Genomic DNA, 72,089 nt, shown 5'->3' with positions numbered 1-72,089 from the left:
CTACATTTGACAGTAAATATACATGACATGCTTTGTGTACTACACATCCTATATTCCCTTTACATTCATTCCTCCTATTGCATGATATATTTATTGTAGCACAATGTTCTTATATAGCAGTCATGGCTTAGTGGTAAGTCATGCAGACTACTGTTTCCAAGGTCCTGGGTTCGGGACAGACAGTGGGATTTTATTTTGCTTTTGAGCAGACTACAGGCCTTGTCATTCAGAGTGACTAAGGCACTTTTAAGCAGTTGTAAGCGGGTTAGCGCTGGTTTGTGCAGAGCTCACACATGCGCACTGGCATTTAGCTCCGCGCACACAAGCGCATACCCGCTTACAACTGCTTAAAAGTGCTTACTCTTGCACACACCCGCGCTAATGTCTTTGAAAGAAATGAAAATGGGGAGACAAGAAAGTGGTGAAAAAGGGGTCACAAAGAGGGTAGGACAGTAGGGAAACAAGCTCAGGTTTTGCAGGAGGGATGTAGGTAAGGCCCATAGCTGCCCATTTCTTCATCAGCAACAGCTATGCATATGTTTGTAATATGGTGTGACATTTGAAACCTTCCACCCCTGAGAGAGGTGTAAGGACAACAATAATACTTGTTGTACAGCCAATTGTAATTGACAGTTTACATGTCTAGCAGACATGTGTGCAAAATGGGCAGCTATGTATGGGGCGTGATTTTTTTGTGGGTACAGAGTGCCCCTTTTTTTTTTTTTTCAGGTGAGAGTGGTATGTCAGGTACAGGAAGTCGGTATAGCTGGGGAGGTAGGTTGGGTAGGTTAACAGACAAGACAAACAAGATGCATACAGGGGCGGTGTATGACACATGTGGGGGGGTTACACAATTGACGGGGACGGATGTTTGGATATCTCGAGCCCATGAGCCCACAGATGGCAACAGTGAAACTGAGATCCCACCCATGGGCAGTTGCCACTGTGCCTTCACTGCCCAGGATGGGGCTGTGTAGGCCAGGCAGCAGGCACGCCCGTGAGTTGTGCCACCCGTGCCTCAAGCTGGCGTAGGGGCCCAAGCACAGCGTGCCGGATCTCCCTACGCACCACAGTCCGGACACTACGGAGGGTGAGTGGATGTTCTCCTCCGGCCACGCTTGCAGAGGGGGGATGAGCCCCATACCCTGCAGCGCTTCCACCTGCAGGTGGCACAGGGCCACCGGAGGAGGGTCCGGCCTGGGCACTACTGCCAGGTGCACTTGCCAGCTGAGGAGGGAGAGGTGGGTCCGCTGGAACCTGCCTTCCCTGTCATCCTATGTTTTGCATTATGTTATGACAGTTTGGGTTAGTAACGTACAATACCATTCACAATTAGTTGTAACAGCATGCATTAGTATTCCCATTAACCAAACACCCATATATTCAAGCCATTGAACAGCAATCATAGCACATGCATAATTTGAACAGCAATACACAATCCAACAACATGCAGGGTTGATTGATGGCAACAGGCCATCAGGTTTGGATGTATGAACAGGGCAGATGCATCAACGTACATGCAAATATGTATGAACCAACAGGACAAATGTCCAGGGGTGTTAATTGTGATTGCACATACCAATTTCACGTGGAATGGATTATATGTGATTATAGGGTAGGGTGAAGAAAATGTAATTAACAACTTCAAATACCAATACATATGCTGTACATTTCTACGAGCTGCAGATATATACACACTACAGTTCTGCCTACAGTTTCCTATGTGATAACTACTTCAGGTTGGTGATAGGAATGTTACTTCTACATCAATATACATTTCATTTTTATTCATACACATTCATATCTGGCTCTGTTCAGCTACATAATCCTGCTACATTTGCTTTATATAGCTATAGACAACTGTGGATGTTTGGTATTTCAGACAACCATACTACCTGCATATTGCAGACTGAGAGCAACATATCCAGATTTTGGGACACACATTCCAGCTGCAGTACCGTTTTCAACACGTTACTGTTTGGTTCTGCCTGTCACATTCATTTCATTCTGTACTGACTGCAGTATACTTTATTCAGGAGTTATTACTACTTTATTGGTGGATTCATACCTCTTTCTCACACTCTCTATTTTTACAATTCAGGATGGTACTTAATTCTAGGCTTTATTGACATGTTTTACCTGTAGTTATAACAATCCTTTCCAACAGTCTCACTTCTGTCATGTTTCTGTATTTCAACAGGGATATATTTCACACATGTGTTTTACTCAGCTTCTGCAGCTGTACTTTTCAGCCTACTGCAGGTTATGTACTATTATATTACAGGTGGGACATCTTTATTTCAGACTTGTTTCATTTTTATGTTTGGATTACAGGCTGCATCACACTTTTGTAATCAAGCAATACTTGCAAACCCTCTTACACTGTTACTTGCACATTTTATTAATTAGTGACTACACTGCACTCTTTTGCTAACTGTCATACTTATATATTTATTTACAGTTACAGGGAGAGAATTACTGACCTGCCTGGTGGCGCAACCACACCAGCCTATCGCTATAGGCTCGGCAGTTCACAGAACGGACACCTGCAGCTGTAATATAAATAAAGTAATATTGGAATACACATCTCCATAATATCAGCTAGGTTAATTTCTTACATAGATAATTACATGTAACTTACTCAGTAGTGGGGCGTTGGGCATTTGCTGGGCCTCCTGGATCTAACGGTTCAGTTGGTCCTGCTTCCGTCTCTTCAGGTCCGCATGGTGGTGACGGACCTGCTCACCAGTCCTTGGTATTCCTGTGGCACTGGTGAGATAATGAGCCAACCGGTCCCACGCCTCAGCCCTATATGCTCCCCACAGGACCTGGCCCTGCATGAGTTGGGCCTCATGATTATGGACAAGGAGCCAAACCATATATTTGGACTCCTCAACACCCCACCTCTGTGCTCAGAAGCAACTACCCTCACCTACACCTGACATCCTGGCTGCAAGTCGGTTCTACAATCGGTTATGCTGTGTATTCCCACCTATGGGGCTTATATATGACGTTTGTCCCGCACTTATCTGTGATTGGCCATTTTGGAATTGTATCAGCTTCACAAAACCTGCTTTGCCATGCTCCTCTTTCTATTCATTCCTATATATATGCTATTACTGCATTTCTAAGTGCAACTGTCATGGCTTAGTGGTTCAGTACTTTGACTATGGTGCATGGTATCCTGGATTTGAACCTGGCCATTGCTTTTTATATTTTATGACTGTCTACACAGGCTAGGAGGTGTGTCTGTGTAAAGGCAGTTTTGATACAGCTTGCTCAACTTTGCCCGTCGATTAGCTTGTTGGCGCGGTGCGCAGCTCCGCGCAAATGGGTTATGCCAGTTTACGCGTCGTTTGGCTGTCAGCACGCATATTACGCTCAGCTCAGCTACGGGCACACAGTTTCAGCATGTTAAAATGCTGCTCAACCCCGGGCACTCATTCTACACCTATTAAACCACTGCTCACCTATGGGCATTCATTCTACACCTGATAAAACACTGCTCACCTATGGGCACTCATTTTACAACTGTTAAACCACTGCTCACCTACAGGCAGATATCCTCAACTTGTTAGACTGTAGCTCAGCTATGGGCACATCTCACATTTTTTTTTAATTTTTTTATCTCACATTTCTTCAAAATACATGGCCCATTTCATTACATTTTACATAAAATATAATTTTATATATGTACATATATGTCAGGGACTTGTTTCGTGCTTATTTCACTAAAAATAAAAATTGATGTTGTGGGGGCTCGAAGCATGACTGCCTCCTCTTCAGACGATGTCTCTACCGCTACGCTATTGCTTCTTGGCTTACTTTGCATATTTAGTTCTTATATGCTTTTACACTGACTGCTAATTATGGCTAAGCGACGGGCACGCCCGCGCAAACGAGCACACTCACGGGCAAACATCTTTACAACTTATAAAAAAATATATAAGATGTCCCTTTATACATTTTATGTTCATAGTCTGTGGGGGCATGTGTTGTGTTGTGTTTATTCACATTTACACGGACTCTGTCGTGGGGGTTTACTTTCGGGACTTTTACTCTTCTGGGGGCGTGTCCGTTTGCAGGGCTCGCCCTACGGACACGCTCCCTACTGTCTTCCACAGACCGTGTTAGCCTTAGGTGTGATTCAGCATGCCCTCATGCATATGCATGACATGCTGACGTCACACCATTTAACTGCAGCCTCAGTGTAAGCCTTGTAACTCTTACAAGGAGGCTTCGTGAATCCTGCCCAATATCTTTCTCCTTAATTTGATGCCATGTCTCTTCCTGTAGTTACATAGTTTGTTCTTCTCCTGTCAATACCTTTTTTGCAAAATGGGACTTCTTTTACCCTCTCCTCTTTGCTCTTAAGAATACTAAGTACCCATGCTCAGCCCGCTTGATGTGGTGCTTTGTATATATACCACTGTTATCTCAAGTCAACAAAATTTTGTATTTTCATCTCTTCAGTTTTCATACAGCTTTTCCTTTCCAACACACTTTCCAGTTTTAAGCATTGCCCTGTATTTGCAGTCCATGTGAGGCCACAACGTCCTGTTCCAAAATATATTTTTATTACTGTATCGCCTGTTACATTTTCTTCCTTACTTTATATCCTTCATTACTTTCGCCACTTAAGTACTCCATGCTTTTAATAACTGTGCTCTACTTTGGCTTTATACACCATTGTAGGATTTCTTGTCATCCTATATAGGAGTGGAAAACAGAGGTAATTCAGACGATTCAAGCCAAGTCTAGTATCCCAATTGTGACCAGAGCGTGACAGGACTAAAAAAGAAACAGAGGATTAGCCCAGACAAAATCACTTTAGCTAATAAATCTAGTAGACTGTTTTTGATACCTTCCCTGTGAAAGGAATAAGGACGCCTTATTGAAGTTTCAAGTAGATTATTCAGTTAAGTAGGGAATTGCAGACAATAATGGGAATGTCCAGTGGAGCTGACTGGAAAAAAATATGGGAGATGGATAAAGAAGGAGCCAATCCCAAAGCTTAGAGGTTAGTTCCTTATTTGAATATTCCTGAAAGACCCATGAGGGTTTACCAGCTCAGCTGACTATGGAACCTCATTTTTAGTTAAAAAGTTTTTATTTTTAGTTTTAGCAAGCAAAACTTGACAACACACAATGAGCTACAATTACATTTAAGAAAACACTTTCACCTGAGTGAGCTTCATCTGGTGCATCTAATATCATTTGAAAATGCTTGATTTTGAGGCTATCACCAGACTTTATTAGCTTGTTTTGCAACAAATGCATATCACTCAAGTGTCCCTGATTTTCCTCAGATCTTCTCTTCTATAGCAAAAAGGGTTTACAGTGCCTGCTTCTAAGAGGCTAGTCCCCATTCTTCTTCCTGATGATGAAAGACCTTTTTATATGCAGGGAAGACAATCACTTAGAGCTACACTAGGAGACTCCCATTTTTTTGAGGAATGCATGCATCCAGGAAATAGCTTAGAGTGGAAACAAGTCACTGTGCTCATTTTCACGAGCTCATGGATGTTTACGAGTAGGAAGTAAAAGGAAATGAACATTTAAGACTTCAGAACCTTTTGTACAGGCTTTCTGTGTCCATGGAATAAAAGTCCACCAACTGGTAAAGTGCAGAGTACAAAAAAAAAAAAAAAAAAAAACTTTAATAAAAATAAGAATCTCAGACCTTCTTTGAGCATAGGCAAACTGTGCCTATGGTATAAAGAATACAGCAGTGTAGAGTGGTGCCCTTGGTCAAATTACATACATTTTGTTAAATGCAGGTAAAATGGCTAGAGTATCTATACCTAGCTGTTGTGGGGTAGTTCCAGTGAGATATAGAACGCTCCTGGTCTTAGAGCATGGTTCTATGATGTCTCAATTTGGGGTCTACATTGACAAGCTTCTTCCTGAGTCTAGCAGTTAGTGAGAGCTCTTCTGTTCAGATTCTTCCTCTCTTCAGGTTCCAGGTGGTGAAGTCAGTGTAACAGAGGGCTAGATAGTTCTGTGTCTGGCTAGATAATGGACTACAAACTGGAAGAGTCAGGTGGAAGGACAGTTAACAAATCTCCTGAAAGAAAGGGTGGTGCAATGGAGCTTGGGGTGGTGTTAGATGATGTACTGATGTAATCAGAGTTGCGGGCTGTCAAACAAACTAGAAGGATAGTGTTTGGCCCCCTTTTTCACTCCTAACAACAAAAAGAAAGCCCAAGTCCCAAATTAGTATTAGAAACATTTTCAAATAAGAGAGTTGATGTTTACATTTGTACACACCATGAGGTAGAAAGCATTTTTAAACTCATGACAGTTACTGTTTAGATTTATATCCATCTTGAGATCTATATATATATATATATATATATATATATATATATATATATATATGTATGTGTGTGTGTGTGTGTGTGTGTGTGTGTGTGTGTGAGTGTGTGTGTGTGTGTGTCTATATTATATATATATGTATATAAAATACACATGCGCACATACATATATATATATATATATTTTATATATATATATATAAAAAAAAAAAAATATATATATATATATATATATATATATAATGTAAAAAACATATACATACACACACATATATAATATAAATTGTCGAAAATATAGTTGCACGAAACTGCAGAATATCGAACTTGGAAATGTCAAACCCACAGGAGTGATGGCGTGTTAAGTAAGTAATGTTTTTTAATGGTTTTGGGGAGGGTTTGTATGTATGGGTGTATGTTGGGGAGTTTTAGGTGTGGGTTAGGGTAGGTAGGTAAGAGTGTGAGTGTGTAAGTGTTAGGAGTGGTGGTGTTTGTATGTCTGTTATGTGCGTTTGTGCAAGGGGGTTGAGAATGTGTGGTGGTGGGTTTTCTGTCTTTCAGTTTTTAGTGCGACCTCGGTGTTAGTGTATATATATATATATATATATATATATATATATATATATATATATGTGTGCATGTGTGTGTGTGTATGTGTGTGTGTATTTGTGCGTGTGTAGGGGGGTGTGGGGGGGCAACAGTGGGTGTGTGTGTTTGTTTTGTTTTGTTTGTGCCTGTTGTTTTGGTTTGTTGTAGTGTCAGGAGGTAGGTGTATCTGTGTTTGTGTGGTGTAGTGTTTTTTTGACAGTCGCGGTTTTGGGGTTTCAGGTTTGTGAGTTATTGGCTTTATAGTCTTGAGATACTGAAATTCGATATTTCAGTATTTCGGGATTATAAAGTGAATATATATATATATATATATATATACATATATGGCTTGTTTCCCTTGTTACTAATATAACAGATAAACCACACGAAGGCAGATGCAGTGAGCAAAAATCTAATTTCTTAATGGCTTTTTTTCATATTAACAGCAGGGATTAGAGTTAATTAACCATTTATGTCCAAATCCTGGGCTAAACACTACAGGTGTTTTAGCTGTATGATTTATGGATTAGTTTCTCGAGTGCAAGCAAACTTTTAATGGAAATGCTTGAGCTTAGACCAGGGTGGTGGTGGGAGTCCAGCCTTATCTGCCAGCTTAACTCTGTTTTTGTGAGGATGGTATTTTTGTTTCCTTTGAGTGGACCCATAGTGAACTTGTCCATGATGTGGAAATGGAAACCTCCATGATCTGGTAAATCATGGCATTGCTTCACTAGTTGATATTTGAAGATCTAGAGTCTGATGTAAGACAGGTGGTGTGGCACCCTGATTTTGAATTTGTTCAAAGTTTTCTCTAAGTAAAAACAATGGCAGCCATTACACTGTATGCTGCATATCAAAAAAGCAGTGTTGCAATTACCATAACAAGTGCTGCTGAATTTTCTCTTGAGAACTGGACAAATAAGTCGTCCTTATTGTTCATGTATTTACAGTAACTGCAAAAAGGTCGACCGCAGGGATAAGCTCCTCTGATGTCCTCCTCCATTCTGAATTTGCACTCTACTCAGTTCCTAATGTTCCTGGCACTCTTGGGGGAAAAAAAACAAGGGTGGAGTCCTAGGAGCTTTTCCAGCTGTTGTCTGTAATCACCATCCAGATGTTGGTCATGAGCTTGCTCATTGTTTTTTAATCTACTGTAAAAGTGAGTGCCATGCATATTTTTCCTTTGTCTTCCAGTGGACCCCAATGTTTGTTTCTGTTGAGCCCTATGAGTCTCCAGGGGAGGGGGGCCACTCAAAACTGGCATCTCTGCCACTTTTAAAGTTCTGGTTTGGTTGAAAATGGAATTTAGTAATATATTGCTGTACCCTCTAGGCAGGAAGTCTTGGTGTTAGCTGAGAAGATTTGTGATAAACTCTCTAATCTCTTTGGAGACACATGCAATTCTCATCCCCTGAGATGTTATTACATTTCTGTTAGTGATCTGGGAATACATGCTTTTACTGTGCAGCAGAATGTTAACTCTGGTGTATTTTCTGAACAGGTTATTGAAGACGTATTTTTTTCAGTGTCCTTATATATAGTTATTTGCAAAAAGCTGACTGACAATTTGCTGTCTGGAGTTGTGTCTCAGGAAGGTAGAGGAATTACTAATATTGCTGTAAAAGTCATTCAGTATGTCTTCATCCCCCTCCCAAGTAACACAAATGTCATCAATGAAATAGAGATAGCATTTCATTGATGAAAAATATGGAGTTTGTTACATTGCCTCTTCCTCCTCCAATTTTCCAAGAGCCACATTGGCCAGGCTTGGGGCCATGGCTGCCCCCATAGCTATTTCAGTAGACTGCTTAACAAATTTGTGGGTCTATATTATAAACTCGAACGCTTACCTTATCAAACCCCTAAATGTCGACCCATCCTCATCAAAATGCATAAACACAGAACGCTCTAAACCGCGAAATTCAAAAAGTAGAACTGTCATACTTGTCCCACCCCACCGCCCACTACATACTACCTACACAAACAAACTAAATAGACAACATACATACACTAACCAAAACCCTACTTCTAACCCTAAACTAAACCCTACTTCTAACCCTACACTAAATCTTACATATACCACCATGTATGCACTTAACTTAATCCACACCCTAACCCTAAGGCCCGTAACTATCGCACACTTACCTTAAAAAGCTAAAGCCAAACAAACTAAATAATCCACACACATACACTTAACAAAACCTTACACTAAATCTTACATACATTACCATCTATGCACTTACCTTAACCCGCACCCTAACCCTAAGGTCCATAACTATCGCACACTTACCTTATGGAGCTATACCGCAGAAGGCCAACCATGACGATTCAACATTTCCAGTTTCGCTCTTCTGGACGATCGATGTTTTCACGGTTCAATGAGGACAGGTCAACATTTAGGGATTCGATAAGGTAAGCATTCCACTTTACAATATAGACCCAAATTTGTTTCTAGAAGTGAATAGTTGTTCCTAATGTTTAGATTCATAGAACTTCTGCCGTTTCTAGTAATGCATTCCTTTCCTTTTCATACACCTCTGTTAGAGCTTGAATACAGTATATGTGTGGAAGCATTGTATAAAATGCTTCCACATCTATTGTGATCAGGATTGAGGAATCGCTGACTGGAATATCTCTACTTTTACCCAGAAAATCCAGAGAGTCTACAATAAGTTTTGCTATCCTTTGCCATTGGTTTTATCAGGGCATCAAGATAGATGTCTCAGTTAAGGAACCACCACTTGCCACCACTGGTCTGTAGGAGGATCAGAGATATTTTTATGGGGTTTTGTGATCCCAAAGAAGCTTGGTATTTTTCGATGGGTGTGACGAAAAAGTCAAAAAGCTTGGCATCTAGTAAATCATCCTCATGCAGCAATATTAGTTGTGCTCTCAAATTATTATAAGAAGCATTCACAGTGTTAAAATCACATTAATTGTGAAACCGAGTCTATATGATGCTATTGAATGGACTAAATAGCGAATGTTATTTAGTCGATCTGATACTGTTGAAATGGCAAAATAGCGAAGTCACGGAACATCGAATTTTTTCCCAGGGAAAAAATTCGGTGGGCCATCTTCGGGACTTTGCCATTTTCTCCACTATGTTGTGATCTCAGAGTTGGTATATTTAAGTAGGGGGGGGTGTGGGAGGCACAGCCCCTCACATGGGAGGGTGGCAAAGCCCCCCACTTAAATCTGTGTTTGTTTATTTTTTTTTTTTACGGAGCTGCAAATTTTTTTCCTGGGAAAAAAATTGCTGTTCCGTTTGTTTGACATTTTGTTGTTTCGATATTATCGGTACGATGAAATAGCGTTCGCTATTTACATCATACGATAATATGATATAGATGTGTAAAACCTGTTATTGTCAAGCATGGCCTCAATCTTGTAGTTATAAGAGGCTGTATCTGTGACTAGGATGCCTCCTCCATTATCTGCCTTCATGATTCTGTCAGTCTTATCTTTGCTCAGATTTTTTTGGAGCAGCTAGTTCCTCTTTGCTAATGTTGTCTAACTTCTTCTTAGGTAGCTTACTAAGGGCTTTGCAGATATCAGCCTTGCCTTTACTCTCACATACCCTTAGGGTGGGGTCACAGGGTAGCAAAAGTCACTGGGCTTTTCTCATTTAATACCACTGTCATTACTATCAGTGTTGCTTCCGTCCTTATTTTTGTCATTGAAAAATACTTTAAGATTCAATTTCCCCACATACAGTTTAACATCTATCACAGTTTCCACCAAGTTACTTCTGGCAAAAGGTATAAAAGTCAGACCCTTACCTAAGATTTCTTACTCTAGCTGTCATTGATTTTGTTGAGTGGTTCCAGACCTTAGGTTGTGGTTAATTCGGGGGGGGGGGGGGCTCCCTCTGTTGCTGTTGATTTCTTCAAGTCTCTCAGCTCCCTGGCCCCTTTCCAGTATCTGTTCGTCCATTGTTGTTGCCATTGTGGAGATTTCTGAGTCAAGGTGAAAGCCTGCTCCATTGTTTGCCTCCCAGTTGTGATCTGGTGTTATAAGGACTTTAAGTTAGATTGTAATGAACAGATATCTAACAAATCTGAAAATTTTCCTTGCTATAGTTGTAGCTGCTGTAAAGACATCATATATGAGAGTAGCTTTACACATCCAGTAAAAAGAAAGGTATATAAATTTAATTGTTATGCGACATGCAATAATATGAATGTGGTTTATGTGGGTACATGCATTAAATGTCCTTCTTTCTGTGTGGGTAAATGTAGCCATAGAATGAAAGACTGGATCATAGAACACAAATCTGATGTGCAGAGTAATATTCAGACTAATGCCTTGCTTAGACATGCTTTAGAAACTGCTTCTGAACATGAGTTTAAGTTCAGAGTAATTGATGTTAATTATAGGTACATTAGAGGGGGATATGCCTTGGCAATAATGCCTTGGAAATTAGTGGGTATATTTGGATTTTAAAGCTACAGGCAGATTGTAAACCTGGTATAAATAGTACTGTTACAATTAAACTAGTTTTAATCAGGAAACAAATGCAACTTCATTAACTTATTTATACACTTTCATATAGGAAATCATTTTGTAAATTGTATATTTTCTATTTTTCGATGTTTTAATTGATTTTAATATCTGATTGGTTAACTGTGTCTGTGTTTTTAACTTGTGTAGATATATAAGTTGATTCAATGTGATGGTTTTTAGTAGCACTGAGGAAGGGTCTTCACCTGAAAGCTTTGCATTGTTTTGTTTTAATAAAAGTCTTTTGTCATTTCTAAGGACAGACCCCCGGATTCAGCAAGCTCTGCACGGTGTGCAGGAATAGTGCAGGAGCTCCTGGAGGCAATATGGCCACCGTGCGATCCAGAAATAATCTCCAGGGACGTGCATGAGCGCTCCTGCACTATTCCTGAACAGACACAGCTCCTGTATGCAAATTACCCCATTTGCAGGTGAAAACCATGCAAATGAGATGAATTTGCAATCCAGGAAGCTGTCAGCCGGCTGTGCAGGACTAGTGTAGTGTGCAGAACTGTACTCCGTTAGTAACCAAGTACATTTCTGCAAACTACAAAACGGAGCCAAGACAGCTCCAAATAAAGGGTGTATAGTATGTGTAAAGCATGCCAATGGCCAGATTTATGGCCATTAGCATGGAAAGCAGTTGGCAAAAAAAAAATAACTTTTATTTTTTTTTAGCCAATTTCAGCTGTTTAAGCGTAGGGCAGCAGCACGCAAATGGGATCGGGCCAAATATAAAAAAAACCTGAAATAAGCATTTTAACCAAAATCACTATTTTGCCATTATACTCAATGGCAGGCAGAAGACCCCATGGCCAGTGAATAGTGGTTGCTAAGGGGGAAGGATCAGTGTGGGACCTGTAACTATACATTAGCAGGCAATCCTATGCAAAAGAGGGGAAATGATACTGAATTCCAGATTACCCCTCAATGCTAGCCAGCACCCAACTGTGTAAGTGCAGGAATAGCATGGTTCAAGCCTAAGAGTTAGCTGACATCATACGGGGGTGTGTCAGGCATACTTTAAGTTTATTAGAGCCCTGTGGCTTGGATTTGCCCTTAGCTTAGTCAAGCTAAGCAAGGAGGTGTGTCTGAGGCTGCCTAGCACACTTTACATTGCCTAAGCAGGTGTGCGCACCATGCACCGGGTTTTAAAGGAAAAAAAAATAAAGTAAACCAGGAAACAGCAGCTCTGTGCACATCTGAGCACTGTGTTTGCACAGCGAGCCCCCGGGCTTAAACAGGATGGCAATGGGAAGGAAAAACAGCAGTAGGAAGGTAATCAAGGCAAACTAGCTTAGCTGGCAGGTGAAATGTATCAGAATCAACCAATTACACAGGCAGCCACCCAGCCCAGCCCAGAACACTACTATAAACTATGCAAATACCTTTCCCTCTGTTTTTTTCCCACATACTCTACACCACCGGTGTATACAAGTGGGGAATTTTTAAAAAACAAAAGCAACAAAATGATAGAGGCTGCAGCAGCTATCATACATCAACATGTGGAAGAGGCTGAAGGTGGTGAGGATGAGAATGCTGTCAACTAACCCACAGTCAGGAGACAGAGAAGAGTGTATAGACCCAGGGTAACCTACCATGGGCTACATGAGCTGTAGATAGTGGAGCACTATAGGGTGGACAGAGACCTCCTACAGCACATTGTTGAGCTGTGCCGGCTACGCCTGACACACAGAACTAACAGAGGGGAACCTATATCAGTGGATAACAAGGTATGTGTAGGCCTAAGAATACTAGCCACAGGTACCTTTCAAAGGCCAATTGGGGATATCATGCGGATCTCACAAGCATCAGCATCTAGGGTACTCCACCAGTTCCTGGATGCCATGTCAGCACATGCCGGTGAGCACATATATTTCCCCAACACCCATGAGGCGTTGGCCAGCAATATGCATCTCTTCCACCAAATAGCAGAATACCCTGAGGTAGTGGTGCTATAGACTGCATGTACATATGCATCAAAGCACCACCCGGTGAGCAGAGTAGGGTCTACATCAACCACAAGGGCTCCCCCTCCATCAACTGCCAGGTTGTGTGTGATGCCCAGGGCATTATAATGAATGTGTGTGCTGGCTGCCCTGGAAGCTATCATGACTCCCACATCTGGCATCTGACATAGCTTTACCAGAGATTTGCCAGTGGGGACACCCCTTATGGTCACCTAGTGGGGGATGCTGGTTACGCACTGGAGCTGTGGCTGATGATACCCATCAGAAATGCACACACACCTGAACAAGAAGTCCATAATGAGGCACAAGCACAAACCAGTGCTTAACCATGTATAGGAAGTGTACTCTGTGCATCCAACATAGTCAGCCCCCAGCACCATCCTCAATACTGGCACAGCCACAAGGTAAGACAGTCTTCCTACCAATTGCCAAATGGAGTAGTATGTGTTGTTATTTGTATCTATGGTATGGATGTGAGCATGCAAGGGAATTGGGTAGCTGAATGGGATGCCAGCAGATAGTAGACACCTGCAGTGGCAGCATGAGATCTGTTACAAATACTGGTGTCACCATAGTAGCCAGTACTAGACAAAGTGACGAAACCCACTGCAGGAAATGTGCTGGGCTACATGTGTGTTCATATGACACAAACATGCCAGTCATGGAGGCTCACATACTCAACAACAGTCTCAGCCAGCAGGACAGGTATAGCAAACACATACTAAGGCCTCTGATTGATGGCTATGGGTAACATCCCCCCCAGGCCTACACAGACAGACTACAACAGGTCAGGCAGTGGGATGTTAGTTCTGAAGGGAAAGAAGTCAGAAACTGAAATGTAGGTCAATCAAACCTAAGACCTGTAGTACACTGATATGCCTGTAGTCAGCATGATAGGTTAGAATACATAATGAATGATGTACAGTCATTGAAAATGTGTACAAGTGTCAGGTGTGCCTCCCCCAATCCTATGTAGAATTGTAGTAACAGTCCAGTGTGCCACCCCAATCCTATGTAGAGAGTAACAGTCAGGTGTACCCCCCACCCACAATCCTATGCAGAATTGTAGTAACAGCCAGGTGTTCTCCACCCACAATCCTATGTAGAAATGTAGTAACAGTCAGGTGCACCCCCCCAGTCCTATGTAGACACATAGTAACAGCAGGTGTGTCCCCCAATCCTATTTAGAAATGTAGTAACAGTCAGGTGTGCCTCCCAATCCTATGTAGACATGTACTAACAGCAGGTGTGACCCCCAATCCTATGTAGAAATGTAGTAACAGTAAGGTGTGTCCCCCCAAACCTATGTAGACACGTAGTAATGCACAGTTGTGCCCCCTCCAATCTTATGTAGAAATGTAGTAACATGTATGTGTAGGTATAATAACAGTGGAGCACAGATTACCTGAGCTGGTCAAGGTAGCAGGATAGATTGTAGCATGTGTACAATATGCAGGTCTGTGTGTGTTAGATTGATGTGTGTTGTATATTGTGGGAGAGTGGTAAGTATGTATGCATGGTGAGGTTTGTCCTGGTAGCCATTGCCCAGTACTGCTGATGACAGGGCCAAGTTCACACAACTGCAGTGCCAAACACAATGCTTCCCAGTATAACACATTCCAGCAGTAAGCCATAGTAAATGTTTGGAAGTAATATGTGTCACCATCTGAAAGATGGACATGGCATGACTGTCGGCCCAGATATACAAGCAGTACACAGGGGGAAGTACCCCAGACAGAAAGTGTATAATATGTAACTGTCAAATGGACACACCCTTGGAATTGCACATACAGGTTTGCAGCACATTATCTGGGCTTGTAGTAGGGAATACCAATGTCAGCTGGCCAAACACTGGAAGTCCACAACGGTCATAGGAATGATGTATTGAGAAGCAGCCGATGCCTCTGCACAAGCCAGCATAAGTGGAATGTCCCATGCATATCTGTGAGTCAGATGCAAGTAGTGGCCATAGCACACATGCACCCAGCTCACCCCACCAGCACCCACAGGTACCTCTGCAGTCTTATCCATGCTGTTGGGAAAGAGTACAATATGACCACCACCTGTGTATGGCAATAGTGAAAGAATGCAGCATGTAGAGTAGGTGTCCCATGCAGGTGTGTCCCTAGCTGTAAGCAGCACCCTGCCAGCATCCACACCACTGGACCAATACTGACAGAAAGTATTGGCATGAACACCTTGCACACCTACCCTGTCACCTCAGAGGAATATAGTGTATCGCAGTCTCAGACTGTAGGACTGACAGAATGCAACGGCCTGCTACAGCTGGCCTGCATCACTACCAAATGGCCTACAGTCCTCTGCCAAAGGCCTGTATGTCATCCGTACTTCCAATGTATGTTATGTCATGGACTCCCAAATAACAACATAACACAGTCCACAGAACCCAAATGCAAGGCCATGTGGGCAAATCACAGTAGCATGTCCTCCATGTCCCACTCCATGAACTGTGGACCAACACCAAATTATTGCTGTGATGAGGTGATAACTAGAAGGAAAATATCAGAGAATGTTCGCATAATGTATGGAAGAGGATAGAATAATAGCGGGGTGGGGTGGAGTGGGAGCATGGGTGGCATGGAGTGCATGAAGTCCAAAACTCAGCTGTGTGCACATACTATCCCTGACTGCAAACACAAGAATGGGTGGCTACAAACCTGCTCATAAACCACAATGTGTAGGGGTATTGTCCAGAGTTATGACCTCTGCCTCTGGGTAACCTGTGTGAATCTGTACAGCTGTAAGGTAATGACACAGCAAAATATGGCCATACTGTCATGTCAATGGATGTACAAGCATGGGATCCTCTGCCACCACTGTACCAAGATGCTGAACCATTTACACAGACCCAGCAGCAAGTGTCTGCAGCTTCCCCTCCAGAATGGCATGAGTGTGCAAGAATATGTAGGCTGCTGACCACAATACTGGACACAGCTACAATCACCCTGTGTTCCCCAGGACATCATTGCAAGCAAATATGTCTACCTGACAGTACGTGATTACATAAAACTTCACAGTGTATAATGGTACATATGTCTGAATATCTCTGCTAACACCAGGACCATGTAGCAGAAGCAGCACAGACAATTACCTACAGTAACCCACTATACTTTGCCCATTTTGACCCCATATTGTCAACTGATCTACAGATATCCTGCAGAATACAGATTCTTACTTTTATCACTTGAATTTGCTTATTCGTGATCAGCACTTGTTCAGAACTTGTAAGCACTAAATAACCTACTAATTACCACAGCACTCAACATTCCTCATTACCTAGAGGAAAACAGTTTTGGTACTTACTTTCTTCACTTGCTTAGAGAAAAACAGCTCTTGTACTCACTTTCCTCACTTATCTAGAGGAAAATAGTTTTTTTTGTATTCAGGCATGCCCAAGGGTCAGCTCCCAGTGTTCTCTCCTGTCTATCTGATGAATCTGGGCATCTTGGGGCAATGTAGAAATTGCCTCATGTAGACAGACAACCCTCTCCTCCTACCACCCAACACTACAACCTGTGAGAGATGCACTTATCTAGCCAAACTGGAGGTAAAGCTCTCTCCAATCAAGACTGAACTTGACAGTCAAGAGGAGAAGGTAAACACTTGCACCACACCACACTTATCACATAGTCCACTAAATCTACACCACCAAAATCAGCACATAGAAATACAAAAACATTCACGGAGGCTCTCAGTAATAATCTGCTCAAGCAACAGAGACCTCCAAAGCAGAAATGCAAGCAACCTCCACCCCCCAACACAACCCAAATGACACATAGCCCGCAGACTCAGTGTGCCACTCAAACACAGCAAATAAGGCAAAACAACGTACCCAACACACTAGTCATAGGTGACTCTATAGTCAGGCACACTGATGTCCCACTCACCAGGCTAAACAAGGAGAAGGTTACTATTTTTAACGCTTTAGGTGAAAAACCCATCTTTGTTCAGAAAAATGGGTTTAATTTGAAACGGATTTTGGAATTCCAACAGAACAAGGCTCCCTATTTTGAGTCCCACAAACGTGGCATGCATATGTGCAACCAATGTAATGTTTGTCGGTTTATTTCTACTGGTCCCCACATTTCAGTGAGTAGTTTTGGTAGGACCCTGGAGGTGCCCGGCTATGTAAATTGTAATACAAGCGGGGTGATTTACATTGCACAATGTTTAACGTGTACCTCATTTTATATAGGGATGACCACCAGGGAGCTAAAAATTAGAATTAGAGAACATCTTTATTCTATTAAATCTAAGGACGGGAAGAATGCCTTATTCAAACACTCACTGATTTGTCCATCTTTCAAAAAATTTTTATTTTCAGTTCTTGAAGTGGGTTATAAAGACATGAGGGACGGTGATTTTAAAAATTACTTGTTGCAGAGGGAGGTACATTGGCAAATAAAACTGAAATCAGACATTGCCCCTGGCCTCAACGAAACAATTAACATCAAATGTTTCTTAAAACAGCGTAGGTTGGACATTAATAAAACTGGTAATTTTATTTATTCTCATTTTAATTAAACAAATTGCTATTGTTTATAAGTCTATTAAATGGTTTAGTTGGCTATTATTATTCTTTTTATCAAGTTAAGCTAAATGAAGGTTTTTATAATTGTTTAATTAAACATGTGACTTTTTGGTATTTAATTGATGGGTTTGGCACTTGTATTTTATTCTGATGAAGTTTTGGACGAAAGCGGATAATAAATAAGTATACGCTATTGCTGTGTTGCTTTGTCGCCTCTCACTTGCCTCTCATTTGCTTCACCTGGACTTTTTGTTTACTTGGTATTTTTGTCTGTTGGTTGATTTTACTGGCTATTTTTTCCATGGCTGAGGCGTTTGAGGATCCTTTGTTGAATCTCAGCATTCATGCCACTCCATCTGTCGAAACAGGGAACTTAAACATGCTGTTATTGGCAACTTTAGCAGAAATCAGAAACTCGCTAAAAGTTTTAGTCTCCAGAAGTCATGATCCGGAAACAACTATTACAGCTTCCAGTCCGGTAGCATTTCACAGTGAACCACAAGCAAGGGTTGATTCGGAAGGAGCCGTACGTTCTGTTAAACCAGCAGGCTTCAACGAACAGCGCATCATGGGTCGGGTAACCTTACAGGACTTCTTCGACCGTGCGGACAACCCGTTTAAGGAATTAGGTACAGCTGATGGGATTCCGAATACTTTTTTCAACGAGGATTTCAACTTAAAGCGTGGGCAGCTAATAAAGCATCTTAAAAGGTACGACGCTATATATGTTGAAAATAGTTACTTTGAACGTTGCTTGGAATTGAACATCGTCCCAAAGGGGCTACGATTTTTTTAAGTGCCCTAATGGGGTACAAGTAGGTGACGCCTTTTTTACTGTCCTAACTGTTTTTTTCAACGATGCAGGTCTTAGGTTTCTAAGACTACTGTCGGACAATAATATTTCTAAAATGGAGTTAATTAAAGAGGAGATTATGAGTCTGGAGACTTATTTCAAACAGAACTTGGGCGAAGTAAAATTTCTTGAATTTCTTGAATCTGTATCCAAGGAAACGGAACAGTTTTCCTTGGATAATATAAAAAGAAAACATTCAAAGTTGTTAAGGGACCTTGACTCTTACAAACATAATTTGGCCTATGCCAACTTTGGGGTTCCAAATAAATCCTACAAATCTGCTGGTAGCAATAATCAAGTTACCAAAAGTGGGCATTGGGTTTCTGTGGTTAAACCTGTAGCCGATGTTGGCGATAAGCATTTTTCTAACAATGCGTCAAGGGGGTTGGGTTTCCTGAACAGCACAGGCCAAAAACTTTTGAAAAAACAGCTACTAAACCAGCTTTGGACAGAAATTTTTCTGACCAGGTCAGGCATGCCGAAAATAATTTCTTAACAGATGCTGAGAACTTTCCTCCCTTGGCGTCCGGTGACAACAACATTAGGAACAATGGGAATGTTGTTGTTGTGGGAGCCGGACTGGGTAATTCCAATCCTCCACCATTATCTGGTCCTTTTCCAAACCGGCGCAACCCAACAACAACAACAAAAACAGTTTCTACAAGGAGTCGAACTTTCTTAAGCTCCCAGTCTTCGGGGGAGGAAACTTAGGAGGAACTAATGACCATTTTTCTATTGTTAACCTAACAAATCATGTTTTTGACCAGGTGGAACTTGATGTTTTAAAACTAGGGTTAAATTTTGTTCCTCATGTTAGAGCTAATTATGTGCGTACCATTGTAGATATTAAGAAATATTCAAGAAAACTGAATTTACATTATTTGTTGCATGAATTACCTTCAACAGATCGTACTTTTATTAAACCCTCATTTTTTTGTCCAAAATTACATCATACCTTAAAGGTTTTTGAAGAAACTTGCACCCAAGAAGTTGAAGGGTTGTTAGGTAATTATTCTAACCTAACTAATAATTTAACACAGGAAGAAAGGCATGCTTTAAAGAGGTTACAACAATTAACTAACGAATTTCGCTTTATGAAAAGCGACAAGGGAAACAATATAGTCATTATGACTAAGGAGTCTTATATTAAAGGTATGTTAGAACTTTTAGAAAACAGGGATGAATATGAGACTATTTCATTATTTGATATTAAACGTTGTTTTTGTTTGGTTAAAATACATTTATATGATGCTCTCATGAATCATGAAATTAGTCCTGAACTATATGATTTTTGTACCATCGAACAGCCTAGGATAGGGGTACTTTTTGGCATCCCAAAGGCTCATAAATCTTTGCTAAATCCACCATTCAGACCCATAGTCTCCGCACCCCACTCAGTTACCGAGGGGATTTCTTTGTTTTTAGATGCAACCCTTGGACCTGTTGTTTCTATGCAACCTTCTTTTATATGGGACTCTTGGCATTTTTTGAAGAAAATTAACCATTTTGTTAACACCTATGGTTTTCATCCTAGTAAGCAAGTTATGTTTACCCTTGACGTTGTTTCGCTCTTTACTTGTATTCCCCATTTAGAGGGAGTTGAAGCCATAAGGAGTTTTTTAAACTCAAGTTGTTCAAATTTTACTAATGGCATGGTTTCCCTGTTGTGTAGGTTGATGGAAGTCACCTTAGAAAATAATTTTTTTCTTTTTGGAAAGACCTACTATCGGCAAAAGAGAGGGGTGGCTATGGGTTCCTCAGCTGCCCCAGCTTTTGCTAATTTGGTTATGGCTTGGTGGGAGAAACAATTTCTTCCCACCTCAACTGAAAAATATAATGTTTCCTTTTTTTGTAGATTTATGGATGATTTATTTTTTATAATTGAGGGCGATATTAGTACTGTTGACGAATTTTTAAAGGACATTAATATGTTTTCTGATTACTTAAAATTTACCATGGGTACTAAGGGGTTTAATATTAATTTTTTAGATATCTCATTAAAATGGGATTTTGATGAAAACAGGCTTCATAGTAGTATTTTCCGTAAGAAAACTTTTAACAATGGATATTTACACTACAAAAGTGGGCATCCTAAGCACATAATTAATAATATCCCTAGGGGACAATTTATTCGGGCAAGCCGCATGACCTCTAAGGAAGCGGACCTGTCCAAGGAATTTAATTTTATTTGTTCACTATTTATTAAAAGGGGATATGATCCAGCTATTTTAGATAATGCTAAGGAGAATGTTTTGTCCCAAAGAAGTAATAAATATTTTCCTTTGTTAAACCTTGAAAAAGATAAAGGGGATTTTTCCCCTAAAAATAATCAGGAAAATAAATTGAATGCTAACCTCATTTGTTCCCTGGAAATGAGCTCGGATTGTTGGGGTATTCAAAATATTATTAAGAAAAACTGGGGCATTATTAAGGGTAACAAGGATATTTTTAACGCTTTAGGTGAAAAACCCATCTTTGTTCAGAAAAATGGGTTTAATTTGAAACGGATTTTGGAATTCCAACAGAACAAGGCTCCCTATTTTGAGTCCCACAAACGTGGCATGCATATGTGCAACCAATGTAATGTTTGTCGGTTTATTTCTACTGGTCCCCACATTTCAGTGAGTAGTTTTGGTAGGACCCTGGAGGTGCCCGGCTATGTAAATTGTAATACAAGCGGGGTGATTTACATTGCACAATGTTTAACGTGTACCTCATTTTATATAGGGATGACCACCAGGGAGCTAAAAATTAGAATTAGAGAACATCTTTATTCTATTAAATCTAAGGACGGGAAGAATGCCTTATTCAAACACTCACTGATTTGTCCATCTTTCAAAAAATTTTTATTTTCAGTTCTTGAAGTGGGTTATAAAGACATGAGGGACGGTGATTTTAAAAATTACTTGTTGCAGAGGGAGGTACATTGGCAAATAAAACTGAAATCAGACATTGCCCCTGGCCTCAACGAAACAATTAACATCAAATGTTTCTTAAAACAGCGTAGGTTGGACATTAATAAAACTGGTAATTTTATTTATTCTCATTTTAATTAAACAAATTGCTATTGTTTATAAGTCTATTAAATGGTTTAGTTTGCTATTATTATTCTTTTTATCAAGTTAAGCTAAATGAAGGTTTTTATAATTGTTTAATTAAACATGTGACTTTTTGGTATTTAATTGATGGGTTTGGCACTTGTATTTTATTCTGATGAAGTTTTGGACGAAAGCGGATAATAAATAAGTATACGCTATTGCTGTGTTGCTTTGTCGCCTCTCACTTGCCTCTCATTTGCTTCACCTGGACTTTTTGTTTACTTGGTATTTTTGTCTGTTGGTTGATTTTGCTGACCACAATACTGGACACAGCTACAATCACCCTGTGTTCCCCAGGACATCATTGCAAGCAAATATGTCTACCTGACAGTACGTGATTACATAAAACTTCACAGTGTATAATGGTACATATGTCTGAATATCTCTGCTAACACCAGGACCATGTAGCAGAAGCAGCACAGACAATTACCTACAGTAACCCACTATACTTTGCCCATTTTGACCCCATATTGTCAACTGATCTACAGATATCCTGCAGAATACAGATTCTTACTTTTATCACTTGAATTTGCTTATTCGTGATCAGCACTTGTTCAGAACTTGTAAGCACTAAATAACCTACTAATTACCACAGCACTCAACATTCCTCATTACCTAGAGGAAAACAGTTTTGGTACTTACTTTCTTCACTTGCTTAGAGAAAAACAGCTCTTGTACTCACTTTCCTCACTTATCTAGAGGAAAATAGTTTTTTTTGTATTCAGGCATGCCCAAGGGTCAGCTCCCAGTGTTCTCTCCTGTCTATCTGATGAATCTGGGCATCTTGGGGCAATGTAGAAATTGCCTCATGTAGACAGACAACCCTCTCCTCCTACCACCCAACACTACAACCTGTGAGAGATGCACTTATCTAGCCAAACTGGAGGTAAAGCTCTCCAATCAAGACTGAACTTGACAGTCAAGAGGAGAAGGTAAACACTTGCACCACACCACACTTATCACATAGTCCACTAAATCTACACCACCAAAATCAACACATAGAAATACAAAAACATTCACGGAGGCTCTCAGTAATAATCTGCTCAAGCAACAGAGACCTCCAAAGCAGAAATGCAAGCAACCTCCACCCCCCAACACAACCCAAATGACACATAGCCCGCAGACTCAGTGTGCCACTCAAACACAGCAAATAAGGCAAAACAATGTACCCAACACACTAGTCATAGGTGACTCTATAGTCAGGCACACTGATGTCCCACTCACCAGGCTAAACAAGGAGAAGGTTACTGTCAGCTGCCTGTCAGGTGCCAGGATCCACCACATAACCCACACACTCAGGTCACTCCACAACAAGTACAAATATGACTCTGTCATTGTCCATGTTGGTGTGAATGACCTGAGACGTACCTCCCTGGACTACATGAAAAGAGACATGGAAGAGCTCCCCGATCTTGTAGCCTAGGCAGGTATGACCGTAGCCTTGAGTAGCATTCTGCCATCACCCAGAATGATGCCGCAGTACAAGGACAAAGTGACTGACTTCAACAATTGGCTAAGCTTTTGGTGCCATTCTAAAGGGATCCAGTATCTGTCTGCCTGGGATGACATGGTCGACAGACCACGATGCTTTACCAGAGATGGCCTGCACCTGTCACCCCTGGGATTCAGGATACTGGCTAAGGTTCTTGCCGCCCCTATAGTGCCTTTTTTTAGGCAAGGTTCAAATGACAAATTCACCACCGTAACAGGAACAGGCAAGCAAAAACTGGGGGTGATGCTACTCAATGACAGAAGTCTAAATCTCAAAATGCACTCACTCGAGGCACTCCTTAAAATGGAGAACATTGATATCTGTGCAGTGACTGAGACCTGGTTCAAGGCTCCAGAGAGCACCCCTGCACTACCAGGCTATAACTCATACCACACTTTTCGGCCATGTAACCTGGACCGGAACACCAAAGGCGGAGGTGTATCCATATTCATTAAGGATATCCACACCTCCAGGCTAGTTGCTCAGCATAATGCAGCCAAGGTTATCCAAGTGCAACTAACTCTGGGAAAAACTGCAATCCAAATTGTAGCTTGCTACAGATCACTCACCATGCCCCAGGATTCCCACTCCTCTTTTCTTGATGTACTGGAAAATCTTAGGGTTCAACCAAACACCCTAATAATGGGCGATTTCAACTACTCGACCATTAACTGGGAAAACTACTCATGTACCAACTCCTTTGCTCAACACTTTCTGGAATTCATAAACTCCAATGCCCTGGATCAACTTATCCACATCCCCACCAGGGGCAATAATATCCTAGATCTAGTCATTACCAATATGAATGACCGGTGTTCCACACCTGAAGTCAATGCCTCATTGGTCTGATCCGACCATAAGCTAATTACCCTAGATATCCACATCCTGCCTCCACCCCCCATTAAGGAAACCATAATAAAACATTTCTCCAAAGCCAACTTTATGATTCTTAAGACAGAAGTGGTGAACTTCATGACACCCATGCAGATGGACAATACAGCTATGACTACTGCATCCTACACAATTGCACTTTATAAGCATTTACATGAGTGCATGGATCGTGCTATCCCAAACAGAACCAAGATGCTATCCTCCAAAAAAAGGAAGCCAATCTGGTGGTCCCCTGCCATAAATAAACTGTACAACAGAAGGAAGAAACTCTTGCAAAAGAGAGTAAAATCCCATGAGTGGAGGAGCTCCCTGGTCAGCCTCAGTAAGAAGCTGTGATCCCTAATAAAATCCTCCAAAGCTAGTTACAAAAACAAAATCGCCACTGATTCTAAAGACAACCACAAAGCATTCTATAGCTATGTCAAGAATCTGAATGGCAACACTCAGATCTGCTCTGAGTTACAGCACAATAGCACTAAATATAAAGACCCAACTGATATTGCCAACATCCTGGCAGATAGGTTCAGTGCTAACTTTACCCCCATCTCACCCCCTAAAGAGCCCATCTCTATACCAGAAGAATGCAAAGTTCCTGTAATTATGGCTGCACAGGTAAAAACCACACTCTCCAAAGCCAAGAACACACCATCCATGTGACCAGACAACATCCCAGGCTGTGTTCTACATGAACTACAGAATGAACTGGCACCCCACCTAAGTACCATGTTCAATCATAGCCTCACCTCAGGCTTTGTGCCTGCTGAATGGCACACAGCAATGGTTATCCCACTCCACAATGGGGGGAGCCACCACGGACCCCGGGAACTACCGCCCCATTAGCCTGACGATCCTGGTCTCCAAGGCCATGGAACGTATCATCATGGAACTTATAAACAAAGTCATTGGTAATCTCCAAACTCTGGATCCCACCCAGTTTGGGGTTGTAAAAGGCAGATCATGTCTCCTAAACCTGATAGACTTCTTTGAAGCAGTCATCAAAGCCGTAGACAGGGGTAAGGTGGTTCACACAGCCTATCTAGATCTTGCCAAGGCTTTTGACACCATCCCCCACTCTGGAATTATAGATAAACTCACTAAACTAGGTATAAACCCCTATATCACAAGATGGGTTGCCAACTGGCTCACTTACAGAACCCACACTGTGAAAGTAGCAGACTCCAAATCCGACTTCAGACCAGTGACAAGTGGAGTACCACAGGGTTTAGTCCTGGGTCCTCTCCTGTTTGGTATCTACTTCTATGAAGTACAGGCTAACACAGAAGGTCTTTGGCTAATGAAGTTCACAGATGACTGCAAACTAGGAGCCATAATTGAAACTCCTAATGATGTGGACATCCTACAAAAGGGCCTCACTGAGACAGATGCCTAGTGTCAAAGCCATGGCCTCAAGCTCAATGCCAAAAAATGCATTGTCATTCCCTTTGGTAAAAACTCTGTACCCATGAACTACAACATAGGGGATAGTGTACTTAACACTGAAAGTGTGATAAGAGACCTTGGGACACAGATGGACAGTAGTCTCTCCTTTGATAATCACATCACTACAGTAGTCAGGAAATCCTTCTACGTGGCACACCTCATCACAAAAGGTTTCTCATCCAGAAAAAAAGTGGTTATTGTTCCCCTCTACTCATCACTCATTAGACCCATTATAGAGTGCAACGCCCCTTTTGGTATGTACCTCACAAGACATCTCCAACAACTGGAAAGGCTGCAGAAATACCTCACAAAGAGGATTACCGGCCTCAAACAGATGCCCTACGTTAACCGTCTCAAAAAACTCCAGCTTTACTCCGTTGCATATCGCCTACTCAGAGGTGATCTCTGCCTAACATACAAAGCTATGTCAAACCCAGAGCTGTTGGACATGCTCCACTTAAAGAAATCCCAATCCCTCTGAGCTACACGCTCTAGGGACCTAAACCTTGTCACCACAATAAACAGAACATGCCGGAGGGATAGATTTCTGTCCCAGACACTTCCCATACTCTGGAATAAACTACCTATCTATATCAAACAAAGCTCCTCATTAGCACTCTTCAAGAAAAATCTTGATGATTGGATGGGAAATAGGAAATTCACCCCGGGGATCAGCTCTGTGGCTCTGCTCGACAGTGGCACAGGAAAATAATTTTCTTGGGTGGCAAAAGCCAGGGTACCATTTTGGCTGGGCTTATATAGACCCCAGGGCCGATAGCCTAGAACCTACCTATGAACATATGAACCTATAAGAAACAGTTTACTATCTGTAGGTGTGGAACACAAAAGTCTACACTGGAGTGCATACTACCTGGAATGGATTCACACATTCAATACAGAAGGTCATACTGGACATGCTCCCACACTTAGAGAAATGAAGGCCAGGCCATGTCAGACAAAATACTGAAAGGTCATACCAGTCATGCTCACACACTTAAAGAAATGAAGCCCATGTCTGGCAACAACAGTGGACCATACATATCTGACAGCCGCAGATGTTAGTGCATACAGTCCTCAGTATGCACCAGTCATGCTTTGCACACACATTGGATAGGAATACACACATATATCCAAGGACAACACACTATAATAGGCCAAAAGTACACATTCAAAGATGTGTGGAAGAGAGTGAAAATGACAAAGAGCCTTACATCATGAGCCATGTCCCACCCAGCATACATACAATTGGCTAAAACCACATGGTTTTCAAATGTCAACCACTGTAGACATATGTCTCTGGAATACCTCAGCATTATAGTGTATGTGGTGCTAGTGCTAACTGTGCAACATGGCTGTACAAGTCAGTAGTCATCTAGCAGTTGCATACATGTACCTGTGAAATATAAGCCTGTGTGTGCCTGAGTGTGGTGTGTCTGCCTCTAGATGGATGGGTTATGGCCCATGTACACACACTGCACTCCCCATTGTCCTACTCCTGCTGTCTTCACCTTGAAATACACCTTTGGGGACCTAGTAGCCCAGTGATCTTTGTGACCCATCCTATAACTGAGTAATGCTGTAGTGTGATAAACTAGTTAGGTAGAAGTTCTATGCCCAGACATGGCAAGTGTTGATGCTTGTGTGTGTGTTTGTTTGTTTGTGTACGGAGCAATGCTTTTGAGGCCATTCACAGTCACTACAACCTCCAGTGCCCTTATTTGGCAAGTCTGCTGATGTCATTCAATTTGAAATATGCCTTTGGGGAAAGAGTAGCCCAGTAGCACCTGTGACACATTCTATAACTGCATAATGCTGTAGTGTGATAAACTAGATAGGTAGGAGTTCTATTCCCAGACATGGCACATGTGGATTTTTGTCTGTGTAGGGAACAATGCTTTTGAGGCCATTCTCAGTCACTAAATCCTCCAGTGCCCTTCTTTGGCAAGCCTGCTGATGTCATTCACTTTGAAATACACCTTTGTGGTAGGAGTAGCCCAGTAGTCTCTGTGGTGTGTCCTATAACTGCGCAATTCTGTAGTGTGATAAACTAGTTAGGTAAGAGAGCTTTGCCCAGACATGGCAACTGTGAAACTCTGTGTGTGCATGTGTAGGGAGCAATGTTATTTTGGCCATTCACAGTCACTAAGCATACCTACAAATGAAGAACATTGATAACTGTGCAGTAACAGAGACCTGATCCAAGCCTCCAGAGAGCACACCTGTAATACCAGGTACAGCTTTCACCATACCTGTTGGCCACCAAACCAGGACCAAAACAATAAAGGTGGTGGAGTGTCCATATTTACCAAGGATATTCACACTACCAGGCTACTTGCCTAACAGAATGTGTCTGAAATACCCTCTGTGAAACTAACAATAGGTTAGATGGCATTCCAAATTGTACAGCTTGCTACAGATCCCCCACCATGCCCCATGATACCCACTACAGCCTTTGAAACATACTGTGAAATATAATGATAAAAGCAAACCCCCTAATACTGGCTGAGTTACACTACCCTGCCATTAACTGGGAAAACTACTTGTGTACCAACACGTGTGCCCAACAGTTCTTGGAAGTTATAATTCCCAATGCCCTGGATCATGTAACCCATAGTCCCACCAGGGGCTCAAATAACCTAGACCTGGTCATTACCAACATGGGACATCAATGCTCCACAACTATGGTCATCCCATTGGTGGTCAGGTATGCCCATGAGCTAATCACCCTTAACATCAACTTCCCTCCCCCACACCCCAGTAAGGATACCTCTGTAACACACATCTCCAAAGCCAATGTCATGCTATACATCTTAGATGTGAGTAACATCATGACATCCATGCAGAAGGGAACTAAAAGGATAACTGCTGAATCATACATGAAAGCACTGTACAAGCACACCCACTCTTGCATGAATTGTGCTATTCAATAATGAACCAAGACACTACTCATCCATGAAAAGGATGCCAATATGGTGGCTCCCTGCCATAAACATACTGTACAAAAAAAGGAGGAAACTCTTGCAGAAATGGGGGACTTTCCAGGATGCAAAATACTTCCTTACCAGCTACAGTAAGAGGCAGAGACCCCTCATAACATCCCCCAAGGCTAGTTACGAACATAATATAGCCACAGATGCCAAAGACAACTGCAAGCTGATCCATAGCTATGTGAGGAATCTAAATGGCAATGCTCAAAACTGCTGTGAGCTACAACAGGATGGTACTAAATCTACTCCACCCAGGGACATTGTCGATATCCTGGCAGATTGATTCAATGCCAACTGCACCCCCTCCCAACCCCCAAAGGGCCCATCTCAACACGTATAGATTGCCATATGCTGGTAATAATGGCCACATAGGTAAAACCACACTCTAACGAGCTATGACAACAGCAGCCATGGGACCAGTCAACATCTCGGGCTTTGTACTACATGAGCTACAAACTGCACTTGCACCTAACCTACATGCCATGTCTAATCATAGTCACACCTCAGGCTTCATGCCCACTGTGTGGCGCACAGCTACAGTTATCCCAGTCCACAAGGAGGGATCCACCTTGGATTCATTCTGGGAACTACAGCCCCAGCAGTATGGCGTGCCTGCTCTGCAAGGCCATGGAATGTATTATCATGGAAATTAAAACAAAAGCATTGACAACCTGCAAACATTGGACCCTAACCAGGTTTGGTTTGTGAAGGACCAATCATGTCACCTCAACCTGAATGACAACTGTGAATCCATCTCCAGAGCTGTAGACAAGGGTAAGGTGGTTCACACAGCCTGTCTGGACCTCATCAAGCCATTCAACACCATCCCCCAGTCTGGAATCATAGATACATTTATCATGCTGGCCATTAATCCCAATGTCACCTGATGGGTTGCCAACTGCTGTACTGACACAACCCACACTGTAAATGTAGGTAACAGCACCCGAGTCCCAAACAAGTGACAGTTGGAGTACCTTAGGGTTCAGTCCTGGCACCGCCCTAGTTTGGCATCTACTGCTCTGAAGTAAAGTCCAACAGTAAGGGACAGTGGCAAACAAAGGTCGCAGATGACTGCACACTGGGAGCCAATATTGAATCCCCACATGATGTGGATATTCTACAGAAAGGGCTTACAGAAAGACATGCTTGATGCCTGAGCCATGACCTCAAGATCAATGCCAAGAAATATATAGCTATCCCCATTGGGAAGGGACATGTACCTGTGAAGTACCACATAGGTGGCAGTACACCACACACCTAAAGTGTGATAACAGATTTAGGGACACAGGTGGACAGTGGTCTCACCTTTGATAACCACATTGCCACAACAGTCAGGAAACCCACCTATGTGGCACATCTCCCAATAAGGGCTTTACATCCAGGAAAAGGAGCCCATTGTCCCACTGCAGGCATCTCTCAGTAAACCCAGTACAGACTACAATGGCCTGTTATGTATGTACCTCACAAGACATCTGCAAAAAGTAGAGAGGCTGCAGACATACCTCACAAAATGACCACAGGCCTAAACCAGATGCCGTATGCTGACCATTTGAAAATCAGCCAGCAATACTCTGTCACATATTGTGTTCTCAGAGGCAATCTCTGCTTAACATAACATGCCATGTCAAACTCACAACTGGTGGACATGCTACACTTAAAGAATTCCAAACCATCACAGTCACATGCTCCAGGGATCCAAATCCTGTCATCACAATGAACAATACATGCAGGAGGGATGTGTTCCTGACCCAGAGACTTCCCAGACTCTGGACTAGACTGCCCACACATGTCAAGCAGAGTGCCCCTTTGGCCCTCTTCAAAAGGAACCCGGACGATTGGATGTGATATAGGACATTTACCCCAGGGATCATGTCAGATGCCCTGCTAGACAGGGGTGCAGGGAAGTATATATTGTGGGAAGTCATAGCCAGAGAAATGTCATGTCTAGGCATGTATAGGCAGTAGAGCCTATAGCCTAGTATCAACGTATGACCCTATGAACCTATGAACTACACCTTCCATTGCTGAACCTTGGCAAGGTTGCTGATGTCATTCACTTTGAAATATACCTTTGGGGAAGGAGTAGCCCAGTAATCTCCGTGGCACATCCTGTAACAGTGTAATGCTGTAGTGTGATATACTAGTTCTGTAGGGGCTCTATTCCCAGACAATGGCAAGTGTGGATGTTTCTGTATGTGTTTGTTCATCTGTGTAGGGAGCACTGCTTTTGAGGCCATGCACATTCACTACAACCTCCATTGCCCTTCTTTGGCAAGCCTGTTGATGTCATTCACCTTGAAATATACCTTTGGAGAAAGAGTAGCCCAGTAATCTCCATGGTGTGTCCTATAAATGTGTAATACTGTAGTGTGATATATTAGTTCAGTAGGGGTTTTATTCTCAAACATAGCAAGTGTGGGTGTTTGTTTGTCTGTGTAGGGAGCAATGCTTTTGAGACCATTCACAGTCAATACAACCTCCATTGCCCTTCTTTGGCAAGCCTGCTGATGTCATTCACTTTGAAGTACATCTTTAGGGAAGGAGTAGCCCAGCAATCTCAGTTGCATGTGCTATAACTGCGTACTGCTGTAGTGTGATGTACTAGTTAGGTAGGAGTTCCAATCTCAGACATGGCAATTGTGAGATGCGGTGTGTGTGTATGTGTTTGTCATTCATATCTTGTGTGGAGGTGGCTGTGAGTGTGTAACAACTGGACTCATTATGGAGCTGGTTGTGCAAGTTTCTTATATGGTGGGCCTATTATTTGTCATAATGTCCATCTTACAAGGATAACAGATGTCAAACAGTAGAGAGGCCAGAGTTGACAATCCATACCCCTATATGTGACATCAAGTCCTGGCAAACAATTTAGGCAACCCTTGTATTACCCAGAGAACACTCTCAACCCATGTTTCATTTACAAACACACTCGGCTAGGCAACAACTGCTTTGTTGGTAGTTCCCTGCATATTGCCCACAGATAGTAACCATGGTGTGATTGCAGTGGACTACAGATGACATGGAACCCTGTCCCATCGCTACAATAGGCATATAATTGCAAACAGTGCACCTTCACTATGTTTCCCACTAGATGCCTGCAACAACTATAGTGCCATCAAATGTAACCCACAAAGAACATACCATGCCTTAAATACATGCCCTGTATGGACAGATGCCACTGACACCAGGGAATACCTGTATCATGCTGTCAATGTAGGTGCAGGGTCAACCTAGTGTCCATTGCCAGTTCCCACCACATGAGGCCAGGAATGGCACATCTAATGATAGCAATCTGTGTACACAACATGGCCCAGACACCCCAGGTACAATTTCACATGTCACAGAATATCCGTGTGGGACATGTGCACATCCCAGACACCGTCCATGTCATAGACTATAGAACGCATACATGGCAAGCATTTCACAGCACTGGCCACCCACAATAGTAACCCAGATGACTGGATGGTGAATACAATACCCACCTGTGTGAGCCAATCCAGACACTACACCCCTGAGCCACACTACAGACCATTGTCATGTGGCCTGATGCCAAGGTATACCCTTCACCTAGCCTTGTACAGCCTTCTGGCACAGTCAACCACTGCACACCTATGAAGCAATGCACCCATGCATGTCAATTCTGGCACCGTGTGTGTGTGTGTGTGTGTGTGTGTGTGTGTGTGTGTGTGTGTGTGTGTGTGTGTGTGTGTGTGTGTGTGTGTGTGGAGTATAATGATTTCGACCCCATTCACACTCACTACACCTCCCATTGGCCTACTGAAGCTTGCCGTCTGATGTCAGACACCTTCACATACCCTTTGCCCATATATCATCCTGATAACCCCTGTGGTGCATGTGATACCTGCGTATTACTGTATTGTGGCAAACTAGCTAGTTAGGATGTCTATTCCTGACCCTGCCAACTGTGTTAATGTGTGTGAGTCCCTGAGATAGTGTGGCTATGTTGACATTGACACCTGTTCATGTGGACAGGCACGTGTACTACACCTACCTTATCGGTCCTATATCACTGTTGCAGATGTTACTCGCCATCAGATATACCTTTGGACAGCTCCCCAAGATATAAGTTCTGTGGCAAATGCAATAACTGCATAGACATGTGATAGCAATACATAGTCAGTCAGGGGTTTGAAACCTCATACTGGTAAGTGTGTGACACAAACATGCTTAGGTGTTGCTCTCCCACCCCCTCTCTGTCTGTCTTTCTCACTCCCTCTCTGTTTTTTGTTGAGAAGTGCACCTGCTTTGGTTAGGCAGCAGCTTGTGTTTTGGAATTGATGCTCATGATCAGCTGATGGCCTCTGCATGAATTGCAGTCCCCCTCTAGCTGATTGCATGTGGAACAGCTGTGGTAACATTCCCATAGCCAATTGCATGGAAACACACTCCAATATCTAGGAACATCATGTGGGTGTTAGGCCTTTTCATTCACTGTGAGCAGTACCTCATGTCACTGTTTGTCAAACAGCATCACAGATGGTATTGGGATTTACCTCTAATAACATACACTGTGGAGACAGGCCAACAAACAGGAGGGGGATGTCCAGACATGATTACAGAATTTAAGTGTTGCTCTTCTGCATTTGGAGTAATGTTGGTTTAACAGGGTGTGTGTGGATATGGCTGGTCTTCATGATTTAAAACCTGTCATGACAGTGCTATGTGTTTGAGGAAACGCCCACCTGTAGGGTTATCTGCAGACTGGGCAGTGTTTGGAGTCTTATGTTTCTTGTGTTTCTCACAGATCACCTGTCTTAGAACTACAGAAGCATAGTCTGAGGATTGCAGTCAGTACATGGTGACAGACGCGAGAGTTACTGACTTCATATACCTCATAGGACATATGTCACAACAAACTCTGTTACAACAGTAAATGTATGAGGGTATCACAGCAACATGTCAATACTGGCCCAGTGTTTGTAGCTCCAGCTACAAGTCTGTCAACCTTTGTACATATGTCATGCAGTAAGAGGTGCATATGTTCTGTACACCATTACCTATTGACATCATACCTGATAACAAGCCAGTCAGATATCAGACTGCTAGACATGTTATGTATAGTAGGGGTTATTTCTGGGGACATAACCTGGGCATTCTGCGGTTGTGTGTACAGTACTGGTGTCTGTGTATTTACGGTGATTGTTGACAGTATGTGTATTGCAAATACGTACCTTGGCCTGTGCACAGACTGTGGTAGATGCCATTGTTCTTGGTTCTGCTTTATCTGATGTTACATGCTGCTACAGTGTATGGTATCCTATCGGCTCACATGTTTGTAGGGCCACACATGCACATGACCCATACCACAGACAGGCATTGGACCATACTGTGTCATGACCCAGTGTATGTAGGGTTAGTGTGTGAGTGGCACATATAAGGATGGTGTTTATCAGACAGTCCATATAGTGTCATATTAAGCTGCGTACCATGTGGTTGTGTTCACATTGATTGTGGGTATGTACTTTCTCACAGGTGTCTGTTACTGTGTGCTGTGACATGCATATATAACCTGCTATATTTGCAGGTACATGTGTATTCCCCCATACAAAATGTAGTCCAGTGTTCTGGTAGTCTGCCTGTAGTTTGCACAGTGCTTTGTTAAATGCCTAGCAGCCTAGAGTAATTACCCATTGTGATGTTATATTCAGATATTTGCAAGACGTACTGCTGCCAGGCCACCATAACTGTTGTGTATTTTTGACAAAGGAGTGGGATTTTGTACAGCTGTATGTCACTAACTACTGGGTAGTATGTGACCATGTGAACCCTGAACCACCAGTTATTATGTGTCAGGACAGACAGGCATGTGTGAATGCATAAACTGTGAGGGCATATGTAGCCCAGTATTTATGTGAGCACCTTCTGTGTGGAGTCTGCATGTCCTCCCCATGGTGGAGTGATGTTAAAGACATGCAGATAGGTACATGTGTGAATGGGCGTGCCTTCTTTGAAGGTCGGGCATTGGGCTGGTAACTCAGCACTGTAAAAATCCACTGCCAATCATTAGTGGACGGGACTTGTGCTGTGGCGACCTCTAGCCAAAATACTTTTTTGACTCATGTACATGGCTGTCAACATCCACATTATCAGGCTTGGTCTACATGTCACGCAAGAAGGGGATCTGTGTACACCGCTGGATTGAACAGAGAGTGCCAGACTGTCCACATATATTGGTCATATCTCTGCTGTAGTCCACAGGATCATTACTGTGCTATCAGTGGTACTGTACTATGATGTCCTTAGGATGTCTATCAGTAACCGATGGCATACATGTCAAAAGCAGATGTGACTTCCCACACAACATGTCTGTTAAGACAACCCCTATTACAGTAGCAACAGTCTACATATACATACCTGCAATACATACATGACATCCCCTTGCACTAAGAGGTTGAGACTATTGGTGCTGAGGTAGGACTCCAATCCATGTTCTGGACATATGGTAAACATATATATATATATCCTCCATATATCTATATAGATATATAGACAGATAGATATCTACATGCATATATATATATATATATATATATATATATATATATATATATATATAGATAGATAGATAGATAGATACACACACAGGTATATATGTCTACACATATACAGATATATAGATATATATGCACATATAGTTATGGAAATCTACATATAGTTCCTGAGCCGCCCCCCCCCCCCACACACTTAACTAGGGTTAAACTATTCCTGGCGACATAACGTCTGCTTTTCAAATGTTCCCTTGCAACTAGCCAGCTTTTTAGTTTTAACACTCAAATCTGTTTCTTTGAACTCAGCACTTGTTCAGAACTCATTGTAAGCACTAAATAAGCTAGAAATTACTACAGCACTCAACCTTTCTCACTTGTCTAGAGGAAAACAGTTTTTAGTACTTAATAAATAAGCACCTATCCAGACATGTCTAAAGGTCAGCTCCCAGTGTTTTCTCCTGTCTAACTGGTGAATCTGGGCATCTTGGGACAGTGCAGCAATTGCCTCATGTACACAGACAACCCTCTCCTCCTACCACCCAACACTATGACCTGTGAGAGATGCACTTATATAGCCAAACTGGAAGCAAAGCTTTCTTCACCAAAGACTGGACTAGACAGTCAAGAGAAGAACGTAAACACTTGCACCGCACCACACTCATCACATAGTCCCTCAAAACCTACACTACCAAAACACACATATAAAAGCGCAAAACACCACCTACATTCACGGAGGCTCTCAGTAAAAATCTGCCCAAACAACCAAGACCTCCAAAGCAGAAATGCAAGCAACCTCTACCCCCCAACACAACTCAAATGACACATATCCCACATACTCAGTGTGCCACTCAACTACAGCCCATAAGGCATAACATACCCAACACACTAGTCATAGGTGACTCTATATTCAGGCACACTGATGTTCAACTCACCAGGCTAAATGAGAAGAAAGTTACTGTCAGCTGCCTGTAGGGTGCCAGGATCCACCACATAATGCATGCACTCAAGTCACTCCACAACAAGTACAAATATGACTCTGTCATTTTCCATGTTTGTGTGAATGACATGAGATGTACCTCCCTGGACTACATGAAAAGTGACATGAAGGAGCTCTCCGAACTTGTAGCTCGGGCATGTATGACCCTAGCCCAGAGTAGCATCCTGCCATCACTCAGAATGATACAACAGTACAAGGACAAAATGTTTGACTTCAACAATTGGCTAAGCTTCTGTTGTCATTCTAAGGGAATCCAGAATCTGTCTGCCCAAGATGACATGATCGACAGACCAAGCTGCTTTGACAGAGATGGCCTGCACCTGTCACCCTTGGGATTCTGGATACTGGCAAAGGCTCTTGCCACCCCTATAGTGCCTTTTTCAGGCAAGGTTCAAATGACAAATTCACCACTGTAACAGGTGCAAGCAAGCAAAATCTGAGGGTAATGCTACTCAATGCTAGAAGTCTAAATATCAAAATACACTCACTCAAGGCACTCATTAAAATGGAGAACATCGACATCTGTGCAGAGACAGAGACCTGGTACAAAGCTCCAGAGAGCACCCCTGCATTACCAGGCTATAATTCATACCACACCTTTCCGACAATAAACCCAGACCGAAACACTAAAGGTGGAGGCGTGTCCATATACATTAAGGATATCCACACCTCCAAGCTAGTTGCTCAGCATAATGCATCCAAAATTATCTAAGTTCAACTAACTCTGGGCAAAAATGCAATCCAGATTGCAGCTTGCTACAGACCCCCCCACCATGCCCCAGGATTCCCACTCCTCTTTTCTTGATACACTGGAAAATATTAAGGGACAACCCAACACCCTAATAATGGGAGATTTCAACTATCCCACCATTAACTGGGAAAACTACACGTGTACCAACTATTTTGCTCAATGTTTTCTGGAATTCATCATTTCCAATGCCTTGGATCAACTTATCCACACCCCCATCAGGGGCAGCAATATCCTAGACCTGGTCATCACCAACATGGTTGACCGGTGTTCCACACCAGAGGTCAGCTACTCGTTGGTCAGATCCAACCACAAGCTAATCACCCTAGACATCACACATCCCACTCCCACCCCCCATTAGGAAACAACCATAAAAATTTCTCCAAAGCCAACTTCACGCTTCTTAAGACAGAAGTGGCAAACTTCATGACACCCATGCAGATGGACAATGGAGGTATGACTGATGAATCCTACACAAATGCACTTTATAAGCACTTACACAAGTGCATGGATTGTGCTATCCCTAACAGAACCAAGATGCTATCCTCCAAAAAAAGGAAGCCAATCTGGTGGTCTTCTGCCATAAACAAACTCTACAACTGAAGAAAGAAACTGTTGCAAAAAAGTGCAAAATCCCTCGATTGGAGGAACCCCCTGGTCAGCCTCAGTTAGAAGCTGAGATCCCTCATAAAATCCTCCAAAGCTAGTTATGAAAACAAAATTGCCACTGATTCTAAAAACAACCACAAAGCATTCTATAGCTATGTCAAGAATCTCAATGGCAACACTCAGATCTGCTCTGAGTTACAGCACAACAACACTAAATATACAGAACCAACTGATACTGCCAACATCCTGGCAGATAGTTTCAGTGCTAACTGTACCCCCATCTCACCCCCTAAAGAGCCCATCTTTATACAAGAAGAATGCAAAGTTCCTGTAATCACAGCTGCACAGGTAAAAACCTCACTCTCCAAAGCCAAGAACACAGCATCCATGGGACCTGACAACATTTCAGGCTGCCTTCTACATGAACTACTGAATGAACTGGCACCCCACCTAAGTTCCATGTTCAATCATAGCCTCACCTCAGGCTTTATGCCCATTGAATGCTGCACTATGATGGTTATCCCACTCCACAAAGGGGGGGGGGCACAACAGACCCCAGGAACTACCACCCCATTAGCCTGATGAGCCTGGTCTACAAGGCCATGGAACGTATCATCATGGAACTCATAAACAAAGACATTGGAGATCTCCAAACTCTGGACCCCACACAGTTCTGGTTTGTAAATGGCAGATCATGTCTCCTAAACCTGATAGACTTCTTTGAAGCAGTCACCAAAGCCATAGATGAGGGTAAGGTGGTTCACACAGCCTATCTAGATCTCACCAATGCATTCAATGCCATTCTCCACTTTGGAATTATAGATAAACTCACTAAACTAGGTATAAATCCCTATATCACAAGATGGGTTGCCAACTGGCTTACTGACAGAACTCACACGGTGAAAGTAGCAGACTCCAAATCAGACTTCAGACCAGTGACAAGTGAAGTACCACAGGGTTTAGTCCTGGGTCCTCTCCTGTTTGGTATCTACTTCTATGAAGTACAGGCTAACACAGAAGGTCTTTGGCTAACTAAATTCGCAAATGACTGCAAACTAGGAGCCATAATTGAAACTCCTAACGATGTGGACATCCTATAAAAGGGCCTCACTGAGACAGATGCTTGGATTCAAAGCCATGGTCTCAAGCTCAATGCCAAAAAGTGCATTGTCATCCCTTTTGGTAAAAACGCTGTACCCATGAACTACCACATATGCGGTAGTCTACTTAACACTGAAAGTATGATAAGAGACCTTGGGACACATGTGGACAGTAGTCTCTCCTTTGATAATCACATTGCCACAGTGGTCAGGAAATCCTTCTACATGGCACACCTCATCACAAAAGGTTTCTCATCCAGAAAAAAAGAGGTCATTGTTCCCCTCTACTCATCACACATTAGACCCATTATATAGTACAATGCCCCTTTTGGTATGTACCTCACAAGACATCTACAACAACTGGAAAGGCCACAGAAATACCTCACAAAGAGGATTACTGGCCTCAAACAGATGCCTTACACAGACTGACTCAAAAAACTCCAGCTTTACTCCGTTGCATATCGCCTACTCAGAGGCGATCTCTGCCTAACATACAAAGCTATGTCAAACCGATAGCTGTTGGACATGCTCCACTTAAAGAAATCCCAATCCCTCCATGCTACATGCTCTAGGGACCTAAACCTTGTCACCACAATAAACTGAACATGCTGGAGGGATAGATTCCTGTCCCATAGACTTCCCATACTCTGGAACAGACTACCTATCTATGTCAAACAGAGGTCCTCATTAGCACTCTTCAAGAAAAATCTTGATGATTGGATGGGTAATAAGAAATTCACCCCGGGGATAACTTCTGTGGTTCTGCTTGACAGGGACACAGGAAAATAATTTTCTTAGGTGGCGAAAGCCAGGGTACCTTTTTGGCTAGGCTGGTATAGGCCCTAGGGCCAATAGCCTAGTACCTACTTATGAACCTATGAACCTATATATATTGACATAAATAGTTATATTTATTTATATATATATATGCACATATAGTTATAGATATCTACATATATATCCACATAAAAGGTATATCTCTACATATATGATGTACATACACACACTCACACACACACACACACACACACACACACACACACACACACACACACACACACACATATATATATATATATATATATATATATATACACATACACAAAATTTATAAATGACTATATATATATATATATATATATATAAATATGATGCACTATACAGATGTGTATAAATACATATATATGAATATATATGTGTATGTACATATAGACATATATTTACATATGTATATGTATATATCCATATCCTCATCATGTGTAAACATTACTGTTGTGTATACCTTCCCAGATGTATCACACCATATGCGTCTGATATGTGTATATTTAGATATCACAACATATGTGATGCAACAGTAATATCACTAACAAGTACTACACAATTGTAGAAGTCACAGCAATTGTTCAATACTATTCAATATGTGTACTGACAGATATATTGGAAAAACAGCAGCTGTCTTCACAGCTGTCATGGTGTAGTGGTTAACTGTTGTGACTGTAATGTGCAGGATCCTGGGTTCAAGACCTGCAAGGGCTGGTTATTTTGTTGCTGTGCAGAACAAGGGCTGCTGGCTACAGAGTGGTTAAGGCACTTTTGAGCAGCTTTAAGCACGTTTGGGTGGGTTTGCACGAAACTAAGCAATGCTAACATACGGTTAAACATACGGGCGCTTACACCATGTAGGCTTCACTTACCAGTGCTCAGATGTGCTTAGCTATAATATTGCAGCAATGCTGACACTTGCTAAGCATGGCTCAGCCCTGGTAACCAGTGTTCACATCCCAGTCTGATAACATAGCAGGGTAATGACATCTGTAATAAGTGTATGTAATGCTCTGTACAAAACATGCATCTATGTGCCATCATTTCAGTAGCAAAGAGTATGAGTAGCATGTCTGGGACACTCGAGTGTATAAGACCTGTACGTCACTCTTATCCATGTGAATGTGTTACATACAAGGGTAGTAACCCAGGTTACATGCCATCACACTAGCATGTAGTGTATCACGCCGTTACTACTGTTGACAGTGCTTTCCCAAGCAAGAGTATATTGCTAAATGTAGTACTGGCAACAAGCACCCCTGCATGCATAGATGGACTCTGAGGCCTCACTGTAATGTTCCTGGTGTGTGAGCTGCATCACAGTATATATCCCCTACCGGATGATCTGACATGTGGAAAGTAACTGTAGACTACTGTCTGTACAGCACATGTCAGTGAGAGCTTCCAACATGTAGTAATGGCATACATATTGGTGTCAGACGTCTATCTGTTGACACATTCATCCTACTGCATAGCTAGCTGGGAAGCTGATGTCTGTCAGTCCCTGTACAGATGTGCAGATGGCAGGTACCCAGCTTGGATACGTACAGGCAACCTATGTTTGGCTGACAATGACATGTCTGCCCAGCTGTGTTATAACTGGCACAGATATGACACAACACCTTGTACGCACCACATACCATAGGTACCTCTACTACAATACCACAGTCAACAAAACATGCTTGGGTACAGGTCTCCAACACAGACAATAGTCATGTTTTGTAATACATGTTGCATACATGTCAACTGGATCACCTCAGTGGCCATTTGCAGGAGGCACCCAGTGGATTGGCTGATGCATGTCACTCTCACCCTGACAATCACCACAGTGGTGCCTGTAGATAGATTGTCTGCTGGTACATGGCAAGTGGCATGATATCACTGTACACACATCCCCTATGCTTCCCATCTCTCCATGGACAATAGCCAGGTACACACCTATGATCACCTGCAGCGATGCACCCCAGTACTGACAAATGTGTATGTGTGCATTACTGAGGAAATCAGTGCCTGTGTGTTAGTACACCTGTAGTTGGGAATACCATGAGGGCCTTCACACCCATCACAGCACCCATTGCCATAGTTAGATGTGGCTGCTGCTGTACCGGACATTACATGTAACCTGTTACGCTCCTCTCCCTAACGGCTACCTGAGCCTTGCAGTACCAACACAACAGTGTTGTACAATTGGGTTGATAGCCATGGGATACTCCCTGAGATCTGGCAAGTGTGTGCGTGTGTGCATGTGTGTATATCTGTGGGGTACAGCATTCCGAGGCCACATACTCCTATTACAATATGCATTGCCGCAGAGTATTATGGATAGTGATGTTGCTACCCATAGGTGAGGCATGACAATGCATCACCCTACTATAGGGGTGGGAGGTTGGCATAATGGTTACCTTATAGAGACAAGGTGCAGGGTTTGATTCTTACATGGGGTAATTGGTTAGGCTTATAATAGCCCACATGGGTAGTTAGCCTAATACTAATCTATGAATCAATGAACCTACTATGCCTGCGGCATGTGCATTAGATGCATATCCCTGTAGTACCACTGTTGGGATGTACAAAGGGTTGTATCGTAGTCGTGGTCAATGTGTGATGGCGGGTATGTCAGAGTGTCATCATGGGTTCCAGTGTGTACAATATCCACAGTAGGGTGTGGGTGCTGTGTACACTGTTATTACAGCATGGTACCCTGGTACATGTCCAATGTACCACTGTTTGGTGACCACTGTCACCATCAACCATACAGGTAACTGATAACACAATCCAGCCCAGTTATGCATGTGCTGTGTGCAGCCTACCTGTAATGCATTGGACACACTGGCAAGTTAGTTAGCACTGATAGGCCAAGGTCTCTTGGATGTGTGTCTGCCTGTTATGTGTCTGTTAATATGTATATGATGGTATGTCACACTATGTATTGTCCATATACAATCATTACATCCCCCATTATCATACTGTACATGTCTGGAGATGTTCTGCATGTAACATGTAACCTGGAACACACTTCATCCTTAATGCTGTGTGGTGTGTGCAATGAAAGCCACACACATCAGTAATACTAAATACCTAGGTAGGGGTCTAGTCCCAGTGTTGCCAAGTAAGAGTGTGCGTGTATGTGGATGGATCTACATCAGGTTGCTGGTTATACATGTCCCAGGGGGTCACCTGTCCATGTGGCACAGGCAGTAACTGTTATACAGACCTGTGACATGTGTTCAACTCTACCCAGGATATGTCACAGCCATGGTGTCACCACAGAGCCATACCCCTTGTGGAATATGACTGCAGATTATCCTCCTGCTGGCACATGTACACCTACAACAAAAATGGATAACATTATGGAGACCACAATCACTCAGTGTTGCTAACAGCTATAATGCACCATGGCTGGACAGCTACAGTACCTGACATGTAAGCATTAAACATTACTGCTGACAACATGTTACACAGCAGTACATTGGTATGCTGTAGTACAGTCACCATGTGCATCAGAACCATATTAGTCTGCCCCTGCATCGATGTTATGGATGACAGGGATGTGGCACAGGTATCATCATATGCGCAGGGTGTATTGTTGGTTTGCCAGAGACCGAGAGTGGGCCATACATTTGACACCATGTGTGTGGGTGAGGGGTGTAGTTAGCTGATATGGGAGTGGTGATGTGGTGTGTGTAGGAAGGGGTTGCCCTACGTGTGTTTGCATAATGTGTGGATATGCATGCACACAGTTCTGCCATGTAGCTGCCCTATGCAGGTGTTTCTTGGACAGCTGCAGACCATACCTGACAGGGTGTGCAGTTCACCACCTCAGGCCATGGACATGTGGACTGTGCCTGCCAGGGGTTCCATGGGCACTTCCAGGTACAGGCCTCTTTGTGCTACTCTCCCCTGATGATGACATATGTCCTCTAGAACCAGGTCCCTCCTAGGACTGGCCAGGGCCACGTGTATGTGGCCTGCTGTGCTGCGGTGTGGACAGCTTCCCCCTGCAGTGCTGGGACTGGTACTGCCACTACAGGAGAGCCTTGGTGTCCTTGCATGTCCACATTGACCACCAGCTATTGGTGTTGTTGGCCTGCATCCACCCGGCCATCAACCCACTCTCACCACATGTTCGAGCATGGACAATCCATGGTCGATGAGGCCCACCATCTCACCCAACCATCTATCCATGACCTCGGTATAATCACGGAGGGCACCTGCAATTTCATGGAAGTTGTTGCTTACAGATGAGAGAGCAGCCCTCTGCAGCCTCAGACCCTGTCTGGTGTACAGTTCCATACGTGCCTGCACCCCCATGACAGTCTGAAACATGCATCTGGCGGTACCAGTTCTGGCACTTCTGCCAGGGGCATGATGACCAGCAGCCTTCCCAAAAGCATCCAGATACATCTGATTATGTGGTGCCCTGCCGGACATCCGGCTATGCCTGCTTTGTCCAGACACAGCAGGCATAGGTGCCACACTCTCCTGTGCACTGCCACCAACCGCCAACTGTCCCTCTGCTATGGCCACTGGTGATGGAGTATCTATATGCACTGTGACTGTGTGCAGGGTTGGGGTGGCTAACAGGGGGATGTCAAATGATGGTGCAGTTTCGGCCTCTGACAACCCCGCCTGTGCCTCAATAGTCCTATCATCATTTTCGGTGTCTGTATGGACACCAACATCAGATTGCATGTAGGAGGGACCCTGACCCACCTACCCACCTGTGAGGGGAAAACAAGAAACGCACTTTAAGACCTGTACGGCATTGTACACACATACAGTACACACACACACACACACACACACACACACACACACACACCCTGAAATTCCACCATAATACCTACTTGTCCCTGAGTTTACAGACAGTCCCAAGTTTATTCACATAAGTTCCCCATCCTGCATCACACTTGGTAACATATACTCATTAATACCACTCATGAACGTATCATTCTTCTAAATGCCTAGGCAAGTGATCACAACACATGACCTGTTACTCCATTACCTCTTTGACTTGATTGGAGTAGGTTTTACAATGATTCACTGCTGTCATCCAGTGTTCACCCTGGGTATGTCCAGACATCGTCAGCATGTCCCCCATATGTTAGGGGCTACTACGTTTACTCAATAATGTCATGCACTGGAGTGTCATACGTAACTATTGCTCAGTAGATGCAAGATCTGTTGCTCAATCGACTTATTATGTCGACAACAGTAATATATGGATAAACTCCCTGGTGTTGTCTAGTAATTCCCCAATGCATCTGTAGTGCTGCATACATGGGTAGTCATTCACCCTTCTGCTGATTGCAATTTTAATGGTATACCTGGTGTCTAGTGTCCCTCCCAATGCATGTTCCATTATACTATCAGATGTCCTGAGATGACATATCAGACAAGTATTCTTGGTGTCTCATGTGTCAGTCCATGTCCATGTACTGCACAATTCCAAAGGGAAATACTGAAATATGAACACCCCACAATCACACATGTGCATACATGGACATCCACACAAACACACACACATGCACACACACATCCTACCTTCATCAACCCTCTCCACTCCACCAGATTGCACCTACAGACAAAATAACTCCCCCCCCACATACACACACCTACAGGTGAGGTTGCACAAGGATAGTACACACAGACCTCCCATTACCCATCTGTCAACATGCATAACATATGGTACTCAACAGCATGCAGTGCAGCTATAGTCAATCCATGCTAGCAACAGTATACATGTGTGTGATGCATGGCCTGTGTTAGTAAGTGATGGACCTTCCCCTGGAAATCACTGCACCCATGTACACAGTATTGCTGTGCACCTGTTCTGCACCCTGTCATGTACTGTGCACCATACCTCACAGGTGCACACACCATTGCTGAATGTGTATTACTATGTCAGTTATGTCTGCTGTAATGCTCACAGCCCCTATGTGTTTGTCCAACACATACCTGGGATGATATGTGGACAGATGTCATTTGTCAATGCCTGATGTCTGATTTATAGATCTCAACATCAGCGGTGCATGCATGACCAATACGATACTATTACACTGACAACCGTCAAACCTTACCGTGGCTATGGGGAGTGTACACACCCTTATTGGTATGGCACCCTCTTCCTTGATATGCCATGGGACCACATCACTGTATATGTTAACATTACATGAGCCTGATATGTGACATATGTCCTGTACATTCAAATTCAGTGTCTAACAAATGTTTTAGCTGTGCTGATGCTGACCGCAATGCATACACTTTGTGGGTGCATATGTGTGCACACCCATATCATGATGGTTTGTTGCAGCTACTGTTATGTGTACTACAGTCACTATTCCTGGCAGGGGTATACTAGCATGGGCCATCTGCATTTGCCAGTATATGGTCAGTCTGCCCTACACATGTCCCCCAACTCTACATGATTGCAAGTTCAACTCATGCACATCCCTTGGAGTTCACACACTGCCACCACTATTGCTGTGGAGTCAGGATTATGTCTGCCACAATTCCTGAACCTGACTGTACCAATACAGCCATTTGTAGCATTCTTAGGATCTCTGCTGAACTGGTGTGGCATGATGACACCCCCTCCCCACCTTCAACCTTTTTGCAGATGCTTGACAACTATGGCCTACACATGTGTGTCAGTTTGCAGTGTCCCAAACACTGAACACCTCGTGTAACAGCCTAGTCCCAGCTGATGAATGGCAAACATACAGGTGTACACTGGCACCAGCAAAGTACAGATGGGGGTGGTGAGCCTGAGATGGGGTGAGGCTTTGGTTGTGCAGCACATGTATCTTACATGATACCATCTGTAGGTTTCCAACGTGGACATGGTACACCAGTACATATTGCAACACATGATTTTTGGGGACCTCTGTTGTTATGCAGACACTACCTATAGAGAGGCCTGACTGATGTTTCCTGTGGTACAACAGTCATAGATGCTTACCCTAACTCATAGGCCATATGCTTGCAGAGTCCAGGCAATTACTGACATGGGTACTGCACAGCCAGTACTTGCTAGAAATTCCTGCAACCACCTCAGTGTTGTGGCTTGTTACTAGGCAGCCTGCATGACCAGTTTGCTACATGTGCCATCATCTGTCTTGGATGGCCATCTGTTTTTTTTCCTACATCATTCCTGTCCCATACATCCTTGCCACATAAATGACTGTCTGTACTGTTTGTCATGGTATATGCAATGGTGGGATATAGCTACATGTCCAGCTCATGGGCACTACATGTTGGGTTTGGGGCCTCCACCATGTCATGTAAGATGTGTGCAAGCTACGGCTGCCTCTGCTGTAGGTAAGTGTGTACATTTGATCGCCAAACATCTTGGACAGCGGAACAATATGTGGTGCAACATTGGGGACGTGTACTTGCTGAAAGGTGCATTTCCATGACAAATGCATGCAGTCAGTACCTCAACAGCTACTCCCACTATATTTTATCTGGAGTGTGTGCACACATATGCTTCCAGTTTTTGTGAAGGTATGTATTCCCCATATTTGCTGCCCTAACCTAGGAATCCGTATTACACACTCATTGCTCATGTTAGGACCACATTGCAGGTTTTAAGGGTTGTGGACCACAGTATTATGATATGCCGTAGTGTAGATCTGTAACAGTTGCCATTGTAATACTGGTTTATACACTGTTGTAGCACTGTAATAAGGGTGATGTTTCACACATGCTCCTACTGTAGGCCATGTGTCCGACCATTATGTTCATCCCCGTGGACACATTTTGCAATGACAGGATGTTAGTTATATTGCAGGCGTCTGACATACCCTTCAGATACACCATCATGGTCACCACTGTGATGCAGTGCAGTTAACAGCATCAATATGTTAACATGCACGGCATGCATTATGGGTAGGAGTGCTAGATTTGTGCATGGAATATACCGTAGCCATTACATGACCGGTGTATTGGCAAGCATGAACATAAACCATACTCACCTGCTACAGGCTGCTGCCTTGGTGGTATACCAGAAGGACCTACATAACTGTGTGAGAGATGTGATGTCAGTAGCAACAGCTGTGGCATTGCCACAGGGTGGGTGCAGCATTACAGTACATCAACAGTACAAGTCCACAATACTACAGCTTATGCACATTTGTTTATTTCTACTATGCGGCAACTGACTATATATATGACATCTCACATATGCATGATCTACCTGTACAGATGTGGATGGATATGCAACAGTGGTCTACTGATGTGCCCTGTGGCCTTACCTGCATGCTCCTCATCCAGTGTGTAGGTAGCACCCACCTCCACTGTGGTCTCCACCAGTTGTTGCGTGTGAGGGCGGGCAGGTGTCACGAGGCTGGCAAACAGCTCCTCAACACATGTCGCGGAATGGATGGCATGACCCCCCCTGTTGTGAGGTGATCCCCTGGACTGCAGCAGCATGCCAATGGGCATTGCAAAGCAGGCTTCTGCAATGATGCCAGACCTGCTCATAACTGCAGTTATGCAGGCCAACATCATTGACCCTGTGGACTAGATCATTCCACAGGGCAGTCCACTCCTGCTGCTCATGGGCTTTCCTGCCAAAGAGCACCTGGTAGTGCTGTACCAGGTGGTTGATGATGACCTCATTTTCGTCTGCTGAATACAGCAGTAACCGGCCATGTAACATCTTGCCTGAAAGACATAAAGATGGAAACAGGTCTGAGCAACTCATACAGCAAGGTTACCATAGTTCTTAATACACATCTCTGTCTCCCCCCCACCATATCTGTGACAACAAACTGTTCACACAACTTATTAGGTATGGCTACAGCTTACCTACCATTGAGACATATCTCGCATTGTACCATGCTTTGTGCTATGTGTTGGTATTCATGTTCCCTGTGGGGACACTATCATTGCTGGCCTGTTATGAACACAGTCACCTGCATGCCATTATAAGGGCCACTATGGTTCCTTATATGCATGTGGTCTGTTTGCTATGTGATTGCTGCACATCTGTCATTATGTGTTATTGGGGAATCTATGCATGCTGTTGGACATGATTCAGGATTGTGTGGATTATTACTACACACATATGTTCTATAACAGTGACACAATACCATATTTAGGTAAGAGTTGCCAGCAGAACCACCTCTCCCACCTGATCTGGCCATGTTACCAGGCCATATCACATGTGGGACTCACCCTGAGACCACCTCATCTACTGATCCAGCACTACCTTTAGGTTCAACCACCTCAGGGGATGGTGTGTGTCCCCTGGGGGTACACACAGACATGATCCTGTCACCCGAGGTCAGGTCCAGGGTCTGTTGCATAGGGAGCTCCAGGGAGACTTGTGGGATGTGCTACAGCACCTTGAGGCCTGCATTACACAATTGCAAGGTCCACATGCTCCTCATTCTCAGCCTCCAGGCCAGGCACCTTCAGGGCCGTGAAGCTGCTGTTGTTACTGGCAATGGGTGGGGGTCTTGTTCCCATTGTTTCCATATGGGGGCTCATGAGGCTTCCACATCACCGACCACACCCACCATCCAGGGTGTTTACCCACCACATGTGTCATATACCACGCCTGTAGGCTGTCCTCTCTATTTAACAATCCAACCCACCTCCACAAATATACCTGCTATCCTTCACGAAATTCCCATTCCCACCTTCACAGACAAGGGCAATGTGGTCCCAACAAGGGGTTCACATGTGACATAACCGTCCATGTTGCGCACACGTACAGCTGTATATATATGTGTGTATTGATATGTGTGATGTTCTCTCACACATAGCATGCAGCACTGTGATGGAACTATAGGGGACATGTATTTATATACATATGTGTGTGTGTGTGTGTGTGTGTGTGTGTGTGTGTGTGTGTGTGTGTGTGTGTGTGTGTGTTTGTATATATGTAGACATACACATATATATGTATCTCTATATATGTGCAGATATATATATTCTGTTGTATATATGTGTTTATATATATATATATATATATATATATATATATATATATATATATATATATACATATAGGTGTCTGTATCTCTGTAGATATATATATATATATATATATATATATATATATATATATATATATATATATATATATATATATATATATATATATATATATATATATATCCACATATACATACCTATATGTATATGTGTATGTATGTGTGTATATTTATATATACATATATATATATATATATATATATATATATATATATATATATTTATATATATATATATATATATATATATATACATATATATATATATATATATATATATGGTACAGTCAGACATCAGGTCCACAATCTCTAACTCTCCTTCCTGCACAACTGCACTGTTCTGCCTAGCTACAACACAGACAGTTGCCACATATGGACACACCCTAACATTAGGGGGTGGTGTATATAGGGACAGATTACAGGTAAGCCTATTACACACCTATGCCATTTCAGCATGCTACATTACATGTTAACTTGAATGTCCTACAAGTGGTGGGCTCTGGAACCCACGTGTCCATCATTATGGCATTACTTCCACCACCAGTTATTGGCCACAGTAATATACATGCTTTCCATTACAAAACACACACTACGACGGCTTACATCTTGTCAGTCAGTGCTGCTCTGCACAATTGATGGGTATGGCCCACTACCCACAGAGGCAGACTCTATTATCCATAGCGGTTGTTCAGCAGCTGAACATCATTACAACAACAACACCTAATGGCACATATAAATCATTCAACATCATTTATCCCATTATTATGGACCAAGTACTACAGTCAATTACATGCATATATACTTCACATACCTGTTGTGGGAATGAGGTCTGTTCTGGATAGTTTCCTTGTAAGTTTTTTTTTCTCCTTTGTCTTGGCCTTTAGCCTGCTTTCTTTCTTAGATTGTTTGTTTGTTTATTTCTCTCTCTCTCTATCTATCTCTCTCTCTCCAGTAAATGGATTGAGCTGCGTTGAATAGATTGCAGCATGGCTTTTGTAGGTGATGCACGTGATCAGGTAATGGCCTCTGCACCAATCAGTGTCCTGCATTTGCTACCTGCATGCAGCATGCTGTGTAGTACTTCCAGTTACCACTGTCATGGCAATCCACTACTATAAATCCCTACATCATCTGGGCATGGTCCCTTTACCTTTCCTGTATGGTGGACATCTTTCCTGTGTGTGGGCAGCAGTGTTACAGACAGCAGATAGCAATACCTCTTACAAGAGAACTTGCAGACTCAGGCCAGCTACATATTTGTATAAGGTTCCAGAACTATAGACAGAGTGTGGGTAGTGTTGTTATATGTATTGTATAACACCAGTGTTACAGGGTTTGTGTGTACATACTAGTTTAACATGGAATGCAGTCTGTCAGCATAGCTCTCAACTGTGGGCCTATCCACATGATGGCCACAGGTGTGCCTGTTATGTTTTTTCTGTCCACCACACAGGTCTTGTGTCAGATATATCACTGGCAATGTGTGTGTTGAGTGCTATCAGTATATAGCTACATCCATTTGTGTTTCTGACTTCATATTCATGACTAAGGGTATGTTGCAGATTATCCTGTAACACCAGCAACTTGCTCAGTGTATGACAACAGTATTTCACATATGGCATGAGTTTCGGCATCTGTCCTCCACCTACATACCAGGCTTTGTCCATATGACATGCAGTAAGGGGTTGTTATGTAGTGGCTTGTGATTATGTCATGGTGCCATTCCTGCCATCATTCCAGTGCTGTTGTAGCCCTCACACATATTGTGGGGTTGGGTCCATATATATGTTGGCTTCATCTGCACAAGCCATGTGTGCCCATCTGCAGTCCAGAGGTCCATGTACAGTGTTATATGCCCCTATAAGTCACTCTATGGGGGGGGGGGTATGCACCATAAATAACCTAGGCTGTTACAACATGTGAGGGATATCAGGAGTAAGCTGCCTTATGGTATACGGATGTACATTACCATACATTTCACCTTGGGAAAATGCTGGCCTACTGCTTACTGCCATACAGACAGTTCTGTTTGTTATTGTGATTGTGATGGTTTCAGTTATGCCTTGTTATGTAACAGATACATCCCATTGTGTCAATTGAAGTCTTTTCCCCCTAGGGATTGCATACAGAGTGTAGTTAGAGGCTGCTGGACTATACATCTGGATTACTTACTGTTGATTGATTGTTATCCTGTGGCCCAGTCTGTCTTTACTGTTGTACTACTTGAAGGCCTTGGCCTGGACAGCAACATATGTTATGCTTTCGGATTACTGTATTAAATGATCTGTTTGAGAGTTGCATTAATCTGTTTGTTTGTATTTCAAAGTCTAAACAGCTATATGAAATGGCATATACAACTGTAATAGTACACAAATAAAACATTCTTATGTATGCAAACCTGTGTGTGGTGTTATATATTTTGACTTCTCTGTGGGTATATGTTTCAGGAAACAATTGTCTTCTGTATGGGTGACTCATACACTTTCCATTTGATAAGGTGGCAACTGCAGGAATACTGGCCGTTAGGTATGGTGTGCACCCTCTAAATATGTGTCTTCCTATACATATCTGTGTGTGTGTATGTGTAGTTACATATATATATATATATATATATATATATATATATATATATATATATATGTGTATCTGCATATATGTGTTTGTGTATATATATCTTTGGAATGTTTATTGCTTCCACATTGTACATTTCCTATGGTAGCTAGACTGTACTGCATGATATGTTATTGATACCAGCCTGACATCATACAGGTGGGATGGATTACTGTTAATGTCTTGTGGCAATATTGTGTCGGGTCCTGGGTATGGGACTTGTAACAGTTGGTATTGTATTGCAGGGCAGATCTGATTCACTGTGGGAGAGGGGTGATATGAATACTTACAAGACGTATTTAGCTTGGGCCCCCTCACCCCCATTAACGTTGCCTGTGGTCATATATGTATTTGTTATGTTCTCTTTTATATCTATAGATAAATATCTGTATATACATATATATATATATATATATATATATATATATATATACACACACACACACACACACACACACACACACACACACACACACACACACACACACACACACACACACACACACACACACACACACACACACACACACACACACACACACACACACACACACATATATATATATATATATATATATATATATATATATATATATAAAAAACATATATATGTAGACATGTATATCTATAGATTAATGCATATGTATACATATATATAATATATATATTTATATATATATATATATATATATATATATATATATATATATATATATATATATATATATATATATATATATATATATATATATATATATATATATATACACACACACACACACACACACACACACACACACACACACACACACACACACACACACACACACACACACACACACACACACACACACACACACACACACACACACACACACACACACACACACACACACACACACACACACACACACACACACACACATACGTCTACATGTTTAAATAAATTTCCTGTACTGTTGAATGACTGTGCTGGATGATATCTTTTTGAAAACATCAGGGCTATGTATATCTAACATGACATAGTGGTAAATCACTTTGGCTATGGTGTGCAAGGTCCTGCGTTGGAGCCTTGCAGAGACTGTTTATTTTGTTGCTGGGCAGAACAAGGGCCATTGGATACAGAGTGATTAAGGCACTTTTAAGCAGTTGTAAGCGGGTTTGTGTGAAGGTAAGCACTGCTAACTTCCGGTTACAGATTCTTATACTGATTTATCTCCTCAGTTGCTTAACCTGTGTAGGCTTTGTTTACCCCCGTGCAAACAAGCTTAAACCCACTTATTGCTGCTTAAAAGTGCTTACTCCCGCTTACGCCCACACTAATTTCTTTAAAAAAAATGAAAAAGAGTTGATAGGAAAGTGGTGAAAAAGGGGCACAAAGAGGGATAGACAGTAGGGAAATAGTTAGGAATGTGCAGGATGGATGTAGGGAAGGTCCATAGCTCCCCATTTCTTCTAAGGCAACAACTGTGCAAATACACTGAATTTGGAGATAGATTTGGACACTCAAACCCCTGGGATAAGAGTGAGGACAACAACAATATGTTGTGAAGCCAGTTAGACCAGATTACATGTGTCCAGTAGACATATATGCAAAATGGACAGCTATGTACGTGGTGAGAATTTGTTTTGGGAACAGAGTGCCCCCTTTTTTTTATTCAGGTGAGAGTTTGATGTTGGCGAGGGATAGTAGGTATATTTGGGGAGATAGGTTGTGTAGGATAACAGACAAGACAGACAAGATATACAGCATACAGGGGCAGTATATGACACATGTAGGGGGTAAATACCTTAATGGGGAGGGGTGTTTGGAAATCGGAAGCCCATGAGCCCCCTAGTGAAAACAGTGGGATTGAGGTCCCCACCCATGGGCAGTCACCACTGCACATTCACAGACCCGAAGGTGGCTGTGCTGGGGGCTGAGTAGCAGGGCCAGGCCGACCCTCTAGTTGCGACATGTGGCCCTCATGCTTGCATAGCAGATCTCTAAACTCCCTGCGGCGCTCGCTACGCACCATGTCCCGGACCTGGTGACGGGTGAGAGTGTCCTGTACGCACCCACTCCTGTTGTTGCGAGTACCATCCCCTGAGCTAGTTCCACCCAAAGGTGGTGCAGGACCAATGGATGAGGAGGTCCTGGGCTGGGCCCCAGACATGCTGATGCCTGGTGCCATGGCCAGTTGAGGTGGGACAGGTGGGTCCGCTGGGACCAGCCTTCCCAAATGTGTTATGGTGTTTCAATTTTACATGTGTGGGTTATTAATAGTCAACATATTCCAGGATTAGGTTTAACTGCATGCATAGATATTCCCATTAACCCAAAACATCAGATATGGAACAGATGCATAGCAAACGGAACACATGCATATATGGAACCACAGTGGCCATTAGAACAGCATGCAGGTACATTGATGGCAGCATGCCACCAATATAGGAGTATTTCAACATGGCAAATGCATAGAAACAAATTTAAATATTTATCAAACAATAGGCTATATGTCCCAACAATACATTTAATGCAGCACATACCGTCTGAGTTGTGTATTTAGTTTATTGTAGCAGATATGGTGGGGGCAAGGGGAGATGTCAATTAACAACTAATATATTCCTGTAGCTCTCATTACTTTCCTAGTCAGTGCTGTGATCTGTACCTTACAGGTATTAGTACACTACCCTATGGCCTTAGTGTGGACACTTGTATGGAGGTAGGCAACTATATTCATAAACTGAGTTTTACCTGCAGTATACACCTCTTACCTGGTATACCTGTGGAGGTATTGTTTGTTAACACTACCTGTTTCTACACATATTCCCCAATTCCAGGTTGATGTTATACACACACTTGTCCATCTCTTATTGCACCAACTCTGGGCATGTCTTGACCACATGCAGGTGAACCGGGACATATTTTAACTATTGCCTTCTTAAACCTTTGGTGAATTGTACAATGACAGGTTTGTTTTCATTGACATTTTCCAAATATGTACAGGCTTGATAGTCAGTTATATGACATGAAATTCTGCGTACACATCAGAGATTAGCAGATGATATGCCAGGGGGACAGGGTAACAGTTGGCAGATATTGGCCAATTAACTGGACATTCTGGATAATTCTGTACACTTTTGGGGTACGATTCTGCATACAGCTTACTACCACTCCCAGGATTCGAACCATGGCTGTGTTTGCTAAAACAGTATCCATCACAGTTGAGCGTGCTATATAGATATCACTGTGTATCTCTTGTCTGATTTCTGTCTATAAGTCTCCTGTGGTTTTACAATCTGACCTTGTATTTACAACACTCTTATACAGGATTTCCTAGACAGTTTTATTATGTAGCACAGTGTGGGTGACCGTGATGAGTAATACCTTATTATTTAGAGCAGCTGCAACACTTACAATGCCATACAATACCAGAGTAAACAGTACCAGTACAGGATATCAATCTTTTATTTCTAGGCAAATTTTTCGTATCTTACAGACCTGTGGGGTCACTGTTTGTTAGCACTACCTGAATCTTGCCGCACTTATTACCAGATTCCACATTAGTATTATGCACATATGCCTTACTCTGTTATTGCACACACAGTTGTGGAGTATGTTTTGGCATACAGCCTACTACCACTCCCAGGATTCGAACCATGGCTGTGTGTGTGAAAAATGCAACAGTTCACATCTCAGTTGAGTGCGCCATTTGGATTATGTTGTCTGTCTTTTTACTGTTTTCTGTCTAAGTCTCTCTCAGTTGTACTATATGAATTCTTGGGATTACAACAGTCATATACAGACATTCCTACACATTTTATTTATGTAGCACAGAGTGGGTAAGAGTGCTTAATACAACAGTACTATTAAGAGATTGCAACTCTACATTACCATATGATACCAGAGTAAACGCATGCAGTCCAGCAGTTAGACCTTTGTTGTTAGGCTATTATGCTTTTATTTACATACAACCTATATGAGACTCTTCCTACCATATTCTCTGGCGTATGCAGTACATGCCTTAAACAATACAGGTTTTATACAGGCAATTAAATTACTACTACTTTTAGATTTATTTCCTATGACAGTACATGCAAGAGTATTACTAACCTGCCTTGCGTCGCAACCACTGCAATCTACAGACATGGGCTTCCTGGTCCTAGCCTCTTGGATCCACTGATCCAAGAGATCCCTCTTTCTCCGCTTCAGGTCAGCATAGTGATGCCTGACCTGCTCACCAGTTCGAGGTATGCCAGTGGCACTGGTGAGGTCGTGGGCGAGATGGTCCCAGGCTTCCGCTTTGTACTGGGAACCCTGGTACTGGCCCTGCAGCAGTCTCTGGTCATGGTCTTTCACAAGGAGTCCTGCCATGACTCTGGACTCTTAGATGCCCCAGTGCTGCACCTGGAAGTGCTCACCCTCTCCAATACCAGCCATAGTGCCTACAGGAGGAAGCTGCAACCAGTTCTGAGATGTATTCCCACCTGTTTGGTTTAAATAGGGCTGATTTCCCACACTTTGCCATGATTGGATGGTTTTGAAAATGCTAAGCTATGGGCAAACCTGCTTACCTAAGGTTGGCATTGCTTAAAGGGGTATACCAATGGGCAGACTGAGTTGGCTGGCCTACACATTGCTTGCACTTACTAAGCTGGGCTGTGCAATGCTTAGCATAGCTTAGTTTTTAATTTGCATACTATTTGCTGTTTGGCATTGATTTATTATTCATTACATGTTATATGTGTGTTTGGTATCCATGATTCATGTGTACGTACACTGTATGGGGTCCTTGTGTTTACTAGGGATTTCAACTTTTTTTTTACAATGACACCTCATATCTGGCCTTAATGCAGTACTGCGGTTCACATATTTATGTTATGTAGTAGGTTATACAACACATAGATTCCTTTCACATGTTCAGTTTGAACTGTATATAGATTCCGTTCACATGTTCAGTTGGATTTTCCTATAGTGAGGATCTGTTTGGTGATACCTCAATCTTATGTACTGCTATGACCGCTTAGTGGTTAATTACTGTGACTATAGTGTACAGGTTCTTGGGTTCAAGATGTGCAAAGACTGTTTATTTTGTTTCTGGCCAGAACAGAGGCTGTTGCATACAGAGTGATTAAGGCACTTTTAAGCAATTGGAAGAGGGTTTACTTGGGTTTGCGCAATGGTAAGCAATGCTAACCTTCGGTTAAATATGCTTACAGAGAGTTAGCTTCAGTATTGCTTAACCTGTGTGCGCATTGCTTACTTCCATGCAAACAGGCTTAAACCCGCTTAGTATTGCTTAAATATGCTTACTCTTGCTTAATAGTATTTATTCCCGCTTAGCACCACACTGATTTAGACAGTAATGTAAAATGGTTCTTGGGAAGGTGGTGGATTTGGAAACTGTATGGATTTATCATTCGTTACACATTGTACCTTCAATATTTATCTCTGATTCCTGTGTACAGATACTGTATGGGGCACTTGTGATTATCTGTGGATCTTACAACATTATGACAATGAGACCTCACATCTGCTTTTAATGCAGTACTCCATTTCACAAATATATGTTATTTAGTAGGTTATGCAACAAAAATATTGGTCATAAAGCGATTTGACATGGAAAATGGAATGTACTGGAGTGGGACTCAAACCGGGAATGACCGCTTGTAAGGCGAATGCTCTGCCCACTACACTATTGCAGTACTGCTTCATTTGCATATATTTTGCTTTTTACCCTCTTGTGCCATTTAAGCTGCATTAAATGTAGCTAAGCAATGGGAAAACCCGCACACCTACGGTTAAATTTTATCTGTTTCATAAAAGAAAAAAGCTACTTTATATTTCATATATTAGCTATTGCTCTTATAAACTTGGGGGAATGTTGCTGGGGGTATGCAAACACCTATGAGAGGTCTCGGTCATTCTTATTCCTACACTGCTGTTCTTGATTGCATGAGTGTGTATATTCAGAGAGCTCTGCTCTCAGAGATGCCCCCTGCACTCGTACACACTCCATGTCCATTTAGGAGCTGAGGCAGTGCCCCTTCATTGATATGCATGGCATCTGCCATCCTGCTCCTAAACGGCCACTTCCATGCATGACTAAGCTAGTCCTGCATGAAAGGGTAGTGAATCCAGTGGGAGTATTTTTTACATTTGTTTTTCTCTGTTTCCTCTGGCATGGTTTACCACTGAACCATCCCTTTTTGTATTGTGTTTCAGGATCTGGTGGTTCCAACTGGTGGGTATCTCCCTTTGTGCTGTTATTCTCACAAGTCCTGTTGCCACATGCTGGTGAAGTGTACCTATGTTGGGTCCAGGTTCATGGTGGCCATGGTGAAAATCCTAACTTTTTTCTCTTTCTATATCTGTCTAGTCATCCATAGGTGTGGCTAGGTTCCATTGTACTCCAATCTCATGCTTGGGGCGGTGGTTATGTTTTTCATGCTTCCAGTACCAAGCAAAATATTTCCCACTATTGTGTCTACTTTCATTTTTCCTCCTACTTGTGCACATCCATGAGCTCTGTAAAAATGAGCATTATGACTTGTTTCCACTGTAAGCTATTTCTCTGGATGCATGTATTTCTCAAAACATGGGAGTCACCTAGTGTAGCTCTAAGTGACTGTTTCCTCTTCATATAAAAAGGTCTGAATTCATCAGGAAAAAGAATGGGAATTAGCCTTTTACGAGCAGCCACTGTAAACTGTTTTGCTATACAAGAGAATATAAGTCTTTCATAATGTATTTCAGGAGATATGAGCCCCGTAAAAGCGGGTACAGCTTCTCATACTACATGTGATACAAGCATTGATAAGGGCAAGTCAGACTGAAAAAAAAAGTTCTGTAATAAAGCTTTCATAATTAGTGCAAAGGAATATGAGTCCCACAAATGCAGACACAGCCTCTCATATTACATGTATTATGAAACAGGCTAATAAAGTCTGGTGACAGCCTCATAAAAGCAGACATTTTCAAATGTTCAAAGTGCAAACTACTCTATTAGATGGCTCTGATGAAGCTCAGGTGAAAGTGTTTTCTTAAATTTAGTTCTATAGTTGTAGCTCATTGTGTGTTGTCAAGTTTTGTTTGCTAAAAATAAAAATGTTTTAACTAAGAATGAGGTCCCATGCACAGTTGAGCTGTTAAACCCTCATGAGTCTTTCAGGAATATTCAAATAAGGGACTAATCTCTAAGCTTTGAGATTGGCTGTTTGTTTTTCCATGTCCCAGATGTTCCTCCAACAGCTCACATAGACCCTCCCATCATTGTCTGAAATTGCCTTTAAATAACTGACCTGTTGAATGTAACATGTTAGAACAAGAACACTCATCCATCTACCTACTTAACTGAATAAACTACTTGAAACTTCAACACGGCGTCTTTATGCCTCCCACAGTGACGGTATCAGACAGTCTCCTAGATTTGCTAACTAAAGTGATTTTGTCTGGAGTAATCTTTTCCACTCTGTTTTTTATATAGAAATGAAAGAGGTGGTTTGCAAACTGTAAAGCAGGAAACATTTATGTTAAAAGAAACACATCAGTATTGATTGCGTAGTGCTTATCTTCTTTCAGTTTATATCACAGTGAAGCTTACATATTTTGGTTTTCCTTTTTTTTTCTATAAGTTTCTGATTAATCCAGTCCTAACGCTAAAAATTCTCAGTGGAAAATAGAATAGCTTAACTAGGTTCAGCTCATCTCTGAATTTTGTATGGTTCTTCTGTTTATCCTGGTCATGTTATACTGTCCTTATGTTATAATGACATCTAGGTGTGCCTCTGTTAACTTTTGTATGGTTCTTCTGTTTATCCTGGTCATGTTATACTGTCCTTATGTTATAATGACATCTAGGTGTGCCTCTGTTAACTTTTGTGTGGTTCTTCTGTTTATCCTGGTCATGTTATACTGTCCTTATGTTATAATGACATCTAGGTGTGCCTCTGTTAACTTTTGTATGGTTCTTCTGTTTATCCTGGTCATGTTATACTGTCCTTATGTTATAATGACATCTAGGTGTGCCTCTGTTAACTTTTGTATGGTTCTTCTGTTTATCCTGGTCATGTTATACTGTCCTTATGTTATAATGACATCTAGGTGTGCCTCTGTTAACTTTTGTATGGTTCTTCTGTTTATCCTGGTCATGTTATACTGTCCTTATGTTATAATGACATCTAGGTGTGCCTCTGTTAACTTTTGTATGGTTCTTCTGTTTATCCTGGTCATGTTATACTGTCCTTATGTTATAATGACATCTAGGTGTGCCTCTGTTAACTTTTGTATGGTTCTTCTGTTTATCCTGGTCATGTTATACTGTCCTTATGTTATAATGACATCTAGGTGTGCCTCTGTTAACTTTTGTATGGTTCTTCTGTTTATCCTGGTCATGTTATACTGTCCTTATGTTATAATGACATCTAGGTGTGCCTCTGTTAACTTTTGTATGGTTCTTCTGTTTATCCTGGTCATGTTATACTGTCCTTATGTTATAATGACATCTAGGTGTGCCTCTGTTAACTTTTGTGTGGTTCTTCTGTTTATCCTGGTCATGTTATACTGTCCTTATGTTATAATGGCATCTAGGTGTGCCTCTGTTAACTTTTGTATGGTTCTTCTGTTTATCCTGGTCATGTTATACTGTCCTTATGTTATAATGACATCTAGGAGTGCCTCTGTTAACTTTTGTATGGTTCTTCTGTTTATCCTGGTCATGTTATACTGTCCTTATGTTATAATGACATCTAGGTGTGCCTCTGTTAACTTTTGTATGGTTCTTCTGTTTATCCTGGTCATGTTATACTGTCCTTATGTTATAATGACATCTAGGTGTGCCTCTGTTAACTTTTGTATGGTTCTTCTGTTTATCCTGGTCATGTTATACTGTCCTTATGTTATAATGACATCTAGGTGTGCCTCTGTTAACTTTTGTGTGGTTTTTCTGTTTATCCTGGTCATGTTATACTGTCCTTATGTTATAATGACATCTAGGTGTGCCTCTGTTAACTTTTGTGTGGTTCTTCTGTTTATCCTGGTCATGTTATACTGTCCTTATGTTATAATGACATCTAGGTGTGCCTCTGTTAACTTTTGTATGGTTCTTCTGTTTATCCTGGTCATCTTATACTGTCCTTATGTTATAATGACATCTAGGTGTGCCTCTGTTAACTTTTGTATGGTTCTTCTGTTTATCCTGGTCATGTTATACTGTCCTTATGTTATAATGACATCTAGGTGTGCCTCTGTTAACTTTTGTATGGTTCTTCTGTTTATCCTGGTCATGTTATACTGTCCTTATGTTATAATGACATCTAGGTGTGCCTCTGTTAACTTTTGTATGGTTCTTCTGTTTATCCTGGTCATGTTATACTGTCCTTATGTTATAATGACATCTAGGTGTGCCTCTGTTAACTTTTGTGTGGTTCTTCTGTTTATCCTGGTCATTTTATACTGTCCTTATGTTATAATGACATCTAGGTGTGCCTCTGTTAACTTTTGTATGGTTCTTCTGTTTATCCTGGTCATGTTATACTGTCCTTATGTTATAATGACATCTAGGTGTGCCTCTGTTAACTTTTGTGTGGTTCTTCTGTTTATCCTGGTCATGTTATACTGTCCTTATGTTATAATGACATCTAGGTGTGCCTCTGTTAACTTTTGTATGGTTCTTCTGTTTATCCTGGTCATGTTATACTGTCCTTATGTTATAATGACATCTAGGTGTGCCTCTGTTAACTTTTGTATGGTTCTTCTGTTTTTCCTGGTCATGTTATACTGTCCTTATGTTATAATGACATCTAGGTGTGCCTCTGTTAAGTTTTGTATGGTTCTTCTGTTTATCCTGGTCATGTTATACTGCCCTTATGTTATAATGACATCTAGGTGTGCCTCTGTTAACTTTTGTATGGTTCTTCTGTTTTTCCTGGTCATGTTATACTGTCCTTATGTTATAATGACATCTAGGTGTGCCTCTGTTAACTTTTGTATGGTTCTTCTTTTTTTCCTGGTCATGTTATACTGTCCTTATGTTATAATGACATCTAGGTGTGCCTCTGTTAACTTTTGTATGATTCTTCTGTTTTTCCTGGTCATGTTATACTGTCCTTATGTTATAATGACATCTAGGTGTGCCTCTGTTAACTTTTGTATGGTTCTTCTGTTTTTCCTGGTCATGTTATACTGTCCTTATGTTATAATGACATCTAGGTGTGCCTCTGTTAACTTTTGTATGGTTCTTCTGTTTATCCTGGTCATGTTATACTGTCCTTATGTTATAATGACATCTAGGTGTGCCTCTGTTAACTTTTGTGTGGTTCTTCTGTTTATCCTGGTCATGTTATACTGCCCTTATGTTATAATGACATCTAGGTGTGCCTCTGTTAAGTTTTGTATGGTTCTTCTGTTTATCCTGGTCATGTTATACTTTCCTTATGTTATAATGACATCTAGGTGTGCCTCTGTTAACTTTTGTATGGTTCTTCTGTTTTTCCTGGTCATGTTATACTGTCCTTATGTTATAATGACATCTAGGTGTGCCTCTGTTAAGTTTTGTATGGTTCTTCTGTTTATCCTGGTCATGTTATACTGTCCTTATGTTATAATGACATCTAGGTGTGCCTCTGTTAACTTTTGTATGGTTCTTCTGTTTTTCCTGGTCATGTTATACTGTCCTTATGTTATAATGACATCTAGGTGTGCCTCTGTTAACTTTTGTATGGTTCTTCTGTTTATCCTGGTCATGTTATACTGTCCTTATGTTATAATGACATCTAGGTGTGCCTCTATTAACTTTTGTGTGGTTCTTCTGTTTATCCTGGTCATGTTATACTGTCCTTATGTTATAATGACATCTAGGTGTGCCTCTGTTAAGTTTTGTATGGTTCTTCTGTTTATCCTGGTCATGTTATACTGTCCTTATGTTATAATGACATCTAGGTGTGCCTCTGTTAACTTTTGTATGGTTCTTCTGTTTTTCCTGGTCATGTTATACTGTCCATATGTTATAATGACATCTAGGTGTGCCTCTGTTAAGTTTTGTATGGTTCTTCTGTTTATCCTGGTCGTGTTATACTGTCCTTATGTTATAATGACATCTAGGTGTGCCTCTGTTAACTTTTGTATGGTTCTTCTGTTTTTCCTGGTCATGTTATACTGTCCTTATGTTATAATGACATCTCGCTGTGCCTATGTTAACTTTTGTATGGTTCTTCTGTTTTTCCTGGTCATGTTATACTGTCCTTATGTTATAATGACATCTAGGTGTGCCTCTGTTAACTTTTGTATGGTTCTTCTGTTTTTCCTGGTCATGTTATACTGCCCTTATGTTATAATGACATCTAGGTGTGCCTCTGCTAACTTTTGTATGGTTCTTCTGTTTTTCCTGGTCATGTTATAGTGTCCTTATGTTATAATGACATCTAGGTGTGCCTCTGTTAACTTTTGTATGGTTCTTCTGTTTATCCTGGTCATGTTATACTGTCCTTATGTTATAATGACATCTGGGTGTGCCTCTGTTAACTTTTGTGTGGTTCTTCTGTTTATCCTGGTCATGTTATGCTGTCCTTATGTTATAATGACATCTAGGTGTGCCTCTGTTAAGTTTTGTATGGTTCTTCTGTTTATCCTGGTCATGTTATACTGTCCTTATGTTATAATGACATCTAGGTGTGCCTCTGTTAACTTTTGTATGGTTCTTCTGTTTTTCCTGGTCATGTTATACTGTCCTTATGTTATAATGACATCTAGGTGTGCCTCTGTTAAGTTTTGTATGGTTCTTCTGTTTCTCCTGGTCATGTTATACTGTCCTTATGTTATAATGACATCTAGGTGTGCCTCTGTTAACTTTTGTATGGTTCTTCTGTTTTTCCTGGTCATGTTATACTGTCCTTATGTTATAATGACATCTAGGTGTGCCTCTGTTAACTTTTGTATGGTTCTTCTGTTTTCCTGGTCATGTTATACTGTTCTTATGTTATAATGACATCTAGGTGTGCCTCTGTTAACTTTTGTGTGGTTCTTCTGTTTATCCTGGTCATGTTATACTGTCCTTATGTTATAATGACATCTAGGTTTGCCTCTGTTAGTAACAGTTCACCCTTTTCATTATCTTACTTTACCATTCTTCAGCATATTCATTCTTCATTCTTTGTACATCTAATTGTATGTCCATATGGCCAACATTTTTTCCTGTTGGCTAAGTGCATTTTAGTTATTAATTTTCACTGGTTGACATTTGCTCTAATATGTTCTCCACTCTCTAGCATTTTCTTTTTTTTAAATCTTTTTCTCAGTTGTGCTTCACCACTTTATTTTGTAATTATTGATACCCTTTGCCCCTTAGCTTATGTCTTTTGTATGTTTGTTCCTCTTTGTTGTTGCCTCTAATTATGTTCTTTTCCTTATTTCTCATTAAGAGCTGAATTATTATTTCTTTGCATCTACTACTGACTTATAACTTCCCAGTCTGCTTTATATTTTGTGTTCTCTCTTGCTTTCTCACTGTTGCATTTAATTCAGTTTAATTAATTAATTAGCTCTTTTGATCAGGCTGATGTCTGGTTTTCAGATAATCTTCAGTCACAATTCAGGACACAAATTAGCACTTTGCATCAACCCTTGCTCTTTTACTGACTCTCTCATATATTCACCCTGAGCTCTTCTTTCTCAGTTTCTTTTTATTTGTATGCCTCCTTTTCAGATTCTCTTTTGCTCTTATTTTTCCTTATTTCTAGCTCTAACAACTTTAGATGCATTTGACTTCAATCTTCTTTGTGCACTTTTCATGGATAACTAATTTCATTACAGTATTGCCTCATACAATTCACACTTTGCTAACATGATGTGCCTCTTGCACAGTTGTTTTATCTCTCCTCTCCTTCTAAGATGGTTACAACCATATGGTCCATTTTTACTCATCCAGTCTTATTTAACTACTCATTTTCTCCTTCCTGTTCCCCACTGATCCAGTTAATATTCCTACAGTACTGATCTTTATTATTGACTATTGTTTCATCATCTGTCATATCAAGTTGCCTCACCATAGAACAGAACACTTCTTCAACCATATCTCTGGGGGTTGTTTTGTCTGTTACAAGTTTTCCCCGCATGCTATAGTTTGTGTTCTCTCCTTGTTATCAAGTTTTTTTCTCATTTTCTCCTTCAGCCTCCATGGTCTGTTAACAAAGTAGTATCGTCATGGTATCCACTGCAGTGTACCATTCAATGAATATGTTATTGAGAGCTATTTTGTTTGAAGCTGCCTCCTAATTCTTTTCTCTTTTAACATCCATTCCAGCCATCATTCTTCAAACATTGTACCAAAATGCTGCATAATTTATTTTTAATTTCATGTCATAATTATTCAGTCATTCACTTCTTCAGCAATTATATTTTCAGTCATTTGCTAACCAGGTTTGAGGCATGAAAACAATGTTATTATTTATGCATGAAGCATTTATATTGTGATGGTTCAGAGAATGGTTAATGATCCAGCTCTAAAGTGCAATCATTAATACATTTGGAAAGAGTATCATTTGACAGCATTGACGTAAAATATGTATATAAAACTCAAAAGGTTAAACACCCATTTGGTTGAAAAGTGCGAGTGTCAAAAAGGCAGAATGCACAAATGAGTTAATGCACATTTGTGTGAATCACATATAGTTAAATGTAGTTTTTTACAGTGTAGGTAAGTAGGAGTGTGCAGTAAAATTAATGTTTGAATGAAAAAGTGATGGATACAAAAATGTGCAAGACTGTGTTATAGCATCTGCTGTGTAATAATAATATAATACCCATTTGTGAACCATATAGGCTCACTGGATGCAAAGTCCCTTTTCAGGGGTGACCTCGGAGCAATATCTGGTTAAGTGACTTGGTCAAGGCCTCACTGTAGGCAAATAAGGGATGAGGGAATCAAACCCTGTACCATAGAAACTACAGCTCACAACCTTAACCCTCAGTGATAATTGTCATTTACTGAGTATATGCAAGATTTTGTGGGTTAGGTCTAGACTAAGGTTTAGGTAAACAGATATATTTAGTGTTGTGACTGTTTTGTTCTTGTGCGTGTGTTGTATGTGTTCTCTGTCCTTTTCTCCTGTGTTGGGTACTATTAAAGGAAGGGTTTTTACTAATGTGTAGGATTTGAGTAAGGTTTATCATACATGCGTAAGGAGGTGCAGGGGGTGCAGAAGATTTCTTTTTCTTCCTAGTTATTTGTTGTTAATTTTTCTTTTTTTTTTTTTTCCTTTTTCAGGCACTGAATCCTTGGACTGCTGAATATTTGTATCCTGAATTCCAAAGCTGAGATTGGTAGTTTCATGTTTAATGCATCGGTTAGTGCTTTCTTTTATATTATCTCTTTAGGTCTGGAGTAGGCTACAAAAATTGTAGGCTTGTCTTGCTTCACAGCTATAATCGGGTTATTAATCAATTTGCTGGCTTGTTTTGTTCTAGAATTCACACCAATATATTCTACTGTTGCTCTATCCTTTCATGTACTCTCCTCTGGGCATGAATTAATGGCAATATCTGGAGAAATTCTGATAGTATATATTCTCTGACATACAGCCATGTGCAGCAAAGAAAGTAAAATATTTCTGCATAATATTATTTTAATGAGGAGTTTCTAGATGATGACCAGAGTATATCAGCACACTGCATGCACATTTAAAAAAAGTACTTGACAACTGCACTGCTTCAAATGTACATTTTGATAACCTGTTGAATTTTACTCCCAATATCTTACTTATGAGTAATAATCCCGCGGTCGAGTGGGCATTCCCGTGGTCGAGTGGGCGTTTGAAAGACATGCATTGAATGGGCGTGCCTTTGTTGAAGGTTGGGTGTCAGGCTGGCAACTCGACACCATAAAATCCAACTGCCAATCATTAGCGGACCGGAGTTCCGCTGTGGCGACCCCTAACCCCTAAAAGCCGAAAGACAAACAACAACAACATCTGACTTATGAGTAATGCTTTTGGCCCTTTTTGAAAGCGTCTCTATAACCACTATGTCTGCTCCATACTTTCTATACTTTATACTCTGTATTGTCAATGACATTCTAATGTGATCAGCACATCTTTTCTTTCACCTTTAGACTGCTTACTATTTGCTAAACTTTTTTTTAACTTTCAAAAAAAGAAAATGAGAGTTGCCCAGAAATGTGTACAGTCCAACAAGTCTCAATGACTATCTACAAACTGTAACCTCACCTTCCCAGTTCCCCGACTTCCAATTCTTTAACTCTTCTCCAAGATCTGGCTCTTCATTTGATTTTTGGCAACAAATAATCGCAGACAAGTGGGTTCTGGGAGTGATCCAACAGGAGTGCAAATGGCAGTAGAAGTCCCTTTCTTCATTTTAGGGGATTTTGTCTCACCTACCAGATCAAATTTATTTTTTCATTACTGTCATTTAGCATCTGCTGACCAAAAACTTGTTCCTCTTTCCTTGACAGAGAAAGGTTTTTATTCAAGAATGTTTCTGGTACCAGACAAAGAAGCTTTATGGAGAAAAGTCTTAGACTTTTCCCTTCTCAATCATTTTGTGAAAGTCCCAAGTTCAAAATGTTATCTCTTTATAACCTGTTACCTCTTATTCTCCCTTTCAGTTTTTTGTTAACTCTGTATTGAAAATAAGTTTAACATAATATTCCTGTATACTCACATTTCAAATTATTTTATGCATTTCTGTGTCTGGATTACACTATCAGTTCTTTGTATTTACCTTTGAGTTATCCACTGCTCCAAGGGTGTTCACAAAGTATTTTGCTTCAGTGATAGCCTATTGCTATTCATGTTTCCATATTTAGACAACTCGATTATATTTGTATAACCTTTTTCAAAGTGTCAGGAATCTCTCATTTGGGTAAGAGTTCTCCTTCACATACTGGACTTCCAGGAGAACATTCAAAAGACTTCTTTGGCTCCTTCCCATGGGAATGTATTTCTGGGGTGTCTCCTAGATACTTCAGTTCGGTCCATAGGAAAAAGTAAATCTGTATATATATATATATATATATATATATATATATATATATATATATATTATATATATATATATTCCTGACTTTTTCTGCTCAGAACAGGATTTTAACAATGGAATTTCTCAGGGTATTAGGATTCATGGCATCCACGATTCTCATTATTCTAGTATTCAGACTCTACTCGAGAAAGATTCAATGGTACCTAACAGATGTTAAGCCCAGGCTGAATTTATGAAGAATCTTCCAGGTTGCCTTTGAAAAAAAGATAGTGTATCACAATGTTTGATCTCCAGGGGAGTTTGTTCCAGTGGTAGGGCAGGCACTCAGCAGTGAAGCTCCCACTCACTCTCTCTCTCTCTCTCTCTCATTTGTATCTGTTGGTTTAAACTTAGATCATTGTTTCTGGTATTACTGAAACTGTTTGATTTGTGACAATGCAAGAGATCCAGGACCACTATGTACATAGAACGCAGAAGGCTAGGCACAGATCCTATCTGAGGAGTCTATATGATACTGAATAAAATGACAGTTCCTCAAGTCTTTTCTGGTAGTTAAAGTTTTTTTTTAAGCTGGCAGTTTTCTTGGTTATGAGCACCTAGGGTTTTTCAAATGATTTAATATGTCTAGAGAGACACATCTCAAAGAGGGCACTATATTTTATGACTGGCATGAATATAAGGGAACAATGACATCTTTTGATGTTGGTGATACTCCCTTTGCAATAAGCTGTACCAAGTAAAGGGATATCCTGACTACTGATGTAACATGATGATCAAAGGAGAGAGAAGTATCCTCCTAGGTTCCAAGATCTCTTACTCAACATTGACAATAAACACCTCAATGTCCTGCCACCTGGGTGGCTATTTAGGTGGTGGAACCATCCTTGGAATAACCTTTCATTTCCCACTGCAAACATCTCTTCAGCTGCAGTAACTGTTCTGCAGTTTCATCCTGGCAAATAGACGACCAATCAGGTGTACTCAATAAATGGAGAAAAAAAAACCCCTCCCAACACACACAACAGGACTGCCTCACTGACTGGGAAAACCTTAGCCTGACAGATCAGCTCACAAGTTAGATACAATCATGCTCTAGTGACAACGTTTGTTGAGGCAACAGGGATAATGAGTTGCTGACAAAAATTAAGGATAAATGTATGCATTTCCTAGGTCAACAATTATATAACACAAAATCACAATGTCTTGTTAATATGCCACTAGAATACGCCAATATGAAAGAAGGAGTAGAGTTACTGATTCATGAATGCATATCGGCACTCAGTGAAACATAAAATAGCGAACATCGGTTTTACTAAATATGAAAATAAAAAATGGAAAAATAAAAGGTGAAGAGGTGTCATGTCACTTACTAGTGAATCAATAACATCCTACATAGAGAACACTACAGTGATGTACAAATACTCAGGGTAATATCTCAGTATTAACTGGGCCTCGTAGTAATCAAACAACTACAGAGAAATCTACTTCTTTGATATCGTGAATGGTTGTAAATTTGATCAACTTGTGGTCAGATGGAGTAAAATATCAAATATTCTGGATATAGCATTATAATAATATCTGTAAATTAAATCACAGAAATTCATAATACATATTTTTTAAATCTGTATTATAATGAAACCCTGGCCTGTACTTCCATTCACAACTGTTATCTAAAAGTAAACTGCCCCTTGATCATCAGGGAATATGCAATCTGTGCCCATAATATGGTCAACAAGACATGCTCAACCAGCCTTTAAAAGATGTCACGGCTGTTTATAAAAATAGCTCCTCTTCCATCGTCACACTAATTACATAACAAATATTTAAAATTATTTTATTGAGGTCAGTAGTGCCTGAGAAGTGGAAAAAGGCATGTGACACCAGTTTATAAAGGAAGAAAGCAGGAATTAGCTTGTTATAAACTAATCAGCATGACATTGAGCACAAGTAAATATCTGAAAAGGAGGATACTAAGATTGCTAACAAAGGATAACAAACTTGAATCACATTTAAAAAGATGCAGCATGGATTTATAAAGATGCACTCAACACTAAAATCCCATTTAACTTTTTATGATAAATTTTCCTTTGTCTGAGATCAGAAGTAGCAATGCTTAGTGGTTTGTTTAGATATAGCTAAAGCATGTGACTGTATGTTACATATTCAGACCACACAGAATATGATTTAATAGGTGTATGTCATTAGATAGTGAAATGGATAGACAAGCTGCTAATGGATTGAAAACAGTGTGTGGTGTTGCACTCAGAGAAGACCACTTGGAAAAATAGAACTACTGATGTCCCCCAGGATGTGGTACTGGGGCCATTTTTATTTAATAGTGTGTTTTCATCTCTTCTAATTACAACAAAATTCTGGACTTCAACGTATATGACTGCAAAGCTGGGACAATAACAGAAAGTCACTGATTTTCAGACTCTAAATAACTATTCATGTGACACTGAAACTTGGGACATGAGAATGGGTCTGCAGTTTAATACAGATAACAGTAAAGTAGCACTGCATGATGTACCTAGTACGATAAAATCACTAATGGGCAGTCACCACCTTGAAGTCATAACAAGTATGAAATTCTAGGGACAACAATAGAATCTGGTCTATTGCTGATATAAAGCCTAGAAAAATGTGTCAAGTGGACTTAATATTAACTTATACAATGTCTAGAATTCTGAATGTAATAAAAACTTTATTTGTATTCATAATAAGGACTATAATAAAATACAGTCTAGTCATTTGCCAGTTGACAACAGCAGATATATGCACAGTAGAATACATTCAGAGGCAATACTCCAGAAGGGTAAATAGCTTTGCTAATTTTGCTTATTTTGATACATTAAAGCAACTTAATTTTATACAACATCCTATATAGATTACTGAGGGGCATGTTGTGTTTCACTGAGAATTACTCTGGATTAGGACTTTAGAAAAGATATGGCCTAATCAGTAATGTATCAAACTGCAGGGCCCAAGAAAAGGGACTCTTTTTTTTATAGCTGAGCTTACTAGAACTAGTCAGACAGATTCTGATAATACCTAGGCATTGCAGTGTCCAGTGGAGATTAAGAGATCAAAAAGTAGGACATATTTAAAGCTAGGCTGGATATTATTATTGATGATAGAAAATATTCTTATGGCATTTAGGAGTCTGCATTATTAATGGCTTAATATGCTGGTGAAGCTATGAAACTATGATTCTTATGGAATAAGAGTGAGACCTGGGTCTGCCCACAAAGGCTGCTGCAGCTGTGAAACTATGATTTGTGTGGAATTAGGGTAGAACCTAAGACTGCCCTTCAAGGCTGGTGTGCTTCCTTATTTGCTTACATCATGTAGGGAAACATATTTGTTAACACAGCATAACATATGACTGACATGTCTCCTAATCTTGGTGAAGCATTTTATCTTCAGCATAAACTATTTTGGAACCCATTCCTGTATGATGCATATTTATTAGCCTTATTACATTCTCAAACTGTCTATGTCCATTGGGCTTTGTAACTTATTCATTTATTTATTTTTTACATTTCTTTTTAAGTTTCTATGTGGATATCTATATTTGTTAATATGAACAATGCTGACCTGTATTCAACTGAGCTAGTTCAGCTGAATGTTCTTCTGAATACAGCATCTGCTCCTGGAATTCACAGCTTAGTACAGCAGAAAAATGCATTCTGAGTCACTCCTTTTTTAATAGAATACTGGAGCCATAGCTGTGTTACCGCGGTGGTGCAGTGGTAGCATTGTCACTTCACAGCAAGAGGTTCTCCCATTCGATTCTCAGCTGGAGCACCTTCTTTGTGGAGTCTGCATGTTCTCCCCATGGTCGAGTAGCATTCAAAAGACATGCATGAATGGGCGTGCCTTCGTTGAAGGCTGGGCATCAAGCTGGTACCTCAGCACTGTAAAAATCTACTGCCAATCATTAGTGGACCAGAGTTTCGGTGTGACGACCCCTAACCAGGAAAAGCCGGAAAAAAAACAATTACAACTGGAGCCATAGCTGTCTGATAC

The sequence above is a fragment of the Protopterus annectens genome, chromosome 8.part1 (assembly GCF_019279795.1).
Source record: "Protopterus annectens isolate FY-2018-M chromosome 8.part1, PAN1.0, whole genome shotgun sequence".
Lineage (NCBI taxonomy): Eukaryota > Metazoa > Chordata > Ceratodontiformes > Protopteridae > Protopterus > Protopterus annectens.
The sequence above is the reverse complement of the archived record's forward strand: the minus strand, read 5'-3'. Positions refer to the sequence as shown.